This window comes from Helianthus annuus, chromosome 14 (genome assembly GCF_002127325.2).
Source record: "Helianthus annuus cultivar XRQ/B chromosome 14, HanXRQr2.0-SUNRISE, whole genome shotgun sequence".
NCBI classification, from domain to species: domain Eukaryota; kingdom Viridiplantae; phylum Streptophyta; class Magnoliopsida; order Asterales; family Asteraceae; genus Helianthus; species Helianthus annuus.
This window is the reverse complement of record NC_035446.2, coordinates 52,870,189-52,942,277: the sequence shown is the minus strand read 5'-3', so window position 1 is coordinate 52,942,277 and position 72,089 is coordinate 52,870,189. Positions and strand designations below refer to the sequence as shown.

General features: G+C 38.6%; 3 protein-coding genes across 3 annotated transcripts; 2 read left to right on the top strand and 1 right to left on the bottom strand.

Moving 5' to 3' along the window:
- The first annotated feature begins 22,845 nt into the window (after positions 1-22,845).
- On the top strand, positions 22,846-27,911 carry LOC110906666. The gene is made up of 6 exons (XM_022151771.1): positions 22,846-23,451; positions 25,263-25,470; positions 25,556-25,698; positions 26,218-26,512; positions 27,133-27,177; positions 27,868-27,911. Exons 1-6 carry the CDS (start codon positions 22,846-22,848, stop codon positions 27,909-27,911), a joined length of 1,341 nt encoding a protein of 446 aa, XP_022007463.1.
- Positions 27,912-44,087: 16,176 nt separating this feature from the next.
- LOC110906667 lies at positions 44,088-45,737 on the bottom strand. The gene has a single exon (XM_022151772.1). It carries the CDS (start codon positions 45,735-45,737, stop codon positions 44,088-44,090), a length of 1,650 nt encoding a protein of 549 aa, XP_022007464.1.
- Positions 45,738-55,195: 9,458 nt separating this feature from the next.
- On the top strand, positions 55,196-60,952 carry LOC118486478. Its single transcript, XM_035982956.1, has 4 exons — positions 55,196-55,814; positions 56,244-56,852; positions 56,898-57,649; positions 60,917-60,952. Exons 1-4 carry the CDS (start codon positions 55,196-55,198, stop codon positions 60,950-60,952), a joined length of 2,016 nt encoding a protein of 671 aa, XP_035838849.1.
- Positions 60,953-72,089: the final 11,137 nt, after the last annotated feature.

Here is a 72,089-nt window from a genome sequence, read left to right as displayed (position 1 = left end):
CACGTGAAAAGTTGGATGAATATTTCCAAGCTCTGGAGGTAGCTCTAGTCGATAGGCAACTTTCCCGACTCTTTCCACAATCTTAAATGGTCCTACATATCGAGGTGCAAGTTTTCCTTTCTTTCCAAATCTCACGACTCCTTTCCAAGGTGAAACCTTGAGTAGGACACGGTCTCCGACTTGAAATTCCATGGGCTTGCGTCCTAAATCCGCATAACTCTTTTGACGGCTTCTAGCTGTCACAAGGTTATCGCGAATTTTCTTGATTTTGTCCGTTGTTTCTAGAATGAGTTCAGGTCCAGTAAGCTGAGCTTCACCGGTCTCGTTCCAACAGACAGGCGAACGACATTTTCGACCGTAGAGAGCTTCGAATGGTGCCATTTTAATGCTAGCATGATAACTATTGTTGTAAGAGAACTCGATCATTGGCAGATGAGAATCCCAATTACCACCAAAGTCTATCACGCATGCTCTAAGCATATCCTCCAAAGTTTGAATCGTCCTTTCGGATTGCCCATCTGTTTGGGGATGATAAGCAGTGCTTAGATTTAGTTGGGTTCCCATAGCAGTTTGCATGGTTTTCCAGAAATGAGATGAAAATCGAGCATCACGATCGGAAATGATATCCAAAGGAACACCATGTCGTGAAATAATCTCATCAACATAAATCTTTGCAAGTTTATCAGCAGATAGGTCCTCGCGAATCGGGAGAAAATGAGCTGACTTCGTTAATCGATCGATAACAACCCAAATAGCATCATGACCTCTAGATGTACGCGGTAGCTTAGTGATGAGATCCATCGCAATGCTCTCCCACTTCCAAACCGGTATCTCTGGTTGTACAAGCAAACCAGAAGGTCGTTGATGTTCAGCCTTGACTTTAAGACAAGTTAGGCATTTCGATACATACAAGGCGACATCTTTCTTCATACCAGGCCACCAGAACTTAGTATGAAGATCCTTGTACATTTTATCAGCACCAGGATGGATAGAATATCGAGACTTGTGAGATTCGTCCATCACTAGGGTGCGGAGTTCGTCTTGTTTCGGGATCCACAAACGATCCTTGAAATAAAGCAAACCATCGCCTTTTGCTTCGAGTTTAAGCTCAAGCTGATGTGGTAATTCCATACCTATCAAATTCTGTGAAACACAAAATTGCTGAGCTTGAAGAACACGAGATTGAAGATCAGATAGCGTTTGAACGGAATGAAGTTTGACTCGCTCTTTTCGACTAAGCGCATCAGCTACGACATTCGCCTTACCAGGATGGTAGCGAATTTCGCAATCGTAGTCGTTCAAGAGTTCCACCCAACGTCGTTGCCTCATGTTCAGCTCTTTCTGATTAAGAATATACTGGAGACTTTTGTGGTCTGTGAAAACCACACACTTCGTGCCATAAAGATAATGTCTCCAGATTTTAAGCGCGAAAACCACAGCTCCTAACTCGAGATCGTGAGTTGTATAGTTCTTCTCGTGGATTTTCAACTGTCTAGATGCATAAGCAATAACCTTACCTCGTTGCATGAGGACGCAACCAAGACCTAAGTTAGATGCATCGCAGTAGACAACGAAATCATCGTTTCCATCGGGCAGAGATAGAACAGGAGCATTACATAACTTCCGCTTCAGCGTTTGAAACGCTTCTTCTTGCTTGGGTCCCCACTCAAAAGGCTTATTCTTCTGAGTCAAAGCAGTGAGTGGAACCGCAATCTTCGAGAAATTGGAAATGAATCGACGATAATATCCAGCAAGACCAAGAAAAGATCGAATCTCTGTAGGTGTCGTTGGCGTACACCAATCCTTAATAGCAACAATCTTGGATGGATCCACATGAATACCTCGCTCATTGACTATATGACCCAGAAATTGCACTTCATTAAGCCAAAATTCACACTTGGAGAATTTAGCGAAAAGTTGTTCCTTCTTCAGGAGTTCCAACGTTAAGCGAAGGTGTTGCTCGTGATCGGCTCGAGTCTTCGAATAAATGAGAATATCGTCGATGAACACAATAATGAACTTGTCTAAATAAGGTTTACAAACCCTATTCATTAAGTCCATAAAGATAGCTGGAGCATTCGTTAAGCCAAAAGGCATGACTGTGAACTCGTAATGCCCATATCTCGTGCGGAAAGCAGTCTTGGGAATATCTTCTTCGAGAACACGAAGTTGATGATACCCAGAACGCAGATCGATCTTAGAAAAACACGAAGCACCTTGCAGCTGATCGAAGAGATCATCAATTCGAGGTAGGGGATATCGATTCTTGATGGTAAGCTTGTTAAGCTCACGATAATCGATACACATTCGAAAAGACCCATCTTTCTTTTTCACGAAGAGGACAGGAGCTCCCCAAGGTGAATAACTCGGACGGATGAATCCTTTATCAGATAACTCTTGAAGCTGTTTCGATAATTCTTGCATCTCTGATGGTGCAAGACGATAAGGCGCTTTCGCAATCGGGATGGCATTAGGTACAAGGTCGATATGGAATTCAACTTGACGAACTGGAGGCAAACCAGGCAGTTCATCAGGAAACACCTCTGGATAATCCCGAACAATTGGAATATCCTGAATACTCTTGCGCTTGACTTTCTCCTCGGTGACATGTGCTAGAAAAGCAACATATCCTTTTCTCAAATATCTCTGGGCCTTTGTACATGACATAAGCTTCAATCCACCTGAAGGTTTCTCACCACGAACCTCCAAAACATCGCCAGACGGAAGAGGAATACGAACAATCTTATCAAAACAAACCACCTCAGCGTGGTGTTTGGTTAACCAATCCATTCCAACGATAATGTCGAAGCTTCCAAGTTGCATTGGCGTGAGGTCGATAGGGAAAAGGTGGTTATCAAGGTTCAAATGACAATCACGAATAACAGAATCGAGAACAAGAGGTTTACCAGAAGCAACTTCGACAGACAAGGGTTTCCTCAATTTAGTTCTAGGTATCGCAAGCAAAGGCTCAAAAGATAATGAAACAAAACTTCGATCGGCACCAGAATCAAAAAGAACAGATGCAGGTTGGTTGTTAACAAGAAACGTACCATTGACAACCTCGTTGTCAGCCCTCGCTTTGTTTGCATTCAAGTTGTAAGCTCGCCCTCGAGCAGGATTCACATTGGCGTTCACATTCGGGATCGTATTAGCATTTGCCAGCCTCGGACAGTTGTTGCGGAAGTGGCCAAACTCTCCACAATTAAAACATGAACCTGGTGGGAATCTAGCAGCATTCCCTTGTGCTGGAGCTTGAACCTGGGCGACCTGATTTTGTCCTGAACGACAAACATTGGCTAAATGCCCAAGTCTACCACACGTAGCACACTGTTTACAGGCCTGTTGGGCAACATGGTGACCATTACATCGAGTGCAGTGAGGTGCGGTACCAGCATATGCTTTCTTCGCAGGAGGTTGAGCTGGTGGGTTCTGAGCAGTTTGATTGGTGACAGCAAAGTTTTGGGCACCCTTTCGCTTCCTTGATTTCTTCGACGACTCACCTTCTTTACCTTTACCCTTCTTCTTGTCTTTAGCAGAATCAGACGATTTCTTCTTGTCACCCTTGCGAGTGAGTTTACCCTTTCTGACTTGGGATTCAGTTAGGGTAGCAGACAATTCGATTGCTTGGCGGAGGGTAGTAGGATTAACAGCAGTCACAATATCCATCATAGAATCGGGTAGACCATGATGTATCTTTCGATTGCTTTCTCTGGTGGAGTAACCATGGTGGGACACAATAGACTGAGTTCCTCAAAGCGATCCGTGTACGCACGGTGCTCAGCCCCATCTTGTTTCAAATCGTCAAACTCTCGCTCCAAAGCTCGAATCTCGTGACGGGGACAGAACTCTCTCATCATGAGAGCCCGAAGCTCATCCCATGTTTGTGCCAATGCCACTTCGGCACCCCTATCGCGCATAATACCATTCCACCAGGTAAGCGCTCGCTTCTCAAACACGCTGGTAACAAATTCAACCTTACGTGCATTCGGACACTGCACATGCCTGAATGTGTTCTCAATACTCTCGAACCACTGTAGGAGCGCAGTTGCTCCTTGCGAGCCAGAAAACTTAAGAGGCTTAGCAGAATTGAAGTTCTTGAAATTACACTGCGCATTGTTGTGGTTATTATTGTTATTGTTGTATATCTCATGAACTTGAGTTACAACACCGGGAAGCACAGCAGCCACTTGCTGAGAGACTAGGGCTGCGATTTCTTCAATGGTGAAGGATTGTGCTTCACGTCGTGGAGGCATTGTCTAACAAGGAAATATGAGAAACGAGTAAGGTTGATAATTAGGAAGAGCAAAAGATCAATCGACAAAACACAAGGAAGGCGATCGTTTGTTCGTTACCTCGAACAAACAAACGACACGCAGTGACTAATCAAAGTAAATGAATCGAAATAATGCATCGCGAAGACATGCTTGCCTATTAAGTGAACACTCACCCCAAGAGTTCCCAGGTAAGAGTGACTGGTCCGATTATGTGGATTTGTACGAACACTCTAGCCTTAGACAGAAAACTCAGGGTACAGGCATTCACTCTTCCAGTTTGCACGTGTTCACATTATTTTAACCCAAACTTTGACGAGATTTTGAAAATTCAAAAGGCACTAAGCCAAATATGAATCAAACTGGGAGGGTTCAAAACCTAGAAATCAATCGTCCTAGAACGGATGATTAATTTTCGAAGCAGATTCGGATTTGTGTTCTCGTTGTGGTTATCACCTAAGGATAGGTGATGGTATTGTTTTAAAATCTAAACACAAGTAAACTTGTGTTAGGGTCCTAAAGTTATAGTCTAGGTCAAAGCATTACTAATAACCTAATTCCCTATAACCATTGGCTCTGATACCAACTTTTCTGTCACACCCCGACCACGTAGGACAACAAACCGTGGCGGAAACGTCGGGGAGTGTTGCAACAGAATAATTGTTTCACAACCATGGATTCAAAAATAGTTTCGTTTTATTGATAATATCAAACATTACATTGTCTTAACATAAAACAAACAAGTTTCTTATCAACTATCATAGTTTTAAAGTCACTAAGGCCTCGTCCAGGTCCTACGTGACGCATGCATCCTAGAAAATCACATCATTCAACCACACCTGAAACATATGTAAAAACAAAGTCAGCAAAGAAATTGCTGGCGAGTACATAGGTTTTATAAGGGTATTGGAATCATGGCTTGTTTGTATGGTGCAATACTTTATTAGACTTACAAGAGTCGAAATACAAACCTCGTTTTGAAAAGTGTATTGCAACATAGTTAACCAACTCAAATCAAGTTGGTTAAGTTTATAAAATCTCGTAGCCATAATTCTTAACCCCAAGACATTTTGTTTTTAGAAAAACATCTTGTAAAACATCATTGTGTGACATCGTTTTAAATATCGTTTACCCAAGTGAACTAAATAACGCCACGGTATGTAATATGATGAAAACACTTATATATAAGAAGTACCAGCGGCGTATCTACCATGTTTTCACCACATTACCCCCGTCTCGTTATCTAAACACTTAACCAAAAACCAGTCGTTTATCGAAATCGTTTAACATCGTTTCCAAATCGTTTAACATCGTTTCCAAATCGTTTAACATCGTTTCCAAATCGTTTAACATCGTTTCCAAATCGTTTAACATCGTTTCCAAATCGTTTACTCGTTCGTATTCGTTTTTAATAGTGAAACTACTTTTGGTCGTCTCGTTAACAACATTCAAACCTTCGTGACTCGTCTAACTCGTTTCTCGTTTCGTATTAACAAACCACCAAAGGGTAAGTTAACAATCATCAGATTCAGTCGTTACCCACAACCCCCACACATAACTATGGGTGCAGTGCAATAACGGGATTTGTCAGATCCTATGGTACCATAACCTAATACTGGTCGGCTTGATCAATGCTAATGAATGTCATTCGTTATGTATTTACAACCAACAAGTCGTGTACACCTTATCGAAATCGTTATTAGTTTAGTAAAATCGTTATAATCGTTTTTGAAACCATCGTTTAAGCTTTGAAAACATTTGGTACATATGAATCACTCCAAAACATTTAAAACAGTAAAATAGGGGAACTATGTACTCACATGTAGTGCAAAGTATCCTTGATCAAATAGAACTTCAACAAACTCGAGCAAACCAGAGAAATCAAGTAGTTCCTAATAATCGAACCACTAGTCAAACAATAGGCGCCTAAATCGGGAGATCGGATAGAATGAGGTCTTGTAAACCAAATGAGTGTTGGAACTCTTGTGATATGGTTTAACAAAGCCTACATCCTAAATCGGAACCTAACCTAAGTGCTTTCGACCCATCGCGACCCATTAAGGTGGCTTACGCTACTTTAATGCGTCGTGCGCGCAAAAGCGCGTTCGAGGCGTCTAACTAGTCCTATGACGAGTATTATATGCCCATATATGTTTAATTATGTTACATAATCAGTTACGTGTCAAAAATTTAAGTTACATATGCTTAATTACCAATTATGTATAAAGAGGGTATTTTGGTAATTTACCAAGGGCACATAAACTACTTATCATGCGACTAATCAAATCTAAGTGACCATAAGGTATATCCCCGGAAGGTTATTCCCTACGCTACTATGGTCACAACACATGTTTGGTCGAATCCTAATGATCGACCAAACGGGTCGTGTTCGAAAGTCTAAGCGGGTGTTTAGTCCGCTTGACTTACGACTCTACATAAGCACAAAACTAACAAGTGACGAGCTAAACATGTCGAAACATGTTTAGTTAAGTTAGAAAACAGGTTTGGTATCAAAACAAATGGTTTTGATACCTACAAGTAGCTTGGTTACAAAATACGCGAGAAAACGCATCCTGGCCGAAGCTATGACTCGTCACTGAGCCTAGATAACGTGGTAATCAGTAGGTATAGTCACTAGGGACTATAACCATCGTGATTACGCTCACGTTATGAAGTTCAAATGAACTTCGCGTTGACCATAAACTGGTCAAAGCAGAAAGTCAAACACAGTTTGACTTTAACGCTAAAACGAATGAAAAACGCGAAAGAATACTTACAGAAGGTCCCCGCAAGATTGAACTTCCGAGTATTCTCAGGTATGAAGTGTTAAAACACCCCAACTTAGAGAACAAACTCAGAATTCAAGTGGGGAGAAATGAAGTTGGGTTGGGTATTTATAGGAAATCCACAACCGTTAGGATCGTTTCTTGTTCCCCAAGCGTTTAATCTCGGCCCTACACTTGTACCCACTGATTTGGAATACTATGGGCATCAAAAACCAGCCCATAGATTGCTCAAACCATGTGCAAAACAATGGGGAACAGCTGGGTTTTAAAAATAAAGTTTGCTGATCTGGGGAGGCTTTACGGACCGTAAGCACATGCCCATACGGTCCGTAAGGGACCTGCAGACCAGCACTTTCATAAAATGACAGTTTAGCCCCTGAACTTGCAAAACTTGCATTTCGGCTTATTTTTGAGACGTTTAAGCCCCGTTAACCTCATTTCAAGGCTCTAATATGAAGTTAAAGTATAGGGAACTCAAAACATGCTAAAAAATATCTCGGATGTCGGTTCGTTTGGTCGTACGGTTGCGTTGTTCGGTTAATTACGACGGGAGTCGTAACGAACGCAAAAACGGTCCAAATTGCGCGACGAATGGATTTTTATTATGCCAAACATTAAAACATAATATTTTAATGCTTACATAAATTTTTGGATGTCCGGATGTATTCAGAACGTAAGATATGCGCGAATATGCAAACTTGTGCATTTTTTGACGCTTTTAGTCCCTATTGATCAATAAAGTTTATTTTAGCATACCGAACCCCTCAAAGCCTATTTCTAAGCTATGTAAAGGTTATTTAGGGTATGTTTAACTTATGATCAAGTTCCAGAGTGTTCGTTATTATACAAATCGGTATAGTTTCGCGATTTGACACAAATAGTCCCTGCGATCGAACAAACTTGTTTTCGACACACCAAACCATCCAAAACTTGTTTCTAAGTTATGTGGAGGTTATTTAAGGTATGTTAAGCCTATTTCACTATTCCCGAATGTTTGTTGCATTAAACTGGTTATATTTACACATTAGAGCGCGTATAACCTTCCAGAAAGCGATTTAGAGCTTGAAATTGGAATCGAGTCGAATTGTAAAATTACCAAACACAAATACACACAAAACACATATAATAACACCAAAGCACATTGTTTTATTAATAATCAACATTGTTTTTCATCGAACAAAGATTACAGAGCACAGTTGTCACAGACAACATGTTAATTTACTATTATACTACATGTCTTAAGCGTACTAGACGGAAACTCTATCTGAAAGTCCCTATACACTTTATACCGATTAATCGCCGGGCCAATGGCGAACGGGTTATTAATTGAATAGCGCTATTAGTTCTAACAAGCCTCACACCGTGCCGCAGAGGATGGGCATAGACTAATATACTTGGGCACTAGTCAATGACGATAGACATTGATGCGGGGCACTAAACATAACCACAGTTAGTAGTCGGTATGGCAACGGGTTTAGTAGCTTAAAAAGGTGGGGTAGCTCCCCATGACATGTTTTATAAGAACAGAGTAATTTAACGAACTTATGTTTTTGGAACAACATTAAACAATTGTGAACTCGCTGGAGCTTGCACAGAGGGATGGTCGTTGTGGCAGGGAACCATTTGTTGGGTTCTCATTGAACATTATAAACTTAGCAAATTTATTGGGTTTTTAACTTTATGCTTCCGCTGACACTTAAACTTGGTTTTGGATGTTTGTTTTCGTAAACACTAATCGTATTGATTGTGGTGGTTTTTATTTACTTTACTTATTGTTCAATATGATTGGTGGCATTATCCTGGTCAGTCGCATGCCTCGCGGTAATACCCCGCATGTGGATTTTGAGGGTATGACAGATTGGTATTAGGGCCACTGGTTATAGTGAACTCGGTTATAAAACTTTTTGAGAAAAACCAGATTATAACCTTTTCTGTACTGAGCAAGCCGCAACGACACTACACTTCTAAGTGCAAGTCCCAACATCTTTATGGTATAATTCACGTATGTGCTTACTTGTCACTTATTTGTTGCATTGCATCTACTTACTTATTGCATTACGTCTAAGACATGTCTAGCTCCCGGGATCCTAATGTTAAGAAACCAGTCGATCCCTCATCACCTTGGTACACTAAACCATTCCTTGGCTTGTTTCACCCATAACTTGACCATACGACATCCTTTTCATGCATTCTACCTATCCACGCGAACGTCTCAACATGCCCGACATCCAAAAATTATCAGTGTCATCCGCTGACGCCACAGCTGCTGCCAGAACACAGATCTGAATCCTCGTTCGTTCGGTTCTGCGCGTCAATATTCGAGTAGACCAGAACCAACCCAAACGAATACAGATTTAGGAGAATAATATGTCAACGCATTCGTGTCGACGAACCCCATCTTCTCCACATGTTTCCATTGCCGAAAACAACTGATACAGTCGCCGGAAAACAAAAACAGTGGCTGGAAGTCACAGTTTCGCGCAATTGTTATCGTGCAGCTCGAAACTCTATCATCCGAACTCCGTTTTGGACAAATGATATATCTACGTGACCATGATACAACGAACTTTCACCTCATGCCATTGACGTTGCCGGCCGTTGCTTGAGCTACCGCCGGTGATCCGAATAGTTATTAGAATTCTTCGATTATATGCCGGATTCTTCGTTTTTCGCTTAATACTTCACCTAAGCATTTCCAACCTCTTATTCTTTTGATCCACAACCGGAATAGTGAAATGTTAACAACCATATCACAATCACCATCGATTATAAGACCTCCCCCCCCCCATTACCCTGTTATGTGGTTAGTTCTTAGCCTAGCTTGATTTTGCACCTTAGCATACCTAACTCAGTAAATGGATGTCTCCTAATGATTCGATGGTCTTCGGTACATTGGAGGACAGATATACAGATTATTTAGGACATAGACAAACGCAACGATCTAAACATTTACCTTACCCCCTTACATTGCAAGAGTCGTTATTCCATGAGAGTTTTTTACTAGCCTTTGTACCGGCCGATGTTTATTGTTTAAGCGATGTCTAATTTCTATTATTGACTTAGACAAGTCCATCATTCCTTTATCACGGTGACACTACATCCTCGCTTGTCCATGCAAAAACTCTAATAAGATTCTGCTCTAGCTTAGAGATTTTTGGTAAGATCGACTTTCGATACTTTGTGATCACCTCCTGAACCATGAATATGGTGTTGTGTTGTTGATACGATCATACCATTTTGAATCTCTTTTCGCGACATTGCATTGGAACCTCTTGACGACACAGACGTTATTTCAAGTTCATTCGAACGACCTAAGACAACTCTTTCGAATTTGGTTGCTTACCGGCTTGATAAAGCGCAAAACTCATTTAAGATCATGGATCGAAGTGAATTATTCCTCCATCACACACGGATGAGCTCAAAAACTTTGACACACGTTTCAATGAACCTAAACACTACGAATTCGTGTGACAACCATTCTTCTCTGGTAAATTCTTGTAGTACCAACACCATCGACGTAATACTTTTGTCGGCAAATAACGTTCTTTATTTCTATTTGATACCACTTGTGTACGACAAACTACACACTCGACATCAGATAAAACCCACCACCGATCTTGAAACTTTTATGAATTACGTGAAGTTGAACGCATTGCTTTCTACTACAATCTGGTATGTTTTCACGTCGTATCCTGTTGTGCTTCATGAACACTATGATTCTTGTTTAACTATATACTGTGCGAATCCTCGCCTGGTGGAAGCACCCTTAACGAACGTCACTCAAGGAGCAACGAGCCACGGATATCTCAGGGATGAAGATATCTCAAGACTACCTTCAGAACTTGATACGATTATTACGAGTTCCTTGCCATGCCGTACAAATTAACCTATGCACCTGCGATCTTCATGGATCTCATGAACCAAGTGTGCAAACCCTACCTTGATAGGTTCATCATTGTTTTCATATACGACATTCTAATCTACTCTGAGAGCCAGGAGGAACATGAGCAACATTTACGCCTTACTTTGGAACTCTTTTGAAACGAACAGCTTATGCTAAATTCTCAAAATGCGAGTTTTTGCTTCGTGAAGTCCATTTTATCGGTCACATGCACAGCCCCTTACCACTTTAACTCAGAAGGGTGTCACCTACTGGTGGGGTGATGCTCAAGAGTACGCGTTTCAGCAGTTGAAGGTAACGCTTTGTATTGCACCCATTTTCCGTCACCTGAAGGCATATACGACTTCGTTGTCTACTGTGACGCGTCCATCCAAGGACTCGGTTGTGTGTTGATGCAGCGTGAGAGAGTCATAACTTATGCGTCACGCCAGGTTAATGAAAAGAACTACATTACCCATGATTTGGAATTGGGAGTGGTAGTTTTCGCACTCAAGAGATGGAGACATTACTTGTACGGTGCCAAATGCACTATCTACACCGTCACAAGAGTCTCCAGCATATTTTTTTTATCACAAGGAGTTGAATATGCGAAGTGTCGATGGGTCGAACTGTCACACCCAACCGATGGCGGAATCATCGGGGCGCGACACTAGGCGAATCAGATTGCTTAAGAGAATCCATAACAACTATTCATTACCAATATTTTAAAGGTTCATCATCCCATACTAACGACCAAATATTCAACAAACAGTTATAATATACAACGAGTTCTCATAAGCAAAACATGATCTGACAACCTAGATTTTTATTTGCGGGTTACTAGACTTCCTAATCCATTGCAGCAACAGACCATCAACCTGTTACATACGTTAAAATACAAGTCAATACATAAAGTAAAGGTGAGTACACAAGTTTGCATAGATATAGTATAAAAGCATTTACGCATAACCAGTATGTAACATGTAACGGGCGAAGCATGTAACTACCAACAATGATACAACCTAACCACGTGACTGCGAGTAGAGTATGCGCGACACATGTTCACCGAAGCGAACACGTGAAATAAAGTATGTCATCTTTAGCAACCCCTGACAAATCAGGTGCCTGAGTCCAAACTATAGTACTATCGTTGCTAAAGGCGGTCTGGCAATAATCACTGTATAAGCATAGTAACAAGCATTTAATTAATCACATATAGCATGCGAGAGCGGTTAGCGTTAAAAGTGCTTGCGTTGTGTGTGGTGTTTTTAATAGAGAACGTATGTAACACCCAAAAGTGCGTTAAACAAAAATGGGTTCGAGTATACTCACAAAGCGCATCTAAACAAGTAAACACGTTCTGAATGGATTGAAGGGAGCGTCGGATCAGCCTGCGTACGGGAACAGAAGCGTAAGTCCTCCAAGGTGTTGAAATGGCTGAAAATCGAAGTGTCGGTGGGAAACAAAAGCTTCGTACGAAGCTGGTGCCTTCGTTCGAAGGCGTGCCTTTGTACGAAGGTGGGTCTTGGCACACGTGGGGCTTCCATTGTCCAAAATCGAGTGTCTTCGCGTTTGTCTTCGGAAAATCGAGTGTTCATGTAGGATCGTTTTCTGACCCGAACGAGTCGATCAGAAGAGTTTTTGCTTGATACGAAAGGCGGAAACAGTCGTATCAAGTTCAATTCAGCTAGATATATACTTTAAACTGTCTTTTGATTGATTTGACAACACTTTACAGCGAGACAACACTTCGGCAGCAGTTCGGTACTCAAGCCGGAAAGTTACAAATGACAAAGCACTCAAGGTATTTATAGGCTGGTAATTTCGCATGGAATTCCCCAAGCGAAATCAAGGTTCATGCGAAATTAGATTTCGTACACTTAATTTTGTGCGAAATTACCTATCATGTAATTTCGTGCGAAATTACATTCCAACCCATTTTTGACATATTTCTCGTACTACGTGCCCTGTTCTATCTAAATACATATAAGACTCGATACAAGACGAAGTCGACAGACGGATGCACCAACAGACTCCCCCTCGGATGTTGACGAAGTCTTCGGTGTGTCGAGTCTTCAATCATCAATCTTTATCAGCCTTCTCGAACTCTTTTGAAGTATCTAACAATGTAAAGCATCCTCAATCTTCTCTCTTCTCTTCATCTCAAGGATCTCGACCTAGCTTTTACTTCACTCTATCATCCCAAGATTTGTAGCTGACTCTTACATTCTCTTGATCAGATCTCTTGATTCCTTAAGTTCATCAGCATCTTCAGCTTGCATGAACTTGAGCTCCAAGATCGTTACCTGGCTCTTTTAGTATCGGAACCTGGCTCTCTCTAATCACAGACTCCCCCTAACAATAAGCTGGGATCAGGATCGTGACTTGGCACTCTTTAGGAATCGAAACCTGGCTTAGCTGCACATCCTCTACCTCACAATAAATTTCACCAATTTAACATTTGACAATTTTATGTTCTCTGCTTACCACTTATAGAAAATAAATGCAGGTATTAACCAAATTAATGATTTTACAATGTTAATCTCTGATGAATCACTTGTAAAAATAGAATGATTTAACATTTAAATGCTTCTGATGAACACTTGTATGTCAAACATTCAAAATCTTTCGATATTATGAACAAACTCACCCTCATGAAATGTTCATCATGTTTAGCACTTGGAATTTTGAAAATCAGCTCTTCAACACCAGTTGTCGAAAATCTTTTTATATTTTTCAAAAGTTTATGCTAAAACACACTAAAATCTTTTTGGACTTTTGATTTGAAAGAAATACAGAAATATTTACAGACAATATTTTTGTGAGTTTGCGTAAGAGGATGATATCAGTTTATAAGACAAATCACTAACACCATTAAGCTTTAAACATTTTACGTTCTAAACAATTCACTTAGATTGTCAGTATACCGGTCCATTTAAATTTTCATACAAAGTTCAACTGTTTTGAGATACGAGATTAATGTTTTAAAGACTTAAACTTATTCGCGTGTCCCACCTCAGAATATACTCCCGTATCCAGATTTCTATATTCAGTCTTACAGGTGAATGTACACTAATGATATATGTAAACGGGTAAATGCGAAACCGTGAGAGCTCAGGCTAGAACTTCCGTTCGTACAAAGAGATGACGGCTCGACTTTCGGTGTGTCCCATTTGGGGATCATTTCTTCAACAGCACATGATTAGCATTTTTCAATGTTTCATCATTTTTTGTACCGAGGGCTCGCTTTACGATTAAAGCATATGCAAAGTATTATACGAGGACTAGGCTATTGCTCTCGAAAAATCAGAAGTCCTGGTATAATACCCCAGATATCACCACGCACAAAGACCTAGTATGTCCGAAATAGAAAAAATCTTTCAAACAAGATTTCGGGGGTTACCCATATATCCGAGAGATGTTCCCCACGATATAAGTAAGTAATTGAATTTATGTTTATATCTCGAAAACAATCTACTAAATGTATAAAAACCTACTGGCATATCCGTAGTGAGATTGTTTATCACCTTTTTGACTTTTCAATTCTTTAGCGTGCTGTGATAGTCCACTGATGTACTATCATTTCCTCTTTTCACAATAAAACTCTTTTTCATTTTTTCGATGTTTTTTTTTTTGCTTTTTCAAATTTTCTAATGTTTTTGGATTTTCTAAAATTTCTTACTCCCCCTAAAATTCAAAATCATTTAAAGAAAACTTGAAAATAAACTGTATAAGTAAAATGACAACTGTTGTGAATTGCTTCAATTTGCTATCCACTTGGCATAAACAATAAGAACTCCCCCTTACAACAAACTATTTTCCCATTATGATTTCAAAAAACTTAAGTTTATTTTAATCAAAATGGTTTTTCCGGAAAATAAGTTTTATTGATTTTACCACTTGTAGGTTGGGGTTAATTCATCACATTGCTCTTTCAACCACTTGGAACAATTTTAACAATTTTAGGTTTAATATCAACACAACCATTTGTAGAAAATCAAGTACAACTTAATGTCCCTGATTAACCACTTTGAAGATCGAAATATCACAGTTACCAACCTGTGAATTTCTCAAGAAAGATGCCGATTCCTACTCCCTAATTACCAACCTGGGAGTTCCGGCAAGTCAGGTTTTTCAGTTAAAGAGATTCTCCCAAGCCTGACAGACCTTGGGAGATTCCGAATTACCAACATTCGGTTTCTTTCCTTTCATCTTCTTCTCATAATATTCCTTTACCCCTTTTACCTTCCCATCAATCATTTTTCCAAAAATATGTTTCACTTTGGGGTTAAAGGCTTTTTCAACATCAAATTCTTTCTTTTCAGAAAAGAATTGATTTGAAATCTCAACTTTTCCAACTTTTTATTTAAAATTTCAGCCCTCAATGGTGGAAAATTTGCATCATCCATTGGAGGTACTGATTTTTCACCTTTTGATTCAACCTGTGGCTCCTCTGACTTTGTGGAATCAAATTCATCGCCAGAAGTTAGCTCCTCTGATTTTGACGAATCAGAATCATCGCTAGAACTATCATCAGATTTCTTAACAACATTATTTTTGGTTGTCAAGTGTTGCTGTTCTCTTGTAAAATCTCTTTGAACATTCACCAACCTCAAATTTTGAGTTTTTGAAAACTATAAACGGTTTGGTTGGTGGTTCATTATCAACCATCTTTTCTTTTAGTTTACGAGACACTTCCTGTTTTGAATGAATTGCCTTAGAACAATTCTTGGCAATATGACCGACTGTGTTGCATTGAAAACAGGTTCTCGTTTCTTTCTTTTGAACTTCTTCCTTTTTCATTTCAACTTGCTTCTTCGCCAGGAATTCTCTGTTTGTCCGCTTCCAAAATGAACCTTTCTTCTCTTCTTCCGAGCTTGCTCCTGAAACAAATATTGTGTTTGTTTTAAAATTTTTCTCATTTTTATAATTTTCTGGTGGAATAAAACCAAGACCTTTCTTTTTGAAATTACCATTATGGTTGGTTTCTTTCGATAACCTGAACCAGAACTGTAACCCTTTTTCTTGTTTTCTCTTTGTTAAACTCTTGAGGTGTATTTTTTAGGTTTATCAGTAAGATTTACATCTTTTATTTCAGAAATATTAATTTCTGTTAGTTTGAAAACCTTTTTGATCATTTCAGTTTTGACACCTCTTATTGGAAATTCCTCATCAGAGTATAATTTGTCAGAATCATTCAAAGTATATGCCACTTTGAATGTTTCATCACTCAAATTAGATTTTGATAACAAGAATTCTTTATTGTAAACTCTTTTGCCCTTTTTGTCTTTTGAACTTGACATGTCGGATTCAGACTTTGACTCTGACTTTGACTCCTTTGTTTCATCATTATCCAACACTTGATCAACCACTTTCTTTATTTACTCGGATTCATGATCAATGTCAGATGATGTAAACGTGACATCAATATTTTCTGGTAAGTTTTCTGAAGACTCAGACTCCCACTGTAAGTTGGTTGCTTTTTCGACTCTTTCTGAATTTGGATTTCGTGGCGAATATCCATTTTCAAGCGGGGGTGGACACTTGTTGTAACTGACACTTTGTTTCTTACCAGAAACTTTCACTTTGGTATCCTTCTTAATTTCAGATGTCTTTTCCTCAGATGCTTCATCTTCTTCAAAAACTTTCATGCCTTCCACAATTAGATAAATCTTGTCAATGACATAAGAAGTGGATGAGTAACTTTTTAACAACCTATTAACTCTTTCTGTTTCAATTCTCTGATTTTCCAGTTTTTTTTTCTAGAACAGCACACTTCTCAATGTAATTGTTGACAACTCTTTGCTTTGTCATGAAAGCTCCTTGAAGCGTCTTCATGGTTGTTGCTTGTTCACTGCTGGATTGATTGTACTGATTCATTGCTTTGTTCAGAACATCATAGGACTCTTTTAATCTGTTCATGTTGTGAATCAATGTATTGTTTTGCTTCTTCACTGCTTCCCAGTTCTCACATTTCACAGGAATCTTCTGTGCATCAGCTTCTGCATCAACTTTGAAAGTTGGAACTTCTATTACCTTTCTCTTGATCACTGGAACTTCTTCATCATCACTGCTGACAGGTTTTTTAGCTTTCTTCTTTTTCTTTTTAGCTTTGTCATCATCACTGTCACTCTCCTCCATCAACTTTAAATGCTCTTCCATTCTTCTAGCATAATAATCATCATCAGTAACTCTAGCAACAAAAACTTTGTGATCTGAAGATTTGTTAGGATCATAGTCATCCCAACTGAAATTTTCCCAGCTAAATCCTTCTGGTAACTTTTCATCATCTTGATCTATTAGACATGCTTTACCATCAGCTGAAACATATTTGTCCCAACTGAATCCTTTTGACGATTTTTATCTTCTTGATTCACCATACAAGCTCTTTTTGATGATTCTTCAATCTCCTTCCTAGCATGAGCAGTTTGTGGTTGTTGTTGTTGTTGTTGAGTAACTTGATGATAAATTGCTTTCCAATAGTAGTCATTGTTGTTGAATGGATTTTGAGCTCCACTTGCCTCGCGGTTTGTGCACTCCCTCTTGAAGTGTCCTTTTTCTCTGCAATGAAAACAAGTAACTTTAGATTTATCAAAACCAAAAGTAGAAACATTTGCATCACGGAAGTCATCTCTTCCTGTGATCTGTTTGAATTTCTCAGCTCTTCTCAACACACTCGCTAAACACCATTTTATATCCATCAATTCCATCTCCTCAGCATCAATTTGAGCGTAATCCTCTTTTGTCAGCATTGGATTCCCGATCCTTCCTGCAACTAGACTACCATATGATTACAGTCCCCAACAAAGACATGTGACTTTTTGCAACTTCTTCTGAGTAATCTTGATCATTCTCAAGATTCAATACAATGTTGCATTGTAACTTCTTGCCATTCTTGGTTGCTGAAATGTTTGGATCAAATTACGGATATGACGAAAAACTGGTTTTGCTGTTTGATCCTTTAGGTGAACCTCCCGATGAACTCTTTGCATTGAATGCAGTCTCAACCTTTGGTGACATGTTGGTTTTATCATTCAACTCTGCTTTGTAATACAGCCCAATATCTTGTTCACCGTCAAAATCTTTCATTCTTGAGATCTTCCTTTGTTCCATCTCCTGAGCTTCAAGCTTTTCAATGCACTTGCTCAGTGTCAGATTTCCAAAATCTTTCTTGTTTCTCAACATCATGAGGTATGTGCCCCAAGTTTCATGTGGCAATGCATCAGCCAGCTTCTCAATCAACTCTTCATTATCTTTTGTGATGCTCACCCTCTTCATGTTGACTAGCAGATTGCAGTATCTTTCAATGATCTGCTTTGTGTTCTTAGTTCTCAAACCACGAAATAGATCAAATTCTTTCTTTAGAAGTGATTTTTTGTTCTTGATCATTTCTTTGCTTCCAACAAATTTTGATTTTAATGCTTTCCAAATTGAATATGTTGTTGCATTGTGTTGCAATAGAACGAAGATATCTTCCTTAACAGCTTGATGCAATAAACTCGTCATCATTTTCTTGTCGTTGTATTTCTTTTTCTCCTCTGCACTAAGATCTTTTATTGCAATAATCTCCTCATCATCAGTCATGGGTCTAACATATTTCGTCTCAACACATTCCCAAGCATCCAAATAGTTTGCTTGAACCCAATTCTCAAATCGTTCTTCCCATCCTTTATACTCCTCGATATTCATGAGCTTTGGCGGTTTTTGCATGGTGCCCGTTTCATTTTCCAACATTGCTTACTGAGTAATGGTAATCGGAGTAGCAAACGCGTTGTAGAATTCCTCTTCCATGTTTCGGTTTTCAAGAACTCACAAGCAGTCAGTTTCAAACGAAATTATTTTTCAAGCGAAAATACCCTATGGTGCCAAATCACCTTTCAAATGAAATATCCTGTTCAAACGGAATACCACTCTGGTGCAAACTTACTAATTCCGTATGAAATTAACCCTCTTACAAAAGAAATATGTAATTCCGTGCGAAATATTCAAACGAAATTCCAATTTGGTGCGAAATTACTAATTTCATGTGGAACTTCCAAACGAAATTACAACCTGAAGCGAAATCACTAATTTCGTGCGAAATTAAACCCTAATTTCGTGCGAAATTATGTTGATGTCATCATCTCGAGCTGAATTTTGTCAAATTGATCAAGTTTTAAGCCGATTTTAATTCTGAAACTTTCAAGGGTTTGTTAAAACACTATTTCGCATATAATGTGTGAAATTCAAAGCATTTTGACCGTGAAAACTTGTTAATTGTGAAAAAGAAGGTGTAGAAAACAGAATTTGCAGCTGAATTGGTATGAACTCCTCCTCCTGAGCTCTGATACCACTTGTAGGATCGTTTTCTGACCCGAACGAGTCGATCAGAAGAGTTTTTGCTTGATATGAAAGGCGGAAACAATCGTATCAAGTTTAATTCAGCTAGATATACACTTTAAACTGTCTTTTGATTGATTTGACAACGCTTTACAGCAAGACGACACTTCGGCAGCAGTTCGGTACTCAAGCCGGAAAGTTACAAATGACAAAGCACTCAAGGTATTTATAGGCTGGTAATTTTGCACGGAATTCCCCAAGCGAAATCAAGGTTCATGCGAAATTAGATTTCGTACGAAATTAACACTTAATTTCGTGCGGAATTACCTATCATGTAATTTCGTGCGAAATTACATTCCAACCCATTTTTGACATATTGCTTGTACTATGTGCCCTGTTCTATCTAAATACATACAAGACTCGATACAAGCCGAAGTCGACAGATGGATGCACCAACAGTTCATCCCTCCAACCTTAAGCTATTGATTAAACTTAGTGCTGGAGAGGTCTTTGGTTAAGTCACGAGTGAGAATCGGGTTGTTAGGTGCGAAGTCAGTGCCTTCGTACGAAGGCAGCGCCTTCGTAGGAAGCTGGGCTTCGCACAGAATAATCCACTTCACAAACATGGTTGTTCTTGGCGTTTAGAGCTGCATTAATGCCTGAATCAGACGTGTTTTCAAGTTCTTTTCAAGCTGGTTTCGACACTACCTCGTTCCACTATTCAGTGAACGAAATACATGCCATTTTAGGTCCGTTTTAAGGTGAAAATCAAGTTTAAACAGGTTTTAAAGAGTTTCAACTTAGGTCTAACACTTGGTGAGTGTGAGATCTTCAGATCTACAACTTGGGAAGCCAAAGCTAAACCAAAATCGCCCATTCAAGTGTAGATCAGTTGTGAATGAAGAAGATTTGATGAAAAAGATGAAGGTTTTGATGAAAACAGAGAAGTTAAGGTAAAAAGATGGAGTTTAAGTGAAAAAGATGAAGTTTTTGGTGAAAACTCTAAAGTTTGGATGAAATCGAAGTGATTCTTGTGGAAAATCGAAGTGGAAAACGTTGTGTAATCACATAAAAACTGTTAAATCTTACTTGAAAATGGTCAGACAACAATTTGGCAGCATTTCGGTATGAACTCAGCAAGTGAGAATGAAAGAGGAGGGCTTGGGTATTTATAGGAGAAGTAGGATCGCACAGAAGACCTTGGTTCGAACCAGCTGCCTTCGTACGAAGGCAGTGCTTTCGTACGAAGCCTGTCGTTTGAAGGTGCTGTGTTGTGCATAAAATCCTCGTTTTCGTGTATAGGATGCTCGTTTGGTACGTTTTGTTGCGTTAATTAGTATTGATACATTAAATATTTTAACGAGAGGTTAAGTATAGCGTTGTGTTGCATTTCTATATGATAAATCGAGTTATGCGAGTAGCGTTTAAGCGTTTCGAGCGAGTAAACAACACATATAAAACACACACAAGTAAAGCTGTGAGTACATTTATGTCTATCACCTCCGTCAATCGTACGTCGTAGCAGAAATGGAACAAGACACGTTTCAAGAATGAAGATTATAGGGAGAAGTCCATCCGGACGGATAGAGTTAGAAAGTTAAATGAAGCCTTCATTAGGCCTTCCCTATAAATACCCCATGTCTTGTTACATTTTAGAACTTTTGCCATTCTCTACTTGGAGCTCTTGGATTCTAGAGAGAGAAAGTAGCAAAGGAGAGATTCAAAGGTGTAAAACATTGTTAGATCTTAATTGAATCTTGATTATATTAGTTCTTGTGTTCGGTCCACACACGTGCACGGATTTCGCACATCGTACGTGTCGTTTCACAATCATTCGGGAGTCAAACACGATCCTACAACGCGTTCACAAGTGGTATCAGAGCGGGAGATCAATTGCACGGATCAAATTTACAAGATTACACGAGATTCCATCAAATTCAGAGTCGATTATTCATCAGATTCATCATTCTTCTACATCTTTTCTTTTTCACATTTTTTGATAAAAAAAATTCAAAATTAACGAGGTTTTCATGGTTAAAAATCGCCAAATTTTTTATATAATATGCGTCAAACATGATTTCATAATCCTACAAAAAATCAGTTCTTAATTCAAAGTTTTGAAAAGGTAATTTGATGATTAATGGTCCGAAAATGTTGAGTTTAGCTTCTGTTGGTTGTTCATCTGGATGGGTTAAGGAGCCATCCGCTCGGATGGAGTATTAAGGTTCATCCAGACCAAAACTTGGGTATTACATCCATCCGAACAACTTAAACCTCCATCCGCTTGGATGGTATAAGCCGATAGTCCATCCGTTCAAAATTATTATCCATCCGGACCAGTTATGAATTCATCGGCAACATATTGTGTTAATCCATTATAGAAATTGAGCGGCCCAATAACTTTTCAGATGGTGCGGTCCAATAACTATCAACTTTGGTCAGATATTGTGTGAATTTATATTGTTAAAAAACTTAGTGAGATATATGGTCCAATAAGAATAATACACAATTAAAGAAAAGTAGATAAAGCATTTAAGCGGGTTGTCGGCCCAAGAAAAAAATACTCATTCAGATAAGTGGGTTTGTTGTTATTGGTCAAATAAAAAAACAAAAGTGAAAAGTTATTGCAGCCCAATTAGCTTTCGATAGTATTCAATTTGTATCAGATTTTCACATGACCTATGTCGGATTAAATAAGACTTTTGGTCCATCAGAAGTTAGTGGTTTCAATGTTCAATAAAATCAATTTGACATATAAGTGATAGTGGCGGTTCACTAATAAAAAGGTAAATCAAATTTAATTGTCAGAGTCATGTGATAATATAAAAGCTCAGCCGACAAAATATTTTGATTCTATCAATATTAAAAGACTCAGACGCATGATTCAATATATCTGACATACATTTAATGAAAAATCTTGTCGATGATATTCAAGTGTTAACAGAGTTGTTGAGTGGAATATAAGGTCCAATCAGGTTGTTATATTTGATTTTAGTCCATCCGTGTTGCAAGTTTTGTTCAAAAAGGAACCCATCCGCTCGATTGGGTATATCTTGTTCATCCGTAAAGAAGTTAATAGCCCATTCAGACCAGTTTCAAAAGTCCATTCGCTGGTATAATTGGTTAGCGGCCCATCCAAAGGTAGTGATTAGTCCATCCGAAAGAATAAGTAAAGCATTCATCCGCTCATTGAACATATAGCCCATCCGCTGAGTTTGTTAACAATTGTCCATCCAAATATAATTGAAAAGTACATCCGCTTGGTTGAAGAGCCAAGGCCCACATCCGCTGAATCAATATCTCATCCGAATCAGTTTTGCATATAACATCCATCCGCTCATGGGTTCATCCGGATGATTATTGGGTTTATTAACATTCTTATTAGCCCATCCGCTCGTATCAAGATATAGTCCATTTGCTTCATAAAGTTCATTCAAGAGATTATTCATTTGTCAAAATCAAGTATTAATAAGGGTCATTGTTTGTGTTAAAAAAAACTTCACTTAAACGTTTGATTTTTTTGTTTCGAGGTAAAAGATCAAAGTGATACACGAAGGAGAAAAACGAGGAATCAAACATCATAGCTGTGATGAAAGAAAGAACGAAAGAAGAGATTCTAAAAGAGAAAACATACAGAGAAAGATGTATTGTTGGTTACAGAATTGAAGAAATGGAGAAAGAGTACGAAGAAGCTAGGAATTATCGAAGATGGGACAAGAAGCGAGAATGTTATATCAACAGCAAAGGAGAACCTCTTGTTCATCCAAGCAAAGTGGTGTATAACGATGTTCTTGCAGTAATCCCTCTATCCGGCGAATACTATTCAAATGTTGCGAAAGATAAAGATTATGTGAAAAAGCTGGATAAAATCATCAGAGATGTCATGACAGCAAGTCTAAGACAGAGAGATGAGGAGAGGATGAAGAAGAATGTTGATGATCTGGTGGATGAATTAAAGAAGGTTGCTGAGGAAGAGAAAGCGGAAGGTGAAAAAGAAGAAGAAGCAGTTGGTGAAGAAGTTGTTACTGAAAAACAGCAGAATGAAGATGATCTGAAGAAGAAAGAAGAAGCTGATGTGAAGTTGAAAAGATCGGTTGAAGAAAGTGATGCTGGTGAAGCTGTTGTAGAGGAACAACAGGAGAAAGAAGTTGACCAGAATCAGACGGCAGAAAAAGCCGAGGTGCCAACCACTGAGGTAAAAACTTCAACTAAATCTTCTGAACTTTTAAATAAAAATGTTGAACAGTGCAAGAAATGCATGGAAACGTGCAGTGCTTGTACTGAAAAAGATGAAAAGTTCAGAACAAGAGACATTGAATTTACTAAAATTGAAAAAGCTTTCAAAGATAAATGTAAAGAGATGTTAGAAAACGAAAAGGTTTTGAAAGATAATGATTAAAAGCTGACACAAAAATGCAAGATTTTAGAAAAAGAAAATGAAAGTTTGAAAGAAAAGTATTCAGCAGTGACAGAAGAGTATTTACAAAAAGAAAATGTTTTTCAAGTAATGAAAAAAAATATGATTCAATAAAACTTGCATATCATATTACAAAAGAATCATATGAAGACGTGAAGAGTCAAATGAAACTTTTTCAATCAAGATTGAAACATTGTTCTGAAACATCTTGTTAGTGCATATGTCTGTCGACTTCGTCTTGTATCGAGTCTTGTAATAGGTTAGAAAGATCAGGGCACGTTGTATGAGAAAACCGGGAAAATATAGGTTGAGGCCATTTCGCACAAAATGGAATATCCATTTCGTACGAAATGACAACTTGCCATTTCGCACGAAATGGTGAAGCCATTTCGTACGAAATGCCATTTCGTGTGTGCTGTTCCGCGTGAAATTGAATGCCTATAAATACCTGCCTTGATCATTTCGTTTGTAACTTTGTGATTCCGGTACCGAGGTGCTGCCGGAGTGTCTCCAGGCTGTAAAACGTTGTTATATCAATAAACAAGACAATTAGAGTGTATATCAAGCTGTTTCAGAGTCGATACGTTTGTTTCCGCCTCTCGTATTGATTAGAACTCTTCTGAACGACTCGTTTTGGTCGTGCAAACGATCCTACAAGTGGTATCAGAGCTCAGGAGGAAGAGTTCTTACCGAATTCAGCTTGTTTTCATCAAAATTCTGTTTTCTACACCTTCTTTTTCAAGTTTTTTCAAAATTAAATAAGATTTTACAGTTAAAATGGGCTAAATTTCACTCATAACACGCGAAACACTGTTTTAACGAATCCTTAAAAGAATTAGACCTAAAATCAACCTAAAACCTGATCAATTTGACAAAAATCTAGCCGAAAGTATGACATCAGCATCATTTCGCACGAATTGAACTATTCATTTCGCACGAAATGATTATTTAGACCTCCATTTCGCTTGAAGTTGCCATCTCACTTGAAATTGGATTTCATTTCGCACGAAATCGACCATTTCGCATCAAGTTGTCTCATTTTGTTTGAAAGTTGTGCCATTTCATACGAAGTCATCCATTTCGCACCAGATCTTCCATTTCGCTTGAAAGACTCCAATTCGTACCAAAGTCATTTCGCTTGAAAGGTTCATTTCTTTTGAAAGTTGAGTTTGAGCAATCCTTCGATACCGAAACATGGAAACCGAGTTTTACAATGCGTTTGCTACAACTCCGGGTACTCTGGTTACCGTTGCTCAGAGTGTAACCATGGAAAATGAAACCAGAACATTACAGAAACCTCCAAAACTGATGGGCATTGAAGAGTATCATAGTTGGAAAGAACGATTCGAGAATTGGGTTCATGCAAATCATCTAAGATCTTGGGAAGTATTGAAGCTAAGTATGCTAGACCACTGTCTGATTTGGGAGTTGCAAAGATTATCTCGGAATTTTTAGACAAAGAGAGAGATAATTACAAAGCAGAAAAAATGATGGTCAGTTTACTTCAACAAGCTGTGAAAGAAGATATTTTCATATGACTTCAACATGATGGTAGTGCTTATTCGATTTGGGATGCACTTCGCAAAAAGTTCAAAGGAAGTGTAGAGATGATCAAGAGTAAAAAATCATTATTGAAGAAAGAATTTGAACTGTTTACAAGTGTGCCAGGTGAAACTACAAAGACTCTCATTGAGAGATATTGTCATCTAATGCGTTCAATGTCTCGATTGGAAATTACTAAAACTCCAGAGGAATGGGTTGAGAAATTGGCTGATGCGTTACCTCAAAAAGAATGGGGTACATACCTCATGATTTTAAAGAATTCCCGGAGAATATAGTAGATTATCGATTGCACAATTCATTGAGAAACTTGATGGACAAGATCTTGAGCAACAAAAGATTGCCATAATGAACAATTCAGGCGGTCAACAAGACATTAAGATGTACTACAAAGGAAATATTCAAAATGTTGAAGCCAGTCCAAAGATCCAAACTGCTTTCAGTGCAGAGAACTCATCTGGATCAGTTAATCAAAGCTCAATCAACACTAGTGGTTTTTCTTCATATCCAAGTGTCAATCCGAGTGTTCAAAGTTCAAACAACAGTAATGGTCATGTGTTAAACTGCAACATCGCGTTGCATCTTCAGAATGGTCAAAATTTCTCTGAAGAAATCACTAAAGGTCATATGGCATTACTAGCTACAGTGTTAGAATCATATGAGGGCTTGGTTGCAGGAAGGATCGGAAATTCCATGTTGACAAAAGAGGATTACGATCAGATTGATGCTGAGGAAATGGACCTTATGGATATTAAATGGTGTTTAGCGAGTGTGTTAAGGAGAGCTGAGAAATTTAAGCTGATTACAGGAAGAGATGACTCTCATGATGCTAATGTTTCTACTTTAGGTTTTGACAAATCTAAAGCTACTTGTTTTCGATGCAGGAAAAAAGGACATTTCAAGAGGGAATGTACCAATCGAGAAGCAGGAGGAGCTCAGAATCCATTCAGGAATAATGATTATTATCGAAAAGTTATATATCAGCAAGTTGCTCAACAACCGTCATCATCAAATACTAATCAGATTGAAGATGGAAAGAAGAAAGCTTATCTGGTTAATCATGATGATGAAAAAATGGCAGAAGGTTTTAGCTGGGACAAATACATTCCGGCTGATTCCAAGTTTGGAGCATTCATTGCACAAATTATTCAAGAGCCAGATCTGATGAAAGAATGGATGGATGTGTTTGCAGTTGATGAGAAAAGCCAAGATGAAGAGTCTGTTTCATCAAATGACAGTTCAGAACAGACACAAGTGTTTGATCAATCATCACTTGATAGTAGTGATGATGAAGAAGAAATTAGACAAATAAACATTGGTAAAACTCATTTATCTGTTGAAAGTTTCAAATTTTATTTTGTAGATAAATTGGAGAAGCTAAAGGTAAGACGAGCAGCAAAAGAAAAGAAAGAGGTAAATGCGAGAATGTTGCTCAGGAAAAGAAGTCTGAACAGAGTGAAGATGTTAAAACTGTTGAAAAGATAGTCGAAGTTGAAAAGATTATTGAAGCTGAAAAAATCGTTGAGATCACGAAACCTTGTCTAAAATGTTTGGAACCATGCAAACATTGTGAAGAAAAAGATAAGAAGTATAGTGAACTCGATAAGATGAAAGAAAAATTGTTGTTTGATGCCAAGTATGTGAAAGAGTCATATGATGTGTTGAACAGAACGGTTAACAGTTTGCAAAAGACAAACTCAGAAAGGGAAGATGCTTTAACAATGATGAATGCAGTGATGATGTCCAAGCAGAAGACTATCAATCACTATATTGAAGAGTGTGCAAAGTTGAAGCAGTAGTTAGAGACAGAAAAGATAGAAAATGAAAGAATCAGACGATTGCTGCAAAGTTATTCAAGTTCTGATTATTTGATTGATAGAATTTTTCCAACTGTTGCAGGTTTTGAAGCATTTCAAGATGACAAGTCAAAAGAGAAGGATACTGGTAAGAAACAAAGTGTCAGTTATAACAAGTGTCCGCCTCCGATCTGGGAAGGTTATTCTCCCAGAAAACCAAATGAGGAACAAGTCAAAAGGGCAGTCAATATAAAGTTAAAATCCGAAACAACTGATGATTTACCAGACAACATTGATGTTACCTTCACATCGTCTGACACTGATCATGAGTCTGAGTTAATAAAGAAAGTGGTCGATCAGGTGTTGGATAAGGATGAGGAGTCAGAGTCAAAGTCTAAGTCAGAAACTTCGAGTTCGTCGGTCAACAGTTCAAAACCATCTGTCAAAAGGGTGTACAATAAAGAATTTCTGTTATTAAAAAATAATTTGAATGAAGAATCAATCAAAGTGGCATATACTTTGAATGATTCAGACAAATTATATTCTGATAAGGAATTTCCAATAAGAGGTGTTAAATCCGAAATGATCAACAAGGTTTTTAAACTAACAGAAATTAATATTTCTGAAATAAAAGATCTAAATTTTGCTAAAAAGCCTAAACCTTACACCTTAAGAGTTCAACAAAGGTTAAACAAGAAAAAGGGTTACAGTTCTGGTTCAGGTTATCGAAAGAAACCAAACCATAACAGTAATTTCAAAAAGAAGGGATTGGGTTTTATTCCACCAGAAAATTATAAAAATGAGAAAATTTATAATTCAAAAACTCAATTTGTTTCAGGGTCAAGTTCTGAAGAAGAGAAGAAAAACTCATTCTGGAAGTAGTCGAACAAAGCATTTCTTGCAGAAAAACAAAAGTTTGAAAGGAATTGAGCTAATCAGAAAAGGGAGACAAGAACCTGTTACCGATGCCAAGAAGTTGGTCACATTGCCTGGAATTGTCCAAAGGCAACCAACACAAAACAGGAAGTTGTTTCTAAACTCACAGAAAAAGTTGTTGATAAAACCGAACCACCAATTGAAAAATTCAAAGTTTTTAAAAACTCAACATATGAAGTTGGTGAATGTTCGAGAAAGTTTTAAAAAAGAAGGGTGAATCTTAACAACCAAACATGGGTTGCTAAGAAATAAGATGTGAAATCTGGCAATGAATCTGACTCGTCAAAGTCAGAGGAGCCACATGTTGAGGTTAAAAGTGATAATTCAGTGCCGCCAATGGATGATGTCAATTTTCCACCATTGCGGGCTGAAAATTTAAAATCAAAGGTTGGAAAAGTTGAGATTTCGAATCAATTCTATTCTGAAAAGAAAGAATTTGATGTCGAAAAAGTGTTTAATGGCAAAGTGAAACATATTTTTCGAAAAATGGTCGAGGGTAAGACCAAAGGGGTAAAAGATTTTTATGAAGAAAAAAGAAATGTTCAAACCCCAAGTGAAACTGAAAAGGTCACACCCAAAGCTGGTCAGGCTTTGGTGTCTGTATTCCATATGTAAAATCCTGACTTGCCGGAGCTCAAAGTCGGTAATCGTGGAGTAGGAATCGGCATTTTTCTTGTAAAACTTAAAATTGTCATATTTTTATAAGTGTTCCTACATGTGGTTAATCAAGGTCATTAAGTTGAACTTGATTTACCTCTCATCCAAGTGGTTGAAAGAACAATGTGATGAAACCCCTAACCTACAAGTGGTGTGTGTAAAATCAACAAAACTAATTTTCCAGAAAAAACCATTTTGATTAAAATAAACTTAAGTGTTTTGAAATCATAATGGGAAAATAATTTGTTGTCAGGGGGAGTTCTGATTGTTTACGCCAAGTGGATAGAGAATTGAAGCATTTCACATTGGTTTGTCAAATTTTCTTTACATGGTTTTGAATTTTAGGGGGAGTAAGAAATTTCAGAAAATCCAAAAACATTAGAAAATTTGAAAAAAAAATCCAAAAACTTGATAAAATCTAAAATATAAAAAACAATGGAAAAATCAAAAATGAGTTTTGTTGTGAAAAAGAGGAAATGATAGTACATCAGTGGATAATCACAACACGCTAAAGAATTGGAAAGTCAAAGGTAATAAACGATCTCACTGACGATATGCCAGTAGGTTTTTATACATTCAGTAGATTGTTTTCGAAATATAAACCTAAATATCAAACTTGTTTATTTCGTGGGGAACATATCTCGAATATATGGGTAACCCCTGAAATCTTGTGTGAAAGACTTTCTATTTCTGACATACTAGGTCTTTGTGTGTGATGATATCTGGGGTATTATACCTGGACTTCTGATTTTGCAGGAGCAATAGCCTAGTCCTCGTATAATGCTTTGCACAACTTTATTCTTTAAAGCCCACCCTCAGCATAAAAAATGATGAAACATTGAAAAATGCTAATCATGTGCTGTTGAAGAAAAGATCCCCCAAACGGGACACACCGAAAGACGAGCCATCATCTCTTTGTCTGAACGGAAGTTCTAACGTGAGCTCTCATGGTCTCACATTACCCGTTTACAGATATCATTAGTGTACATTCACCTGTAAGACTGAATATAGAAGTCTGGATACGGGAGTATTTTCTGCGGTGGGACACGCGAATAAGTTTAAGTGCTTAAAACACTAAATTCGTATCTCGAAACAGTTGAACTTTGTGTGAAAATTTAAGTGGATCAGTATACTGACAATCTAAGTGAATCGTTTAGAACTTAAAATGTTTAAAGCTTAATGGTGTTAGTGATTTGTCTCATAAACTGATATGATCCTCTTACACAAACTCACAAAAATATTGTTTGTAAATATTTCTTTAATGCTTTTCAAAATCCAAGAAGATTTTAAGTGTGTTTTTAGCATAAAATATTGAAATATCAAAAAGATTTTATTTCATCTTATTTTCGACAACTGATGTTGAAAAGATGATTTTCAAAATTCCGAGTGCTAAACATGATGAACAGGTTTGGGTGAGTTTGTTTGAGATGAAAAGCAAAGTTAAAAAGTTGAGATAATTTGTGAAATGTCATATTATAACAAATGATGTTTTGAGTTTGTTTATACAAGTGGTAAGCAGAGAATAAATTTGTCAAATTTTAAATTTGTGAAATTTATTGTGAGATAGAGATTTGTGCAGGTCCCCGTGTCTAAACCTGAGCAGAGTGTGAGACAGGTCACGATCTTGGAACAAGAGCTAAGTCAGATTGCGATCCCGGAACAACTTAAGGGGGAGTCTGCTAGCAAAAGGGGAGTCTGAAGATGTTGAGTCAAAATGGAGAATGATGTTATCAATTGAGCCGTCGTTATTTTGTATATTTATTATTTGTATGATGTAGCGTGATGATAGTTAGTATACTTGTGCATTTTAGCGAGTTTAGTAGGTTTTCCAAGCAAGAGGCGGCTTGCTTGGAGGACAAGGCTCAAGGGTGTATAAATAGGGAACTACACCTTATTTGTTAGGTGTGCATTTGTGAGCCACCACCCCGGGGAGCTCACCCGGGGTGGATCATTATCCTTTGTATTGTTCTTATCCAATCAATGAAACTTCTATGTTACAATTATTAAAATTTCTATCTTTCTTGTTTATTATCGATTGTTTATGGCTCGAATCACCCGTCTCACTACTTTCACCGAACCGAAACTGAAATCGGATCGTTACGGACCTACAAAAGATAGTAGGGCCAGTTTCGAATCCTGATGGTCATGCCAGCTGCTAATGTTGAAGAGTTTGAAGTCTAGTAGATCAACATCCAAGGGAGAGATTAGTTGCTGATGCTGAAGAACTTATGGAATCAGGAGATCTGATCAAGAGAAGATAGAAACAGATTGAGATTTTGAAAGAAAGAGAAAGAAGATAGAGATAGAGATTGAGGATGCTTACATTGTCAGATACTTCGGAGAGAACAAGAAGACTGATAAAGACTGAACACGTGGAAGACTCGACACTGAAGACTTCGTTAACATCCAAGGGGGAGTCTGTTAGTGCATATGTCTGTCGACTTCGTCTTCTATCGAGTCTTGTAATAGGTTTTGAAGATTAGGGCATGTTGTACGAGAAAACCGGGAAAATATAGGTTGAGGCCATTTCGCATGAAATGGAATATCCATTTCGTACGAAATGACAACTTGCCATTTCGCATGAAATGGTGAAGCCATTTCGTACGAAATGCCATTTCGTACGAAATGCCATTTCGTGTGAGCTGTTCCGCGCGAAATGGAATGCCTATAAATACCTGCCTTGATCATTTCATTTGTAACTTTGTGATTCCGGTACCAAGGTGCTGCCGAAGTGTCTCAAGGCTGTAAAACGCTGTTATATCAATAAACAAGACAATTAGAGTGTATATCAAGCTGTTTCAGAGTTTATACGTTTGTTTCCGCCTCTCGTATTGATTAGAACTCTTCTAAACGACTCGTTTTGGTCGTGCAAACGATCCTACACATCTGATACGCTTAAGCGACAGTATGAAATAAACAACAAGATGTAAATTCTTATACTGAAGATGTTGCTAAGCTGAAATGTAAAATAGCTGATTTAGAACAAGATAATAAGAAGTTGCATAGTTATCACGCTTCATCATATGTTCTTGAACGTATTTTCAATTTAAAACTGGATAATAAAGATTCTGAAAAAAAAACAAGAATGGAATTGGCTCAGAATATCATCAGGTTCCACCACCGTTTGAGGAAAAATTCACATTCTATGATGACGAGAAGGTGGAAAATGCTTTCAACATGGTCGTTCAATTGCCAGATAATATTGACGTAACCTATTCCAAATCTGATGATTCTAGTGATTCAGAGGTGGTAGGTAAGGTCATTGGAAGTGTTTTACAAGATGATTCTTCCAAAATAGATAAGTCCGAGTCACAAGATGAAAATGAGGGAAGTTTTCATGAAGGTTATCTGAAAAATTCAAAATCTGAGAAAAATGCGAATGATGATTCAAAAGGATTGGCTTATACCATGATTGGATCGGACAAATTGTTCTCAGATATTGAATTCCCGATTCAAAGTGTGATTTTGGAAAAGATTGATAAAGTTTTCAAATTGGTAGAAACTGAAAAATCTGAAATTTCAAAATTTGTTGGAACGAGCAAAAAACTTCTTATAACAAACCTAGTTACAAAAAGAAAAACATGAAGGCTGGGTTGGGTTATAAGAAGAAACAAAATCAAAATAAAAAGGTTGATAAACAAAATTATCAAAAGAAAATGAATTTTGTTCATGAGAAAAGTTCAGAAGAAGAGAAAGAACTCAAATTTAGACGACAATCTAATGAAGAGTTCTATGCTCAAAAGAAACAGCAACAACAGGCTAAAGATGTTTCAAAGAAAACATGCTTTAAATGTAATAAAATTGGACATGTTGGTCGTAAGTGTCCAAAACCAAAGCCTGTTGATGTTGGGAAACAGAAATCTGAGGATGTGAAACAAAGGTCAACCAGGTTTGATTCAAAACAAATTTGGAGGTACAACACAAACAAGTTTGTTTCAAATCAAACATGGAAATCAAACTCAATTAGGTTTGATTCATAACAAACCTGGAATTCTCACAAACCCAGATTCAGAACAACACAAAGTTGGCGAACATCGGTTGATATGACCAAACCGCATCTGTTTTGGAAAACCGAAGCTAATTTGCGAAAACAAAATGTTCAAAATGATTCACATTTTTACAAAAGAACTGTTTCAAAAGGACAAACCTGGGTGGTTAAGAAACAATCTATTTCTGAACCAGAAAACTGACTCAACCAAAACGGTTGAAATTAAAGATGAAAAGTTGTTTGTACCAAACGACAAAAAATTTCGGAAATTAAATGAAGCATATTGTGTTGAAATGCCTAAGATCAAAAGACCTGGGCTGAATTGTTCAAGTAATTGAGTAGTGTGAATGTGCAGGTGCTCAAGAAAACAGATGATTGTCAAGATGAACATGAGAGCAGCCTGGCACAATTGGAGGCTGCTAATTCCTGCGTTTAAAATCAGGGAGTTTGGTTCTTTTTGTACATAAATAAACCATATTTCAAAAATCCTAAAAGTTTGAAAAATTTAAAAACCAAAAATATGTTTTTTATTTTATCAAAAATTAAAAAATAAAAAAAAATATATGTTTGTTTTAAATTTTGTCAAAAATAAAAAAATTTACAAAAAGATGTTTTAATTGATATGCCGAAACCCTCACGGCTGAACAAACATGATTAATTTTACAAGATTGAAAAACGGTTTTCAAACTGTCAAATATCAATGTGTTGTAAATCATGGGGGTACTTACTGCTTCACATGTTATATTTTCTGCAAAACAAAGCATGAGACACAGAAAATGGATGGCGAGACAAAGCTATCTACATCGGTTTGTCATATTTTCTTAAATGTTTTGAATTTTAGGGGGAGTAAGAATTTCAGAAAATACAAAAACATTAGAAAATTTGCAAAAGCCAAAAACAATAGAAAATTCAAAAAGAGTTTTTGTGTAAAAAGAGGAAATGATAGTACATCAGTAGACAATTACAGTACGCTAAAGAAATGGAAAGTTAAAATGTGATAAACGGTCTCACTGATGATATGCCTGTAGGTTTTTACACATTTAGTAGATTGTTTTCGAGATATAAACCTAAATATCAATATCTTTTTTTTGGGTAAAGGGTTACCCCGTTGAATTTTATAATAATACCAAACCAAACAAAACAAGTGAGGAAGAGAGTCTTCCTCAGTTGTCATGTATGACACACCATACATGAAAAACCAGTTCAAACTACCCTAAACAAAATAGCCACAACGAAAACCACAGCTCATAAAGCCGAAAATACAAACGAAAAAAATACTAACTAGCCACAATCATCATCTTCAATCAGCAAACCCCTTGGAAGCTTCCAATCATGAAGAATCGAGTGAACTTGGACCGAGGCTTTAAATCTACACGTGTGAAGTTTCAATCGCACCGTAGTAAGAATCACCTCAACTAACTTTTCCGGAGACCGTGTCTTATTCGAAAACAACCGAGCATTTCTCTCTTGCCAAACAAAGTAAGCTGCCGCGGCCACCACAAGCTTCGAAATAACATGCTGAGCCATTTTGGATGCAGCGATCCCCACCAAATGATCATAAATAGCGTTCCATTGTTCCGGAATATTAGCCATTCTAGCTCTATCTTTAACACCACTCCAAACTTTGGATGCAAAATTACACTCAAAGAACAAGTGTTCGTGAGAATCTGGACCTGTCATACACAAAGAACAGCAAAGAAGATCGAAATTAGTGTTGCCCGTCACCGACCACTTAGCCATAACATCATGTGTCTTCAATCTTCTATTCACAAGGAGCCACATAAAGAACGAGTGGCGAGGAATCGCTTGAGGAAACCACACCACCTTACCCCATGAGACATCATTTTGAGCATGTCGTACATCATCCCATACTGTCGCTGTACTGAACTCTACCTCTGTACCCAATCGAGAATGCCTAACTAGCTTATCATGCATGAATTCAGTCAAAGTAATCGGCCTCATATTTAGTAGGGAAGGAAATCTTGAACTCCAAGCACTCGGCCACATCCACTCACCGTCAATATAAACCTCCGCAACCTTAGTATTTAGAGTGAGCCCCGCATTAGCAATCAAACTTGGCATGATAATATTGTTAAGAGGACAAACATCATCCCATTTATCATACAACACATCCGTGCACCTGCCGTCGCCCAGCTTAGTCCACACATGATTCCTAACACTGTGTCGAAGAGATAGTAATTTCCTCCATGTCCACGGAACATTATTTTTTAACGGAACATCCCAAAAGCTCCTCCCACAGATACGGTAGGAATGGATCCATTTAACCCATAAGGATTCTCGATGGGTTATAAGGCTCCATATATGATTAGTCATAAGCGCATTATTCATATCGGCCACTCTTCTAATCCCCAAACCCCCTTCACTCCTCGGCAGAGAAACCCGGTTCCAGTTGACCTTCACTTTCCCTTTAATATTATTCCCTTGAGCCCATAAATATCAATATCTTACTTATCTCATGGGGAACATCTCTCGGATATATGGGTAACCCCCGAAATCTTGTTTGAGAGATCGAAAGATTCTGAGATACTAGGTATTTATACTGTTTGATAGCTGGGGTATTATACCTGGTCTTCTAATATTGCGGAAGCAATAGCCTAGACTTCGTATAATACTTTACACGCTTAAAGCTTACCCTCTGCATAAAAATTGAAAAATATCGAAAGATATGAATCAAGTGCAGTTGTAAAGAAGATCCCCAAGGGGGACACACCTAAAGTCGAGCCTTTATCTCTTTGACTGAATGTTAGTTCATACCTGAGCTCTCAAGGTCTCGCACTAACCCAGAGTACAGATATCACTATGGTATATTCACCTGTAAGACTGAATCTAGGGAATCTTGATACAGGAGTATATTCTGAGGTGGGACACGCGAATAAGTTTATGTCCTTAAAACACTAATCACGTATCTCGAATCATTTGAACTTTGTGTGAAAATTTAAGTGGATAAGTATATTAACAATCTAAGTGAATCGTTTAGAACTTAAAGTGTTTATAGCTCAACGGTGCTAGTGACTTGTCATAAACTGATATGATCCCCTGACGCGAACTCAAACAAAAATATTGTCTGTAAATATTTGTTTACTGCTTTATGTTTCAGAAAAATACAAAAAGATTTTGTTTCAACTTTAGTTTCGACAACCGATGTCTGAGAGTTGAGTTTCAAAATCTAATTGTGCTGAACGTGTTTCTAAAAATAAACAAGTTCATTAATTTGGAACTTGAAGTTTTAAATTGAAAATTTTAAAAAACAGTTTGTGAAATCTCCAAGGTCATTAATTTGGACTTGGAAGATTATTTGTGAGGTTTTGGATTATTAAAACTGTCAAATTCATAAAGTCATTTGATGGGGGGGGGGGGCGGGGAGAGCCAAGTTATTCCTGGAAATTACATATTGTTATATTTGTGATTAGAGCCAGGTTCACAAGTTTGAATCTTAAATTGTCGTATTTCTTATAAAAGTTTGAGATGCTGCAGATGTTAAGCCAAATTACGATCCCGATAGTTGAAGCTAAGGGGGAGTCTGAAGACGAGCTCATCGCAAGGGGGAGCTTGTAACTGAAGAACCGGGTGTCGATCCTAAAGCATGGAAGCTTTACGAAAGGGGGAGCCTGAAGATAGAGTAAACCGAAAAAGGAAGCAAATTCAGAACGCAGAATCAAGAAAAGCTTGAAGAGGGAGTCTGTGGTTTCTAAAGATGTCAAAGCTTCGTAAAGACACAAAGAGAGAGAAAAGACAGAAGCTACCAGATTGACTGCGTTAATATCCAAGGGGGAGTCTGTGAGTGCATTTATTTCTATCACCTCCGTCAATCGTACGTCGTAGAAGAAATGGAACAAGGCACGTTTCAAGAATGAAGATTATAGGGAGAAGTCCATCCGGACGGATGGTGGTGAGCCCATCCGGACGGATGGAATTAGAAAGTTAAATGAAGCCTTCATTAGGCCTTCCCTGTAAATACCCCATGTCTTGTTACATTTTAGAACTTTTGCCATTCTCTACTTGGAGCTCTTGGATTCTAGAGAGAGAAAGTAGCAAAGGAGAGATTCAAAGTTGTAAAACATTGTTAGATCTTAATTGAATCTTGATTATATTAATTCTTGTGTTCGATCCAAACACGTGCATGGATTCCGCACGTCATACATGTCGTTTCGCAATCGTTCGGGAGTCAAACACGATCCTACAACGCGTTCACAAAGGCATATAAAAACATACAGCATAACATCACTACTACTAATAGCGTTTGCGATTTAGCATTTTTAATCATGGTAAGCGAACGCGGTGGCGTATGGTAACCAAACGAACACACTCGGCAATTTAAATAGCACAATTCTCTGTAATTTGTTTTGCGTTAGCGTTAAGCATTGCGATAATAAAGCGTTTAAGCGTGTAGCTGTGCTGTGTGATGAAAATGTATTTAGTATAACATAGACCTTTATTATATCTAATCTCAAAGTAAGAGATGGTTACAATTCAAAGCAAAAGCAAGCAGAAACAATATGTAAAGTCGGGTTGTTATAGTTACCCCTACATTAGAGAATTTCGTCCCGAAATTAAGGAGCAGACGTAACAAAGAGCTACGGATATTTAGCTTTCATATCACTTTCGAGTTCCCAAGTGAACTCGGTGTCGCGTTTGCCTTCCCAGCAAACCTTCACTATGCGAATGCGAGAGCGTCGAAGTTTTTTAGTCTCTCGATCCATGATTTCTACTGGCTTTTCCACAAAGTGCAGAGTCTCGTTTACTTGTAGGTCTTCGAGAGGTACAAGAAGATCTTCAGCTAGACACTTCTTGAGGTTTGAGACGTGGAAAGTTGGGTGTACGTTGTTAAGTTCAACTGGTAATTCGAGTCGGTAGGCCACTTTGCTAATTCTTTCCAGAATTTTAAAGGGACTCACGTATCGTGGCGCTAGTTTCCCTTTCTTGCCGAATCAGATCACCCCCTTCCAAGGTGAAACCTTTAGGAGTACGTGATCACCAACTTCGAACTCTAGGGGCTTGCGGCGTTTATCAGCGTAGCTCTTTTGACGACTCCAAGCTTTCAAGAGATTGTCTCGTATCTTGAGAATCTTGTCTATCGTTTCTTGCAGTAACTCGGGACCGGTGATTTGTGCGTCTCCGATCTCGTGCCATACAACAGGCGATCAACATTTTCTACCATATAATGCCTCAAAGGATGCCATTTGAATACTAGCGTGATAACTATTATTGTATGAGAATTCTACTAAAGGTAAATGTGAATCCCAATTACCACCAAAATCTATAACGCACGAACGAAGCATGTCTTCGAGGGTGCGGATCGTGCGCTCAGTCTGACCGTCGGTCTGGGGATGAAATGCGGTACTGAGATTAAGAGTTGTACCAAGAGCGGATTGGAATGTCTCCCAGAGACGTGAGGTGAATCTCCCATCATGGTCAGAAATGATGTCATGAGGCGTCCCATGTCGACTAATGACTTCGTCGGTATAGATTCGTGCTAATCGTTCTACCTTAAAGTCTTCTCGTATCGGAATGAAATGAGCGGATTTCGTAAGACGATCAACGATAACCCAAATGCTATCGTGACCAGAAGGCGTACGAGGGAGTTTCGTAATAAAATCCATGGCGATACTCTCCCATTTCCACATTGGGATCTCGGGTTGTTCGAGTAAGCCAGAGGGTCGTTGATGTCCGGCCTTTACTTTCGAACAAGTTAGGCATTTTGAAACGTAGAGAGCGATATACTTTTTCATGCCCGGCCACCAATACCTGGAACGGAGGTCCTGGTACATCTTGTCGGCACCGGAGTGAATGGAATATCAGGATTTGTGAGCTTCAGTCAGCAATATCTCTCGGAGATTATGACGATTAGGAATCCAAATGCGTTCAAGATAGTAAAAGATACCGTTCGTTTTGGTGACAAGCTGAGTTTCAGCACCACACTTCATTTCCTCTTTCAACGTATTCTCAATGACGCGTAAATGTTGTGCGTCGCGAATTAGAGCTTCGAGATTACTCTGGGCTTGAACGTCACGAATACTATACACAAAGCTTCATCGACTGAGGGCATCGGCTACGACGTTTGCCTTGCCTGGATGGTAGCGTATCTCGCAATCATAGTCGTTGAGAAGTTCAACCCATCGGCGTTGGCGCATGTTCAGTTCTTTCTAGTTCAAGATGTGTTGTAGGCTCTTGTGGTCGGTGAACACCATACACTTTGTACCATAAAGGTAGTGTCGCCATATCTTTAATGCAAAAACAACTGCACCGAGTTCGAGCTCGTGGGTAGTGTAGTTCTTCTCGTTGACCTTGAGTTGTCGAGAAGTATACGCGATAACCTTGTCTCGTTGCATAAGAACACAACCAAGACCTAGGTTAGAGGCATCGCAATAAACAACGAAATCATCATTTCCGTCGGGAAGTGTAAGGACAGGAGCGTTGCAAAGCATGTGCTTGAGAGTTTGAAAGGCTTCTTCCTGTTTGGAACCCCAAACAAAAGGCTTGTCCTTCTGAGTTAGAGCGGTGAGAGGTACGGTGATTTTAGAAAAGTCGGTGATGAATCGACGGTAATAGCCCGCCAATCCGAGAAAAGAATGGACTTCGGATGGGTTCTTTGGCGTGATCCAACTCTTCACTGTTTCAATTTTTGCGGGGTCGACGTGAATTCCTTGACTGTTAACGATGTGACCGAGAAATTGAACCTCCTCGAGCCAAAATTCACACTTGGAGGTGGCAAAGAGGCGATTTCCTTGGAGAAGCTCGAGAACTAAACGAAGATGTTGCGCATGTTCGGATCTCGACTTCGAGTAGATAAGGATATCATCGATAAACATAATAACGAAGTGATCTAGAAAGGGTTTGCACACACGGTTCATCAAGTCCATGAAGACCGCGGGTGCGTTTGTGAGACTAAAAGGCATGACCACGAATTCATAATGGCCATAATGGGTGCGGAATGCAGTTTTCGGAATGTCTTGCTCTTGTATACGCAACTGATGATAGCCGGAACGTAGATCGATCTTTGAGAAACACGTAGCACCTTGTAGGTGATCAAATAAATCGTCGATTCGGGGTAGAGGGTAGCGATTCTTGATGGTAAGCTTGTTGAGTTCCCTATAATCGATGCACATTTGGAATGATCCATCCTTCTTTTTCACAAAAAAAGGACAGGTGCGCCCCACGGTAATGTGCTAGGGTATATGAAGACTTTATCAAGCAATTCCTGGAGTTGACTAGAAAGTTCACGCATTTCGGACGGTGCAAGACGATAAGGAGCTTTTGCAACAGGGTTAGCACTAGGGATAAGGTTGATACGAAAATCGATATCACGAGTACGGGGTAGACCGGGTAAATCGTCGGGAAAGACGTTAGGAAAATCACGAACCACAAGTACTTCCTTCATCGTCTTCTTTTCCTCCTCCGCTACTACAATGTGAACCAAGAAAGCGGTGTACTCCTTGCATAAGTACTTACTTGCTTGGATGCACGACATAAGCTTCAATTCTTTCGAGAGTACTTCACCGTAGACACAAAGCAGAGCCCCATTTAAAAGAAAGAAACAAATCATCTTTTCGAAACAAACAACTTCGGCACGATTTTCACGAAGAAAATCCATGCCTACTATGACGTCGAAACTACCAAGCTGCATAGGAATGAGATCGATTGGGAAGATGTGATTGTTGAGTTCGAGAGTACAATCACGGAGAACAAAGCTGACGGTGACGGTTCTTCCGGTGGCAACTTCTACGTCGAAAGTCGTTGGGAGGTTAGCGCGTTTACGTTTTAGAATTTTTTCAAATTCAAACGATACAAAACAGTTATCGACTCCAGTATCAAACAAGCATGAAGCATAAATACCGTTAACAAGGAACGTACCATTGACAACATTGTTGTCAGTCTGAGCCTGGCGGACGTTGATATTGAAGGTTCTTCCGTGGGCTGCTTGCTGTGGCTGCTGTTGCTGCTGCTGCTGTGGTTGTTGTTGCTGTGGTGGTGGTTATTGCTACGACTCTTGTTTCACAACACGCTGAGGGCAGACGTTTGCAAAGTGATATGGGTCACCACAAGTGTAGCAAGCTCGTGCGTGAACAGCGGGTGCAAGAGCTGCTTGGTTAACCTGAGGAGCAAGAGGCTGAGTGGGTGGTGCAGGAAGAGCTTGAGGAGCTTGCTGGCGAGAGCCTGAGCGACAGTAGGCGGTGTAGTGCCCATAGACGTTGCAATTAACACATAAACGACAGTTCACCCCTGTTAGATGATGATAGGTGCATGTATGGCACAGAGGGTGAACACCAGTGTACGTACGCTTAGCCGGTGGTGTGTTGGTTGTAGCAATTTGACGAGTCTGGTTGTTGGGCGGTGCTGTGACTACTGCATTGTTCTTGCTGTTGTTGTTGTTCCTTCGCTTGCTGTTACACCCCAAAAACGTCGCAGCGGAATATTAAACGTATTGGAGACGTAAGTTGGTGCTCATTTATATCTTGTCGAGCGATGGATTTTATTGTTAGACATATCAGTTTATTTTAAACATAAGTGTTTAAACGTTACGTTTTAAGACACGACGCAACTACATAGTTAAGATGTCTTTGATCCTCGCGGATCTTATTACAAAAGTCCCAGAAAGTTTAAAAGTTGTCCAACATATTTAAACAAAACAACATGCATCATCAAACACACGATACGCCATGATTTCCCAAAGCCGAATTCAAGTACTTGTAGAACACGTTAAAATCAAGTGTCAACACAAAGGAAGGTGAGTTCACTTATTTGTTTACTAACAAATTTTATTCCAAGGATAACTTTCTGATTAGGTGTTTATTTAAAAACATCCATTTAATTCAAAGAAAGTCCATTTTACTTTCTTAATAAAATCCATGGGCCTTCCGTCGGTTCATTACTCCGACAACAGTAATACTGCCCAGGTTTTGTATATTAATTTGTTGCATCAATTTTCAGACTCGTGTGTTAGCTAGACGATACGAACTATATATTAACCATGCAGGGATAATCAATGCTAGAAAATAAACAGAATAATAATTCGTCATTTGACATTGACACGGGGCGACCTGTCACGACGGGGTTGTCAACCCGATAGATCTACCAACAATTCCTCGCGTACATTACTTAACTGATTAAACGACATCATGGGCGCAGGGTTCTTTCTCGAAGAACAATATGATGTCTGCCTCACGTACAATATATATATCCTACTAATATGACAATTTAATATACTACGATTTACGAATTTCCTGTCACTCAAATGTTGAGACTCAGTCCGGAATTCATCCCCAATTCGTACGGTCTCGTTTCACTTAAGAAATCCTGCACATATAATATTCATTCATCAAAAACGTTTTACTTCGAAACGTATAACTTATCAAATTCATATATTTCCAGCGAAAATATATATTTTATATTAAAAGGTATGTTTTATTTCGAAAATATTATTAAACCCTTTTAACGACGTGTTACACCCCCAAAATATATACAAAACAGTAAAAAGAGGGGTTTAGTGACACTCACCTTTGGGTGCGTATTTTAATATCGCAATCCCAGAGATTGATTTTTTATATACGTCCTAATATAGGAACAATTCTAAATCAATATATATGTATATAACACAAAAATCGTAAGTTTCTTCGTTTCTTAGAATTATCACATAACTTTGAGATTTTCTCGAAAAGTTGTCATTTGTGATTATGTTGGCATGTTAGTATATATATATATATATATATATATATATATATATATATGGGTTGGGTTCTTTGCAGAACTTGTTTTTTATGCAGAACTCTTAAGAACTATTTAGAGCCATTGATTAATTAATCAATGGTTGAAAATAGATTAGGGTATTATAGGAAATTTAATTAGTTAGTTTTATTGAATAAGGGTATAATAGTAAAAGAAAATTACATTTGAATTTAAAACACACCCGTAAATAATTCCGATTTTTTCTCCTACGTTCATGTTCCAAATTCCGCACCATAATAAGGGTATAGTAAAAGAAAATTGCATCTAAATGTGTCATCCTATGATTTTTAATAGAAAATCAAACTTAAATAATAGAAAAATATGTGTGAAAATTGGACTTGTAAAATACAAAGTACAGATACACAAACTTGTAATATTTACATAGATGAAAATACATTACATACATATCTATATTTTACATACATGAAAATAAGTAGTTTAGTTGGCTTACACATGTGTAATTGGAGAAAAACAAACATATTACCTAGTAGAACAAAACATAAAATATATTAACAAGAAATAAAATATAAACCTTTTAGTTTTACATATATGAAAATTCTTTACATATATGTATATCATATGTTTTTACATATATGTAAATATGTATTTTACAAAAAAAAAAAACAAATTTACACATATATAAACATGTGTAAAAATTTAAAATACCATCCCAAACTGACTTTTACAAATCCATTTGTTGGTAAGAAAGAAACAAGAAAAAATAATAATATGTATAAACAAATAACAGAACCCAAAATAAATGATTGAATGAATACCTATAACACACTGATAGATTTGAAATTAAATGAACCTGATTTTTTTGATTATAGCCTTACAATATGTGAAATCTTCATATTTTTATCCGATTAACACATATGTATATTCTAGCGTATACATGCTTTCCGATTTATGTTGATATAAAAGTGAGAAAAATTAGGAATTGAGTCAACAACCAAGTATTGAAATTGAGAGAAACGAGGATAAAAAAACATGTGATAACTTGGGATATGTAAATTTACTTTTGTAACCTTCATTAATAAAATAAAGAAAAATTTAATAAAAAAAATGAGTGACTATAAAGAGTTCTGCAAGTTCTGTAATTTTTTTTGTTCTGAAATGATCTTGATATATATATATATATATATATATATATATATATATATATATATGAGTCCATATATATTTTTATGATTTTTGCGGCTTGAACGATTTTATTGGTGACCATTATTGTGTAAATCCGTTAACTCTCCTGTTTATACGCAATATATCTACGATTTGCGCGTCGTAATATATACATACATAAACGTTCATAGAATTTAACGCCGAACACACAAAATATTACTAACTTATCTATTTTGTCATTTTTAAAGCAAATATACATAAAACATCTCATATGTACCAATAAACTCATCCCGATATTTTTCATTCATATTTGCCAAGTTACATCAAAACAAAAGGTAGACGGGCAACAAGCTGCGCCGCCACCCCTTTCTGAATGGCAAACCCTAATCTGCCAAAGACAAAATCTCGTCCCCTTGGTGCCGAGCAATTGTTGTGGATGACCCGTTGGACCCTGGTCAGGAATTGGATAGCTTCTGGCGCTAGAGAGCCAAATGTGTCAAAGGCAAAAGGGACAAAAACATGTTGGTTCTCTGCACAAGCTTTAGCGTGCTTGTCAACTTTCTTCGATTCTGCCTTTCTTGCTGCTTGACCAGCTACAAACCCGTTTTCCCTTAAGCCAACCAGAGGGGAAACCCCCGTGAGGTCAACACAAGCGTGTTTCCCCCTAGCCCAACCAAAAACGAGCAGATCTGCTGGTCGCAGAGTAGATCTCCCTTCCATGGGGTCCGTAAGGAAATCACAGGAGCCTCTTTCTTAGCTGAAATCCCAGCTCTTCTCAGGATGTCCCACAAAACATCTCGTACCCAGTCATGCCGATATTTGAACCCAGGGAGCTCTTTACAATGCACTGCGTGCTCTCCGTATTTATCCATACAAGCTTTACGGCATATTGGGCACGTTTCATCTTCTGGATACATAGGGATCATCAGCCGGTATTTAAGGATTGCTCTGTATTCTACTGCTGACATACATTGTCCCAGCCCCTCAATTGGGATAACGGTCAGAAAATCCTGAGCATGGGGACCCTTCAGGCACTCCCACACCGCCCTTTGGCGAGGTGACAAATCAAAATTTTCTCCCAGTCTTTGAGCGATTTTGCTAAACAGAGCATTCGCCAAAGTTGTTTGTGGTTTCGAGGGGGCGGTGTCCTTTTTAGAGAAACCGCCGGTATCAAAGTCTGGGAGATAGACATTTAAGCGTTCAAGCGCCTGCAGATAGTCCACGTCGAGCTCGACAACCCCACTGTTCCGAAGGATATGATCCTGTAATTCCCAAGACTGAGCTCTGGACGCCACAAAAGCATAAACCCTGACATCTCGAGCTGAGAGCAGACCCAAACCACCTAGACGCATTGGCAGGGATGCCAAACGCCATTGGAGGTCCCCAAAGAATGGGCCACCACCTACGACTATGTCTTCTATAGCCTCTCGGAGGCCATCATCGAACCGGGATGATGCATCCTCCATCAAATAAGGTTGACAAGTTCGCAGCCCGAAAAGTAACTTAGCAACCCCCATGCACGATCTTAGCAGAAGGAGTTCACATTGAGGGTCCCTAAGGCATGGCAAGAGTTTCATGAGTTCAACCGCCCCCGTCGCCCGCCGCCCTGCCAACTCGCCAATGAAGCTAGGGTCACGGCTAACAACGCCACCCAGCAGCTTAACCCCCCTCTCTGGTCTGCCAATCCCTTTCGGGAAAAGCCCGTCCTGAAGTTTCTGCCCATCACATGTCGGCCAATATACCTCTGTTTTCTTAATGTTGAGGTAAAGTCCTAGGGATGGCCCTTCCTTGTTAATAATGTCTAAGGCCCTAGCAACCTCCGTCGCATTGCCAATAATCGTCCCATCATCCAAGTACCAAGCATGAAACGGGAGGTTACATCGGTCCTGCACCCTGAGAATGAGTGGGTGTAAGGCAAGAGAAAAGAGAAGGGGCCCCAAGGGATCCCCTTGTTGCACTCCAGTAGTAGCCCCAATACACTCATTACCAACATACAACCGGGCAGGCTGGGCGTACCGGAATTGAACCCATCGATAGATTGACGGGCAATGTTGACGAACCTCTTTCAGGAAGGTTGTGCGGTCAACCGTGTTGAACGCATTCGAGAAGTCCACAGTAAGCAAGGCTAAGGAACCATCAGCATGAAAGGAGTTGAGAAACCTGTTCGCACTGTGAAGCACCGCCTCTGCACCGTTTGACATCCCCACCCCAAACTGAAAGTCTCCCAAGTACCGAGCCATGTTTTTCCCAACCTTCTTCATTGCCACCTTGGAAACCAACCTTCGCCATATACCTCCCACAGCGATAGGTCGAATTCCTTTATCGGGTTTCAGTAACGGGGTAGGGGGCTGAGGAAACAAACTCTGCTAGCACCTTAGGGCAGGATCCTCCAAGCCATAAGTTGATAACTTCAGTAATGGCCGTTAGCAAACCCGAGGAAGCCATTGATCCCTCACCCCCGATAGCATCTAACAAGTGTTGGGCTCGCATCCCGTCCCTACCACACGATGTCCCTTTAGGAAAGGATCGGATACATTTGAGCACGCACTCGTCATCAACAACAAGAGTGGGTTGAGCGTGAGGGTTGGGAGGCAAGGAAGGGGGCGCAACCACAGGGTGTTTATCAATAAGAGCTTTCAAGGTCGAATCACATAGAGGGGCGACTCCACTGGAGCTTAGGACCTTAACCGCAGCCGTAAAATGTCCATCCCTAACTTTTCGGAGACATTGCTTAATATTAGGGTCCTTATGTGACAACTGGCAAAAATAATGGTAATTCCGTACAACTTAAACACTTGGTTTAACATTTAATTTCCCTCTTTACGATTTAATTATTGCATGATTAGGTCGTACAAAGTCTAGCAATCATAGGACGTGGTTAAAAATGCTAAACAATATTAACACAATCGCTATGGCGCGAGAAAACCGCAAACTATGTCCTAATATGTTGGCGTAATGCTGAAAATACTATTCACCTGAGCACACTAGTCATGCCAGCCAGTTCCGAAACTGTCCGAACGAGCAACGAATGACATGAAAAAAAAATAGTATAGTTGGGATATAAGTAAAAACCCCTAACTAGGGGCACTAAAGGATAAAACATATAGACTTAAAAAAAAAAAAGTGTATATATATATTTTTTTAAAGTGTTCGTTCTGCGCTAAACTGTAACCGAATAAAATGTCTGCGGCACTAAAGTTCAGCATTTTAATGTCCGTAGAACTTGTAAATAACATTTTACATCATAAATAAGCTTAGGGATATCAATGGGATACTCGAAACATTTACTCCCGGTGTCACGCCGCAACCTTCACACACTATCCAAACTCGAGCCGATAGGCGAATAAATTATATTTCTACCATCCAACCGCCTAAACGAATCATCTAGCGAACTAGTTAGCGATATTTTGGCGCCGCAAATGGCTTGAGTAAACGCCATAGCATCAATGGTAAAGTAAAACCATAGCTCCCGGTATTATACTACAACTTTTGTATATCACCCGATATTGAACCGGTGAGCGAACTAGCGGTATTTTTACCATCCAAAACCTATACCCACTAAAGTAGTAAACTATTTAGACTTTATTAATACCTTAAACTATCATTAACACCCTAATTATCCTAACTAAACTAATTACTAAAATATCTAGCCATTTAATAATTTGTGCACATGTTTTATATGCTTAAAATTTATAAAAAAAAAAAATAGTAAACAATCACCACCATACCATGTCCCCATCGTCCATACCCCCTTCATATACTAGGGATTATGATGATGCTAGGTAAGGTGAAAGATTATGTCTTGACAAAAAAATATATATTTAAACATTATAAACTACTTTTACTTCATCATTTTCCTAACTTTCCTACAACACATCAAGAAATACAAAATCACGTTCCTTTTCCCCCTTTTGTGATCGGCCAAAACAAGAACACCCCTAGACACCATTTTACACCACATTTTCACTTAAATCAAACCTTTACAAGATCATTTAAACAAGGTGTAAGCATGGAGAACACTTAGGGCTTTGGTTGAAGCTTAATCTCATCTAAATCATCCTCTTAAAGACACTTGCAAAGTTGTAAGCCACTAACTTATCATTTTTAAGTTTGTTATTACATATAGATTACAAAAGTACTTGTTGATCATCTTGAGGATTAAGAAAAATTTAACTTAAAACCCTAAACAAAACTTAAACAACTTACTAACCATGAAGTATTATGTGATTATTATGTGTTTTAGAGTTAAATAAGTTGTATGGTCATGTTAGTTTATATTAGAGTAGGATGTTAGTCATGAGATTATGATGATCATGTTGTTTATTTAGTGTAGTAACTTAAATAAGTGATGATCTTGTTATACTTGACTAAAAAAAAATGATTTAAACAACTAGATGTTTAAATCAAGAAAGATCATCACCCTTAAATCCATGAGCTTTATATATATGTGTGTTTAAACTTGAAAGAATAAGGATTTAATGACCTAAACATGGTGATTAAGAACTAGTAAATGTAATTTCAAAAAAAAAAAAATAAATAAATAAATAACAAGTGATTTAAGAAATGGTTATGAAAACCACACTTAAAAAGTCTTGGATTTCTAGACATAGAAGTCTTGGATTTTTTTTTTAGAAAATTTATATATATAAGTGCTCATGATTTAAGGAAATAAGTGATAGAAATTGTTTATTTAATGTTGTAAATTGTTGAGATTAGTGAATTGATGTTGATGGTAAATTGGAAATGATTTTAAACATGATTAATGATACGTTTAATAAACGTGGAAAACGCTATAGTTTAGGGGAAACTATTTCAAAATTTTCTAAAAATCTAATACGATTAAATTGTAATTAACAGGGTGATTAAAAGGGTTAAACGCGATTAGTGGTGTTAATCGTCATTAAGGAGGTTTTAATAAAATGGTTAAGCCCTAAACCTCTAAGTATTTTTATAAACACATATTTTTTTTTTACTATGTTAAATGGGTAAAATAATAAGTATATGTAAGTATAATTTTTGGTAAAACTTATATAGTTTAAATACTTTACTTGGTGTATATTACTTGCATTTTTATGTATTAGTATTAGGAAGATACCTACCAAAATACTAAATACATTACATACAAAAAAAATATGCACACACACTATATCCGAAAACTTAGTAAATATTCACAAATAGGACGATAGTCGCGAACCTTCGCGAGCACTTAAAACACATTTATGTGATACCATAATACATGGAGCGAACCTCGAATGACGGAAAACGGACGGCAAACATCGGACGACACTTTATGCTTCGTCGGCGAAACGGACAATTTCGACACAAAAGTTATATTAGCCGATCATTACGACTAGTCTAAAAATAAAATAAATTTTAGACACATCATATATATTGACGACAACGAAAGACCGGAAAGTTTAACAATGAAAATAACACTAAGTGTGATTATAAAAGTTATTAGCATAACTAGTAGAAGATTATTAAGTTGCAAGAATATGAAATTAGGCCTTTAAAATTTATATTGGGCTAAGACAATAAATGATGGGCTTAAATAACATAAACATTGGGCTAGGCCCAACATCATAAATACATGGGCAAAGGCCCATTCCAATAAACACTTAAATAAGCCCACTTTAATAAATAAAATGGGCTAAGCCCAAATACAATGTTAAAATGGACTAAGCCCACTAACTTAAAGTCATGGACTAAGGCCCAATGACTAAATGTATGAGCCAAGCCCAAAAACACTAAATGGTGGGCTAAGCCCAAGGTAAAAAAAAATATATATAATACATGTATATTTTTTTTATATAAATATATATTATAAAAATACATTCTAAATACGGTATACCTACACGTATAATACAATATACCTACACGTATAATACGGTATACCTACACGTATAAATACGGTATACCTACACGTATAATACGGGATACCTACACGTATAAATACAGTACACGTACATGTATAAAGCACACAAATACAAGTATACATACGGTATATGTATAAAGGACTCTAGTACATGACGATATACACACATACACTTGTTGAAGTGTACTCCCTCACTAAGGTTGTATACATACGACAACGTATTTTGACGTTAAAAATAAATATTTTTTTAACACTCTTTACACTTATATTTGTGTAACAAATATAAAGTCATGAACCAAGGTATACATATGAAACAAGTGCCAACATACTACTAAAAATATACAAGTGTTCCAAAAACTATATGAAAATAATAAACGTTCAAGATGAACAACGAGTACAAGGTCTAGGAAAGACCGACGTGTCTAATGAGTTAGAACCCTTGTAGGTTGACTCACGCTTACGGAACACGGTTGCTAGAGCTTATTGCTGGACGCAATACAGTGAGTTCATGTCCCCCTTTTCTTTTAACGTTTTGGTTTACAACTTTCGGGGGGAAATACATGTCAAACATAGGTATGATTAAGTTATGGAATGAACTCTTAGATCATGTGAGCATAGGCTGAAACTGAGGTGCCATTAATCCTTTTGAGGACCAAGGAACAAAGGTTAGATCTAATGGGTACGGGCGAGCCCCACTCACGGTCCAAGGGTGACCACTAGAGTGCTGTTGTGTCCATCGTCGAGAGTTCGACACTTAAATTGCCTACGCGGGTTGAGTACCTCCTATGTCGTCACATATATTAATGTCCTTGCAAAACATTAATGATCAACATGTTCATAGACGCTTTACATACCTACTTATAAACTAAACTTTCAAATGTTTTTGAGATTCATTTGATGCGCATTACACATAAAACGCATGAACTCGCTCAACTTTTGTTGATGTTTTCAAACTCACATGTATTTCAGGAAACTAATGGAACTTGGGTGCTGGTGTTTATTATGAAGCTTTTGGATTACAAGTCATCGATGTCATCCCTTTTGAAGGGTTTGGTCCATATATCTCATCTTCAATGAGATATAGGATGCAAAGCCTTATGTTTTAAACTTATGTTGAACTCGTCTTTTGTAAAACTTATAACTTTTGTCGTTTGGCATTTTAAACAAACTTATGATGTGTAATATTTTACTATGTAAATGGATGAACATCGTATGTTTTTATTCATGTAGTTGTTTACTTATATCGTATGCAATGAGAACTAATCAAGTTCACACCGCGCGCTTCCGCTAATGAGCGGGTGTGACAGATTGGTATCAGAGCTTCGATTGTAGTGAACCAGGATTCCTTCTCGAGTCTAGTCTACAATCACTAGGATCCTCCCACGAAAACATTTTGTGTTTGTAAAATGTTTTTCATTGCATATACAAAAGCACCAAGGTCCGATAACAAAACTCTTCTCAAGAAAACAATGCGAGGACATTAATTGGGGCATAGTCTATACGGGATAGACTTGCCGAATTAGAACTGAAACGCACAAGGACAATGTGATCACATGTGATATGCTACATTTACTTTCCCCATACATATATAATAAGTAATGTTATTATTTAATGATATATATATATATATATGCATGTTGTACGGAATATTTTGCCGAAAATGAAATACCTTCGACTTCAAATTCTATTGTTGTTCTTGACTCGCGCGGTGAGAATATCGACCTCGCATTTATTGCGGAGCTTATGGCGAATGTAGTTACTAAGTGAGACCTTAAGCTTGATGTCGTAGAAGATGGTTGTTCTTCCATTGAATGTGGAAAATGCCAGACTTCGATAGTGATGATGACGAGGCGGAGGAGGCAACCTCGGACAACAACTCTATTTGTGGGGCGAGGTCCCTGTGGCTTTTACGAATCATGATTAACGACACTCTTGTCCAGACCAGGAAGGTGAAGTACTCATCTTGAAGGTGCCCCTCCAGCTACTATTGCTACAAATTGTCTTTATTTATACTTCGTCTAACGTGGTGCCATTTCGCGAGTAATGACAACAGATGTTATGTGACACCCCAGGAAAACCAGTGAACGATGTAACTTATCTAGCTTCCTCAGTGAGTGCGTACCAAATTTCGGGACGAAATTTCTTTCAAGTTGGGGATAATGTGACAACTCGAATTTCCAAGATTCGTTTTCGTATTTATTGCACAATCATGTATTAACTAGTAGTTTAATTGCACATTCGGTTACCATGAAATTATATACGTTTTGATTATTTGATTGTGCATAGTTGTTTGGTTATTTGTGAAATTTGTCAAATGTGTGAACTTGGTGGTAGAACTATGAAACAGTTATGAGATGGTGTGCATTTGTAAATTATAATACTTAGGGATGTAGATGGTAATTAGTGAAATCCTAAATACTTAACCCTAATCTCATTTCTCTAATCATTTGCACACAAAACAAAAACACGTGCTTTCACCTCTCTAATCCTCTAGCAATCATCATCACCAAATCATTGGCAAGGCATCACAAGTTTGATTCCTCTCTTTCTCTAGAATCATTCAAGGTAATCGTTTATGATTATTGTAATACTTGTAAACCTAATTGATTATTTGATTTCATAAATCCTTGGTTCTTGTAATATGTGCAAACCCTAGTTTTCATATGATCATTCTGTGATTGATTGATGGTTGATTGTTGTGAAATGGGTGTAATTGATGTGGAATCATTGGTTGGTGATTAAGATGCAAGATATGTAGAATTGTTGATTGATAATTGAACAGTTCACTGTGAAAATGTATGAATTAGGGTTTTGAGCCGTATGAAAACGTAACTGATTCAATCACGTTAGACTTGAATAATCGTATGAATGATTGATTTAGTTGCCTGAGTTTATTAATGTGCTTAATGTTGTCCGAGTTTAATAGGATAGCATTGAGTCCGAGTATAATTGGACCCTTCTGTCCGAGTTTATTCAAATGTTATGGTCCGAGTTTAATCTCAACCCTTGTCCGAGTATAATGAGTTTAATTGGGCCGAGTATAATGAAATGATTATTGCCCGAGTTTAAATGATAATCACTTGTACGAGTTTAAGGGGATCAAACATGTCCGAATATAATGCTCACATGTACACCGAGTTTAATGATTTGATGAGGACCGAGTTTAATGTTAGAGGTGTAGGTCCGAGTTTAATGTATGTTACATGGATTGAGTTTAAATGAATATCAATGGTCCGAGTTTCTTTATATGCATGTGCTAACCGAGTTTATTTTAGTGTGCATGTGGTCCGAGTTTAGTGTTGTTGAGTTGTCCGAGTTTAAACCCCCATGTATGTCCGAGTTTAAGTGTTTCCCATGGTCCGAGTTTCATTTGTTTGGGCCTTGGTGATCCGAGTTTAATCAAGCTTATAAGGTCCGAATTTAATCACACTTTAAATTGGACCGAGTTTGTTTATAATATGTGATGGGTCAAGTTCATTTGATGAAAATCAAATGGTCCAGTATATTAAGTTAATGCGACCGAGTTTGTGTGCTGTATGTCCGAAGTATGATATATCATGTGTTACCCAAGTTTTGAACAGGGGAGACCCCCCCCCCATACTTGCCTGAGTTTTGAGAGGTGTATGATCCTGTAACTGTTCGTACGAATTACGTGAATTGTGTGAATGGGCTAACTGTTACGTGATACATGATTGATACATGATATTGGCTGTTAAGTACCATACGACATTAGATTACATGCGTATCATCTCGAACGTGAACTGATTTGTTATACGTGCATACAATAGGACTTGATTAATTACTTGTGAGCACATAACATAGCATACCGAGCAAACCAAGGTGAGTTCACACTCTTACCAAGGCATGGGATTCCCGGGGTGTTGGGAATGGGATTGAAAGGTTGATTAGATACTCTATTGACACTATGACTAGACTACCACTTTACTATCCTCGGTTGTGAAGGATACCTATAGTTACGAGTAGTCTAGTGGTTATACAACGTGGAACACCACCACCAGTAACGTGGAACACCACCACCAGTAACGTGGAACACCACCACCAGTAACGTGGAACACCACCACCAGTAACGTGGAACACCACCACCAGTAACGTGGAACACCACCACCAGTAACGTGGAACACCACCACCAGTAACGTGGAACACCACCACCAGTAACGTGGAACACCACCACCAATAGAACATACAATCGGCCCAGTAGAGCCACCTGTTACAAACGAACTTACTATTACGCATTTACTTTCTGTGAACTCGCTCAACTAGTTTGTTGATCATTCTGTTACATGCCTTGCAGATCGTTAGGTACTTGGAGCTTGCACTGGAGAAGCGGGTCGTTGTGGACAAGGATCGTGACTTTTCTGTTAAACTATTATGACACTTAGAACTGTTAACTACTACTGGTTTATTTACTATGCTTCCGCTACATTTTGAAACGATGATTTGTTTGATCACCTTTTGTATTGAATGGATGGTTTTCATTTATTTTACTTAATATTAAATGCATGTTCAATATGATTGGTGGCTTGATCCTGGTCTTGTCACGCCTCCAAGCGGTGGTTCTCCGCGTGTGGATTTTTGGGGGTGTGACATGTTAGCACGTAGACCATCATGAAGGTCCCTTCTATGTTGAAGGTATGAAAACAGTAGTGTCCCCCCCCCCCCTCGATCTGATCATCTGCTCTGAACGAGAGAACATTAGGGTGACCATGCAAGGCAATTTATTATTTCGGGGGCCCACGTAATAACAACTTGTAGTGCATGGAAATCCTGATGGGCTCTGTGGGTCAAGCTAATGATCACTATCTATTCAAAAATCTTAAGTTCTATCTGGTAGAACACTAGCCGGGGTGGTACTATAACACCCTACGACACCGGAAGATCACACGTATTTGTTCACACCTAGCATTCGATTTATATCACGAGTCGGTTGAGACTAGTCAACTAAACAAACAAAAAAAAATTGTTAGCCACCGCCATCACCAGCCTACCCTCCACCACCACACCATACTGCACCTGCCGACCCTGACTTTTCTGTTCGAGCGCTTGACTTAGTGCTCCAACAGTAAGTCAGTGCCCTCTCTCGCAGTGTCTACGAGCAGGAGGATGAGTGTGCCCATCTTCTCCGCTTGATCTATCCTTCACCACACCCCAACCCTCTTACTCCTTAGGTGATTATTGCAGATACTTTTGTTTGGGAGTTGCAGACCCACTTTTATGTACATATGAAGACCTAGTATGAGCTGAAGACACTTGAAGATTTTTGGAAGACCAATGTAGAAGAAAAAGACTTACTACTTTTGTGTATTATGAACTTGTACGACCGGGGTTGTGTAGCCTCGAGTCCTTTTGTTTTCTTCTACAAAACGATGTATCAAGTTGTCTAATATATGAAAGCTCAGTAGTTTATTTCTTTATTATGCATTGTTGCTTACACATGTGCATGTATTGTTTATGTGATTGCATGTTTGGATGATGCGATGATTATTTATCTATTATTTATACGCATATACACCTTAGTAGACACATATTTAGTTAAAAGTATTTGTCTAATCTTCCTTGACGTTTCTTATTAGAAGACAATGCCGCCGAGGCGAAGTATCAACACAAACCCCCTACCGAGAATAGAAGTTGAACTGAATGAGCGCATCTCTCAGGCTATTGCGCAGTACGAAGCCAACCGCTCCGAGCAAAGCGGTGGTACATCAGGAAACAATCCCCCTGCCGGTTGCACGTACAAGCAGTTTTTTGGACTGCAAACCTCTGAACTTCGACGGCACAGGAGGTGCCGTAGCATTTGTACGTTGGGCCGAGAAGACTGACTCAGTTATGAGAATGAGCAAATGTCTTCCTAAACAAAGGGTCACCTACATTTCCGGGTTGTTCTTGGACGGAGCACTCTCATGGTGGAACCTTCAGGTTCAGACTAAAGGAGAAACTGTTGCGTATGCTATGAGTTGGGACGAGCTGAAGGAACTAATGAGAAAGAAGTATTGTTCTAGGGCAGAGATTCAGAAACTTGAGACCGAGTTTTGGAATTTAAGAATGATCGGATCTGATATCGCTGGATACATACAACGCTTCCACGACTTGTCAAGGGTTGTTCCCTACTTGGTGGAACCTGAGTTTAAGCGGATTGAGAGGTTCATCTGGGGACTTGCTCCTGAGATTCTGAGCATGGTTACTTCTTCCAAGCCCCCTACAATCAGCGAGGCAATCGACTTGGCTGTCGCCCTCACCGAGGAGGCTCTTCGTTTAGACAAGTTTTCAAAGCCAGGCTCTAACAAAAAAGAGACTCATGTGGAGTCTTCAAGCGGCAACAAGAGAAAGTTTTCAAACTTAAAGAAAGGCACTCAAGCAAACAACGACAACTGGAATGCGAACAAACGAAGGGAAGTGAACCCAACTCGTGGTACTAAAGCTTATGGAGCCACTAATGAGGCTAGTGGTAAAGGGTATTTGGGTTCCAAGCCTAAGTGTGATAAGTGCAAGTTTCACCACAATGGTCGATGTCCAAGAGCTAAGTGTGACAAATGTGGAAAGGAAGGGCACAACAAAGAAACATGTTGGGTAGGAACTGGAGGAAGAAATATAAACCGAGGAGGAAACAACAACAACAATCAGGGCGGAAACAATAACAACAACAACCAAGGTAGAAATGGTAATGGACGAGGCCAAGGTTGTTTTGGCTGCGGAGACTTAGGGCACTTTTTGAAGGATTGTCCTAAAGAAAATCAAGCCCGTGGAAGAGTCTTCACGATTGGAGCACGTGAAGCGCGACAGGACCCGAACGTAGTTACGGGTACGTTCCCTATAAACCAACACTTTGCATCCATTCTGTTTGACACTGGCGCCGACTTTAGTTTTATATCTATAGAATTTAAGAACCTACTTGGTCTAGAGTCGAGTAAACTAGACGTCCCGTATTCTATAGAATTGGCGAATGGAAAATTGGTCGAAGCGGATGAGGTTATTAAGGGTTGTACACTCGAGCTTGGGGAGCGAAAATTTTCTATCGACCTTTTACCTGTTGATCTGGGTAGCTTTGACGCGGTTGTTGGAATGGATTGGTTATCCGACAATCGGGCAGAAGTGGTTTGTCACGAAAAGAGCATCCGCATCCCACTGCCGAATGAAGAAACACTTATAATCCATGGGGAGAAACGCGGGACGCCTCTACGGATCATAAATTGCATGAAGGCGCAAAAGTGTCTTCGAAAAGGCTATATAGCCTTCCTCGCCCACGTAGTTGACAAGGAAACCAAAGAGCCGAGGCTAGAAGACATCCCAGTCGTGAAAGAATTTCCAGAAGTCTTTCCAGAAGACTTGCCTGGACTACCTCCGCAACGTCAAGTGGAGTTCCGAATTGATTTAATGCCAGGAGCGGCACCAGTGGCGAAATCACCATATCGGTTAGCTCCGTCTGAAATGCAGGAGTTATCTACTCAGCTGCAAGAGCTGCTAGATAAAGGATTTATTAGACCGAGTTTCTCACCTTGGGGAGCTCCGGTATTATTTGTTAAAAAGAAAGACGGCAGCTTTCGCATGTGCATTGATTATAGGGAGTTAAACAAGCTGACCATCAAGAACCGATATCCCTTACCGAGAATCGACGACTTATTCGATCAACTACAAGGTTCCAGCTACTACTCCAAGATCGATCTGAGATCGGGTTACCATCAGTTGAGAATACAGGAAGAAAGTATCCCCAAAACGGCTTTTAGGACTCGTTACGGACATTACGAGTTTCTTGTTATGCCGTTCGGCTTAACCAATGCACCAGCGGTGTTCATGGACCTCATGAACCGTGTGTGTAAGCCGTATTTGGACAAGTTTGTGATTGTGTTTATCGATGATATCCTAATATACTCGCGAACCAAGGAGGAACACGAGCAACATTTGCGAGCTATTTTGGAACTCTTGAGAAAGGAACAACTGTATGCAAAGTTTTCGAAGTGCGAATTTTGGATTCGCGAGGTTCAATTCCTAGGTCATGTGGTAAATGAGAAGGGAATTCACGTCGACCCAGCAAAGATTGAGGCAATTAAGAATTGGGAAGCGCCTAGAACCCCTACTGAGATACGACAGTTTCTGGGATTAGCGGGCTATTATAGACGATTCATAGAGAACTTTTCAAAAGTTGCTCAACCGCTAACGTCCCTAACGCAAAAAGACAAGAAATTTGATTGGGGCAAGAAACAACAGGCGGCGTTTCAACTGCTGAAGGATAAACTTTGTGACGCGCCTATTTTGGCCTTACCCGACGGTACCGATGACTTCATGGTTTATTGTGATGCATCGCGTCAAGGTCTTGGTTGCGTGTTGATGCAACGGGACAAAGTCATTGCGTACGCGTCTCGTCAATTAAAGGTGCATGAGAAAAATTATACCACGCACGATCTGGAGCTAGGTGCAGTGGTATTCGCGTTAAAGATCTGGCGTCACTACTTATATGGTACTCGTTGTACAATCTTCACAGACCACAAGAGTTTGCAGCACATATTCGATCAGAAAGATTTAAATATGCGGCAACGACGATGGGTCGAGTTATTGAACGATTATGATTGTGAGATAAAGTATCATCCGGGCAAGGCGAACGTTGTGGCGGATGCCCTGAGCCGCAAGGAACGTATTAAACCTCTAAGGGTGCGAGCCTTGGAGATGACCATACATAATGATCTCACTTCTCGGATTCACGATGCTCAACAAGAGGCGCTTAAACCAAAAAATATACCAGCCGAATCCTTACAAGGAATGGAGGCACAATTGGTGCCATAGGAGGATGGAACACTGTACTTTATGGGACGAATTTGGGTCCCGTTCTTTGGCGAACTACGAACAATTATCTTGGACGAAGCACACAAGTCAAGGTACTCTATACATCCGGGTTCGGATAAGATGTACCAAGATTTAAAAGAATTTTATTGGTGGCCTAAGCTTAAAAGCGACATTGCTGCTTATGTCGGTAGATGCCTTACCTGCGCTAAGGTTAAGGCGGAATATCAAAAGCCTTCAGGGTTGCTCCAACAACCTGAAATTCCCGTATGGAAATGGGAACAAATCTCAATGGACTTCATTACTAAGTTACCCCGAACCTCAAAAGGCCATGATATGATTTGGGTAATTGTAGATCGACTTACAAAGTCCGCACATTTTCTACCGATCAGTGAGAAGGATAGCACTAGGAAACTGGCCGAAATATATCTCAAGGAGATTGTGGCACGACATGGAGTGCCTATTTCTATTATATCAGACCGAGATGGTCGATTTGTGTCTAGGATATGGCAATCATTCCAAAAGGCATTTGGATCCCAACTGAATCTTAGTACGGCCTTTCACCCTCAAACGGACGGCCAAAGTGAACGAACGATACAAACTTTGGAGGACATGTTACGTGCTTGTGTGATGGATTTGGGTGGAAACTGGGATACTCACTTGCCCTTAGTGGAGTTCTCGTACAATAATAGTTATCACACTAGCATCAAGGCCGCCCCGTTTGAAGCATTATATGGGCGAAAGTGTCGGTCCCCGCTATGTTGGGCGGAGACTGGGGATAAACAACTCATTGGTCCGGATTGGGTACAAGAAACCTCAGACAAGATCATGCAGATACGAGACCGTATCAAGATGGCTCGCGATAGACAAAAGAGCTACGCCGACAAACGACGCAAACCTTTAGCTTTCGAGGTCGGAGACATGGTATTGTTAAAAGTCTCGCCTTGGAAGGGCGTAGTAAGATTTGGTAAACGTGGAAAGTTGAACCCACGTTACATTGGACCCTTCAAAATCCTGGAAAAGATCGGAACTGTTGCATACAAGTTAGAACTACCAGAAGAACTGAGCAATGTACACAACACGTTTCACGTGTCAAATCTCAAGAAAAGTCCTACACAAGAGACGGTTGTCATTCCAGCAGATGAGATACACGTCAACGAAAAACTTCAATTTACTGAGGAACCTGTTGAGGTTACGGACTGGAAGGTCCACAAGACACGCAGGAATCGTAGGAGGCTAGTTAAAGTTCGTTGGAACTCGCGTCACGGTCCCGAATATACGTGGGAACGTGAAGATCAAATGAAATCCAAGTACCCTCACCTGTTTCCAGACCCCCCTACAACCGGTAGCACGACTCGAATTTCGGGACGAAATTCTTCTAACGGGGGGAGAATGTGACAACTGGCAAAAATAATGGTAATTCCGTACAACTTAAACACTTGGTTTAACATTTAATTTCCCTCTTTACGATTTAATTATTGCATGATTAGGTCGTACAAAGTCTAGCAATCATAGGACGTGGTTAAAAATGCTAAACAATATTAACACAATCGCTATGGCGCGAGAAAACCGCAAACTATGTCCTAATATGTTGGCGTAATGCTGAAAATACTATTCACCTGAGCACACTAGTCATGCCAGCCAGTTCCGAAACTGTCCGAACGAGCAACGAATGACATGAAAAAAAAAATAGTATAGTTGGGATATAAGTAAAAACCCCTAACTAGGGGCACTAAAGGATAAAACATATAGACTTAAAAAAAAAAAAAGTGTATATATATATTTTTTTAAAGTGTTCGTTCTGCGCTAAACTGTAACCGAATAAAATGTCTGCGGCACTAAAGTTCAGCATTTTAATGTCCGTAGAACTTGTAAATAACATTTTACATCATAAATAAGCTTAGGGATATCAATGGGATACTCGAAACATTTACTCCCGGTGTCACGCCGCAACCTTCACACACTATCCAAACTCGAGCCGATAGGCGAATAAATTATATTTCTACCATCCAACCGCCTAAACGAATCATCTAGCGAACTAGTTAGCGATATTTTGGCGCCGCAAATGGCTTGAGTAAACGCCATAGCATCAATGGTAAAGTAAAACCATAGCTCCCGGTATTATACTACAACTTTTGTATATCACCCGATATTGAACCGGTGAGCGAACTAGCGGTATTTTTACCATCCAAAACCTATACCCACTAAAGTAGTAAACTATTTAGACTTTATTAATACCTTAAACTATCATTAACACCCTAATTATCCTAACTAAACTAATTACTAAAATATCTAGCCATTTAATAATTTGTGCACATGTTTTATATGCTTAAAATTTATAAAAAAAAAAAAAAATAGTAAACAATCACCACCATACCATGTCCCCATCGTCCATACCCCCTTCATATACTAGGGATTATGATGATGCTAGGTAAGGTGAAAGATTATGTCTTGACAAAAAAATATATATTTAAACATTATAAACTACTTTTACTTCATCATTTTCCTAACTTTCCTACAACACATCAAGAAATACAAAATCACGTTCCTTTTCCCCCTTTTGTGATCGGCCAAAACAAGAACACCCCTAGACACCATTTTACACCACATTTTCACTTAAATCAAACCTTTACAAGATCATTTAAACAAGGTGTAAGCATGGAGAACACTTAGGGCTTTGGTTGAAGCTTAATCTCGTCTAAATCATCCTCTTAAAGACACTTGCAAAGTTGTAAGCCACTAACTTATCATTTTTAAGTTTGTTATTACATATAGATTACAAAAGTACTTGTTGATCATCTTGAGGATTAAGAAAAATTTAACTTAAAACCCTAAACAAAACTTAAACAACTTACTAACCATGAAGTATTATGTGATTATTATGTGTTTTAGAGTTAAATAAGTTGTATGATCATGTTAGTTTATATTAGAGTAGGATGTTAGTCATGAGATTATGATGATCATGTTGTTTATTTAGTGTAGTAACTTAAATAAGTGATGATCTTGTTATACTTGACTAAAAAAATATGATTTAAACAACTAGATGTTTAAATCAAGAAAGATCATCACCCTTAAATCCATGAGCTTTATATATATGTGTGTTTAAACTTGAAAGAATAAGGATTTAATGACCTAAACATGGTGATTAAGAACTAGTAAATGTAATTTCAAAAAAAAAAAATAAATAAATAAATAACAAGTGATTTAAGAAATGGTTATGAAAACCACACTTAAAAAGTCTTGGATTTCTAGACATAGAAGTCTTGGATTTTTTTTTTAGAAAATTTATATATATAAGTGCTCATGATTTAAGGAAATAAGTGATAGAAATTGTTTATTTAATGTTGTAAATTGTTGAGATTAGTGAATTGATGTTGATGGTAAATTGGAAATGATTTTAAACATGATTAATGATACGTTTAATAAACGTGGAAAACGCTATAGTTTAGGGGAAACTATTTCAAAATTTTCTAAAAATCTAATACGATTAAATTGTAATTAACAGGGTGATTAAAAGGGTTAAACGCGATTAGTGATGTTAATCGTCATTAAGGAGGTTTTAATAAAATGGTTAAGCCCTAAACCTCTAAGTATTTTTATAAACACATATTTTTTTTTACTATGTTAAATGGGTAAAATAATAAGTATATGTAAGTATAATTTTTGGTAAAACTTATATAGTTTAAATACTTTACTTGGTGTATATTACTTGCATTTTTATGTATTAGTATTAGGAAGATACCTACCAAAATACTAAATACATTACATACAAAAAAAATATGCACACACACTATATCCGAAAACTTAGTAAATATTCACAAATAGGACGATAGTCGCGAACCTTCGCGAGCACTTAAAACACATTTATGTGATACCATAATACATGGAGCGAACCTCGAATGACGGAAAACGGACGGCAAACATCGGACGACACTTTATGCTTCGTCGGCGAAACGGACAATTTCGACACAAAAGTTATATTAGCCGATCATTACGACTAGTCTAAAAATAAAATAAATTTTAGACACATCATATATATTGACGACAACGAAAGACCGGAAAGTTTAACAATGAAAATAACACTAAGTGTGATTATAAAAGTTATTAGCATAACTAGTAGAAGATTATTAAGTTGCAAGAATATGAAATTAGGCCTTTAAAATTTATATTGGGCTAAGACAATAAATGATGGGCTTAAATAACATAAACATTGGGCTAGGCCCAACATCATAAATACATGGGCAAAGGCCCATTCCAATAAACACTTAAATAAGCCCACTTTAATAAATAAAATGGGCTAAGCCCAAATACAATGTTAAAATGGACTAAGCCCACTAACTTAAAGTCATGGACTAAGGCCCAATGACTAAATGTATGAGCCAAGCCCAAAAACACTAAATGGTGGGCTAAGCCCAAGGTAAAAAAAAATATATATAATACATGTATATTTTTTTATATAAATATATATTATAAAAATACATTCTAAATACGGTATACCTACACGTATAATACAATATACCTACACGTATAATACGGTATACCTACACGTATAAATACGGTATACCTACACGTATAATACGGGATACCTACACGTATAAATACAGTACACGTACATGTATAAAGCACACAAATACAAGTATACATACGGTATATGTATAAAGGACTCTAGTACATGACGATATACACACATACACTTGTTGAAGTGTACTCCCTCACTAAGGTTGTATACATACGACAACGTATTTTGACGTTAAAAATAAATATTTTTTTAACACTCTTTACACTTATATTTGTGTAACAAATATAAAGTCATGAACCAAGGTATACATATGAAACAAGTGCCAACATACTACTAAAAATATACAAGTGTTCCAAAAACTATATGAAAATAATAAACGTTCAAGATGAACAACGAGTACAAGGTCTAGGAAAGACCGACGTGTCTAATGAGTTAGAACCCTTGTAGGTTGACTCACGCTTACGGAACACGGTTGCTAGAGCTTATTGCTGGACGCAATACAGTGAGTTCATGTCCCCCTTTTCTTTTAACGTTTTGGTTTACAACTTTCGGGGGGAAATACATGTCAAACATAGGTATGATTAAGTTATGGAATGAACTCTTAGATCATGTGAGCATAGGCTGAAACTGAGGTGCCATTAATCCTTTTGAGGACCAAGGAACAAAGGTTAGATCTAATGGGTACGGGCGAGCCCCACTCACGGTCCAAGGGTGACCACTAGAGTGCTGTTGTGTCCATCGTCGAGAGTTCGACACTTAAATTGCCTACGCGGGTTGAGTACCTCCTATGTCGTCACATATATTAATGTCCTTGCAAAACATTAATGATCAACATGTTCATAGACGCTTTACATACCTACTTATAAACTAAACTTTCAAATGTTTTTGAGATTCATTTGATGCGCATTACACATAAAACGCATGAACTCGCTCAACTTTTGTTGATGTTTTCAAACTCACATGTATTTCAGGAAACTAATGGAACTTGGGTGCTGGTGTTTATTATGAAGCTTTTGGATTACAAGTCATCGATGTCATCCCTTTTGAAGGGTTTGGTCCATATATCTCATCTTCAATGAGATATAGGATGCAAAGCCTTATGTTTTAAACTTATGTTGAACTCGTCTTTTGTAAAACTTATAACTTTTGTCGTTTGGCATTTTAAACAAACTTATGATGTGTAATATTTTACTATGTAAATGGATGAACATCGTATGTTTTTATTCATGTAGTTGTTTACTTATATCGTATGCAATGAGAACTAATCAAGTTCACACCGCGCGCTTCCGCTAATGAGCGGGTGTGACACCTTATCTTTGTCTCCCTCCGTCCTGCATTCTCTCCTAAGAGTCCCCGCCTCCCCCACACTATCCAATAGGGACGAGACCAATTCATCAAAACCAGACCCATCTTTCCAAATTGTAAGCGCATGCAGGATGTTATTGCACTGCAAAGATTTCCTGTTCCCTGATCTTCGTTCTTGTCGGGAGGACGGTCTGACCACCTGTAAGGTGCAACGCGGCAACAAAAGTAATTGGACCCAATTGTCGTCTGATCCTGGTGACACAACCACTTTACGCAATGCACCTGTTAAAACCTGAGCAAACATCAGCCGACAACTGGGAGGAATGCTTTTGACAGTCTGAATAGGGAGGGAAAAAACTTGCTCGAGGAGGTTAACACCACCCCCGACCGTTGCTGGGTGACATGAGCTTGTGTCAACCACCACTTGACATGGTTTCCGGATCCCAACGATGAAATCTTCCACGTCCCCCGATGTGACACCTGTGTCACCGCGACCATCAAACAAATACCAAGCCGATGAAATATTGTATTTCATACTTGGGATCTTGTATAAATATGTGTATGTTTTGCACATATCAATTATTGTTCAATTTCAAACTCTACATTGCTTTCTAGAGCATTATACGCAAACTGGTGCGTAAACGTACTTAGTTTAATGCGACAAATACTCCGGAACATCAACATATACTCAACATACCTTAAATAACCTTTACATAACTTAGAAATAAGTTTTGAAGGCTTGGGTATAGCAAAAACAAGTTAATTCGCTTACAGGGACTAAACTTGACAAACTGCGAAAGTATGCCAATTTGAACTGTAACGAACATTCCGGAATATGTTCATAAGTTAAACATACCCTAAATATCCTCTACATAGCTTAGAAATAGGCTTTGAGGTGTTTGGTATGCTAAAACAAACTTTTGGATCATTCAGGGACTAAAAGTGTCAAAAAGTGCACAAGTTTGCACTTTCGCGCATAACTTACATTCTGAATACATCCGGACATCCGAAAATTTATGTAAGCATCCTTATATTATGCCTTAGTGTTGGGCATGAGAAAAATCCATTCGTCGCGTCATTTGGATCGTCTTTCGCGCTTATGCGCATTCCGTCGTAATTAAGCGAACATCGCAATCGTACGGCCAAACGAACCGACATCCGGAATATTTTTGAGCATATTTCATGTCCCCTACACTTTAACTTCATCTTAGAGCCTTGAAATGAGGTTAACAGGGCTTAAACGTGCCAAAAATGGGCCAAAATACGTGTTTCTGAAGTGAAGGGACCAAAATTGTAAATTCTGATCTGGGAACCTTAGGCGGGGCGCGTAAGGATTTACCAAATCCTTACGCGGGGCGCGTGAGACTGTCAGACAGAAAAATCTTTGCATTTAATGCAGTTTGGCCTTTCGTTCGATCAAGGGGCAATGCCCTTTCACCCAATCAGGAGCCAAGGGCCAAGTTCTGACTTACCACAAGAATTTGACAAGTGTACGCTCGAGATCGCGGCACGATATTCGATAAACGATCCTAACGGTTCCACTTTTCCTATAAATACCCCCCCCCTTTGTTCCAAAAACCCACAAAATCTGATCTTAAGGCTCTAAGTTGGAACCATTGTTCCATACCTGAGCTATTTGATCTAGATTAGCACTCGGGGACCTTCCGTAAGTCTTCTTTCGCTCTTTTATCGCTTTTCGAGTCCGAAAGTCAACATTTTGTTGACTTTCTGCATTGACCAGCTTATGGTCGATGCGAAGTTCATGGAACTTCATAACGTGAGCGTGATCACGATGGTTATAGTCCGTAGTGACTATACCTACTGATCACCACGTTAACTAGGCTCAGTGACGGGTCGTAGTTTCGGCCAAAATGTGCATTCTTGCATATTTTGTAACCAAACTACTCGTGAGCATCAAAGCCGTTTGTTTTGATGTCAAACCTGTTTTCTAAACTTAGTTAAGCATGTTCTAACATGCTTAGCTCGTCACTTTTAGTTTAGTGCTTATACAGGGTCGTAAGGTAAGCGATCTAAACCATCGCTTATACTTTCGAACCCGACCCATTTGGTCGATCTTTAGGATCCGACCAAACACATTAGGTGACCATAGCTATAACCTTCCGAGGTTATACCTTGTGGTCACGATGTTAGGCGTTCCAGACGCGTTCTACGCGAACGACGCGTTAGGGTAGCCTAAGCTACCTAAACGGGTCATGATGGGGCGTAAACACTTAGGTTAGGTTTCATTTTAGTATGTAGGCTTTGTTAAACCATATTACACGAGTCTCCATACTCGTTTGGTTTACGAACCCGCATACTATCCGACCCTCCGATTTTGGTCCGGTATATTAATATAGCTACCTATTAGGTGCCGTTTGATATCCCGTGACCTCTAGCATTATCTGGTTATTATACAAGGAATTCAAAGCAATCTCAGGTGAGTACATTGAACCCCTCTTTTACTGTTTTCTAAACTGTTTTGGGGTGAAACACATGTGCCTATCTGTTACTTTCATGCTTTCCTGTTTTCACATCATATACTTGCTATGTTCAATAGTACATATATAGTACCTGATTTCATTGTGTTTATGCTATGTATGTCCATCGTGTGCATACTTAGCACAACACTTTACATTACATTTTCATGCTATGTATGCCCATTGTGTGCGTACTTAGTACATTGTTTTACATTACATGCTATGTATGCCCATTGTGTGCATACTTAGTACATTGTTGCACATTGCATTACTGTTGCATATGCTCATCCAGCATATGAACACATTACACTACATTTTGAACCGTTGTACTCTACAATACATTTCATGCTACGTACGCCCATTGTGTGCATACGTAGTACATTGTTTCACATTGCATTACTGTTGCATATGCTCATCCAGCATATGAACACATTACACTACATTTTGAACCGTTGTACTCTACAATACATTTCATGCTACGTACGCCCATTGTGTGCATATGTAGTACATTGTTTCACATTGCATTTCTGTTGCACATGCTCATCCAGCATATGAACACATTATACTACATTTTGAACCGTTGTAACCATTTGACTATGTGAACCGTCTTAACCCTTCAATTTCATGAACCGTCTGTAACCATTGAACCGTGTAAACCAGTTGTATCCGTTGACATGGATTACATTTGACAATAGACATTTGACTATACATGAACATTTCTACCGTTGTTAAACATTTCATCTTGATGGTTTGGTTTGAGTAAGTGATTTAAGTAACGAGGCATGTGTAATATGATACAAGCATGGTGGATACGCCGCTGGTACTTCCTATATATAAGTGTTTGTATGGTATTACATATCGTAGCGTTATTTGAATCATTTCAATTTGAAACATAGAACATTTTATACAAATAACACGCTTTTCACAAGAGATTGATTTACAAACAACAAATCTTATACAAACTCTTTTTTTACATGGTTATTCAGTTAACCATGCATTGTTCTCTTATTTATACATATCATTTGATCTTACCGTTTTTCAAATGATTTACAAGACAAAGCAAAATACGAGGTTCATGACTAAACATTTTCTCAAACTCAAGTCATGAATTCCGTTTTCACAAAACCAATGTATCTCACAGGCATTTTTATGCTGACGTACCTATTTTCACATGTGTTTTCAGGAGATGATGCATAGGACTTATCAAGACATACTTAGGCGGACCTGTGCCTTAGTGACTTAAAACGAGACAAGAACTAGTTAATTTATGTTATGTACACTTTGATTCTTGTTTAGACAATGTAAACTTTCATGTTTGATTTATAAAACGAAACTTCATTTGCCATGGATTTGAAACAATTGATTCTGTTACAACACTCCCCGACGTTTCCGCCACGTTTTGTATGTTCTACGTGGTCGGGGTGTGACAGAAAAGATGGTATCAGAGCCAATGGTTATAGGGAATTAGGTTATTAGTAATGCTTTGACCTAGTCTATAACCTTCCTAGGAACCTAACGTGAGTTTACTTGCGTTTAGTCACAAAACAATACCGTCACCTACCCTTAGGCGACGACCACAACAAGAACATAAATTTCAAAACCGCCTTGAAAGCTAATCATCTGTTCTAGGATGATTGATTACTAGGTTTTGAACCCTCTATTGTAAGGTTTTGAACCCTTTGTTATAAGGTTTTGAACCCCTTTGAATTTTCAAAACTCCCGTCAAAGTTTTCGGTCCTAAATAGTGTGAACACGTGCGAACTGGAAGGGTGAATGCCTGTACCCTGGGTTTTCTGTCTAAGGTTAGAGTGTTCGTACAAATCCGCATAATCGGACCAGTCACTCTTACCTGGGAACTCTTGGGGTGAGTGTCCACTTATAGGCGAGCATGTCTTCGCGATACACTATGAGGATCTATTTGCTTTGATTCAGCCCTGGTGTTGTTTGTTTGCTTCATGATTCAAACAAGTGACCATCAACCGTGATTATGGTCAGTGATTGTAACATCCTATTCTTACCCAATACCATTTTATTTGTTTCCTTTCATGTTTTCCTCTTTTAGAATGCCTCCTCGACGCGAACACCAGATAGCAACTGCCGAGCTGGCAGAAATTATTGCGCAGCAGATGGCTGCTCAATTCCCAAATCTCTTTGCTCAATGGAACCAAGCCAACAACAACAACAATGGTACATGCAATTTCAAGAACTTTAACTCGGCTAAACCACTCAAGTTTAGTGGTTCTGAGGGAGCAACTGGGCTTCTCCAATGGTTCGAGAGCATCGAGAATACCTTTCGCCACGTGCAGTGTCCGGAAAATCGCAAGGCCGAGTTTTCTTCGAGTGTGTTTCAAAAGAGGGCTCTTACATGGTGGAACGGGGTAATGAGAGACCGTGGTGCAGATGTTGCTCTAGCACAAACATGGGCTGAACTGAGAGCACTTATGATGAGAGAGTTTTGTCCTCGTCATGAACAACGAGCGTTGGAGAAGGAGTTTGATGATTTGAAACAAGATAGTGGCGAACACAGGGCATATACTGATAGGTTTGAGGAGTTGAGTCTACTTTGCCCGACTATGGTCGCCCCACTCGACAAGGCTATCGAAAGGTACATCGACGGCCTGCCTGACTCGGTACAAGACATTGTCACTGGTAGCAACCCTACCACACTCCGTCAGGCCATTGAGCTATCTGCAACCTTGACTGAATCGCAGATCAGAAAGCATAAACTTTTTCGAAAAGGTGACAAGAAATCAGCCGGGGAATCGAACCCAATCGAGGAATCAAAGACCATGGATGAACAGACTGAATCTCCTAAGAAGTCAAGGAAGCGAAAGGCTTCTCAGAACTTCGCCGTGGTCGCTCACAATGGTCAAGCCGTCCCCAACCAACCAGCTCAACCCCCTGCTAGAAAACCATACAATGGAACTGCACCCTTGTGCAACCAATGTAGCCTCCATCATCACGCCAATGTACAGTGCCGCAAATGCCAAACTTGTGGACTCATAGGCCATACAACAAGAATCTGCCCAGCTGCAGCTGCACCAAACCAAGCTGGCAACAATCCCGCTCAAGGTCGTTTCCTACCAGGTTCTTGTTTCAACTGTGGCGAGATGGGTCATTTCCGAAGAAATTGCCCAAAGCTTGCTAATGCAAATCCAGCACAAGGATGATCACCTGACTGACTAGAAGACAACATCGTTTAGAAATAATCATATGTATTAAGTTTCTTTTGTTGTCAAGATCCAAGGAACAGTTGATATCGTTGTTTATAAATAAATCTTTCATTTACATTGCAATGTATTTCGATGGTTGCATGTATAAACGACATATCCCTTGCAATACCGACAATCAAGGAACCGTATTCCTTAAAGAACAAACTACCCCCAAAATTCTCCCATTCTATAATCGCTTGCGTCTTCCACGGAATTCCTAAGTACCCGTTTATTCTAAGGAAACGAAGTACAAGGCGCAGGTTACAACACAAGACGAATACCCAAGGTACCACTATAAATCCTTAATAGGGTACCTAGGAATTTCCCGTAAGTCTTTAATTGTTGTATACCTTCATTCGAATGTGGTGATTCCTTGTAATCAAAAATCGAATTTTGGGAGATCTTTCTACCTTCTCAGGTAGATTCCAGTGAACATTGAGATCCGTCGACAGGTTTCCATATCCGTATTCAATCGATAACAAGTTAATAACAAATTATGATCAAATTAAACAATTATGTGACCATGTGCTTATGTGTTTCCTTATGTATTGTTGTGTGATCCAAAGTATGTTATCCAAATCTTCGTAGAATCTTACATATCCGTGTACAAGAGATTCATAGTAGGATGCCCAAAGGTATTACTTAAAATCCTCAATGGACTTCTATGTTATAGTTAAGTCCCTCGGATTATAAAGTACTACTTCATAATTAGACCCCTTGAGTGGTCTAGCTAAACAGATTCATCCAAAAATCTGGTTAGGGATATCATGTGATGATATAGCTGAAAGGACTCCTTGGTGGCCTAACCAAGAGGATCCCCTGTCGATCTAATTAAAAGGAACCGATGGAAGTCTAGTCACCCTCGTCACAAGTTTGATATCCTTCCCCAAAACATTACAAAACAAACTGTGCGGACTGTGCAAGGGATTACGTAATTATGGATGCATACATAATTATGGAATTTAGTGCACAGAAATCACAGCAAGTTCTGTCATGTGTCTGGAGTTAACCCTATTCATTTCCAATTCTGATGAAGCATCCGTTGAGGAAAAATGAACTAGCTATTCATTTTTCACTTCTGAAGAATATCCGTTGAGGAAATGAATATCCGTTTATCCTTCATTTCCAAATCTGAAGAATACCCGTCGAGGAAAATGACTCCGTTTGTTCATTTTCGTTCTGAAGATTTATCCGTTGAGGAAATGAATATCCGTTTATCCTTCATTTCCAAATCTGAAGAATACCCGTTGAAGATGACCCCGTTTGCTCATTTTCGTTTCTGAAGATTTATCCGTTGAGGAAATGAATATCCGTTGTGTAATCCTTCATTTCCAACTCTGAGGAAGCAACCGTTGAAGATGACTCCGTTAGTTCATTTTCGTTTCTGAAGATTATCCGTTGAGGAAATGAATATCCGTTGTGTAATACTTCATTTCCAACTATGAGGAAGCAACCGTTGAAGATGACCCCGTTTGTTCATTTTCGTTTCTGAAGATTATCCGCTGAGGAAATGAATATCCGTTGTGTAATACTTCATTTCCAACTCTGAGGAAGCAACCGTTGAAGATGACCCCGTTTGTTCATTTTCGTTTCTGAAGATTATCCGTTGAGGAAATGAATATCCGTTGTGTAATCCTTCATTTCCAACTCTGAGGAAGCAACCGTTGAAGATGACTCCGTTAGTTCATTTTCGTTTCTGAAGATTATCCGTTGAGGAAATGAATATCCGTTGTGTAATACTTCATTTCCAACTCTGAGGAAGCAACCGTTGAAGATGACCCCGTTTCTTCATTTTCGTTTCTGAAGATTATCCGTTGAGGAAATGAATATCCGTTGTGTAATCCTTTATTTCCAATTCTGATGAAGCAACCATTGAAAATGACCCGTCTGTTCATTTTCGTTTCGGAAGAATGACCGTTAAGGAAATGACAAGATATTGCCTTACATATCATTGGTGGTTATTTGGCAAATTCACAAATAGACTCCTACGAATAAATTTCGGGACGAAATTTCCTAAAGTAGGGGAGACTGTGACACCTGTGTCACCGCGACCATCAAACAAATACCAAGCCGATGAAATATTGTATTTCATACTTGGGATCTTGTATAAATATGTGTATGTTTTGCACATATCAATTATTGTTCAATTTCAAACTCTACATTGCTTTCTAGAGCATTATACGCAAACTGGTGCGTAAACGTACTTAGTTTAATGCGACAAATACTCCGGAACATCAACATATACTCAACATACCTTAAATAACCTTTACATAACTTAGAAATAAGTTTTGAAGGCTTGGGTATAGCAAAAACAAGTTAATTCGCTTACAGGGACTAAACTTGACAAACTGCGAAAGTATGCCAATTTGAACTATAACGAACATTCCGGAACATTTTCATAAGTTAAACATACCCTAAATATCCTCTACATAGCT

Bases quoted from the DNA above. Each gene is read 5' to 3' on its own strand.
- LOC118486478 (XM_035982956.1), top strand. From the start codon at position 55,196: ATGAGAATGAGCAAATGTCTTCCTAAACAAAGGGTCACCTACATTTCC. The intron at 55,815-56,243 runs GTAAAGGGTATT...TTATATCTATAG, and splicing joins AGCCACTAATGAGGCTAGTG to AATTTAAGAACCTACTTGGT. The intron at 57,650-60,916 runs GTTTATTGTGAT...TATTACATATAG, and splicing joins ACGGTACCGATGACTTCATG to ATTACAAAAGTACTTGTTGA.
- LOC110906666 (XM_022151771.1), top strand. From the start codon at position 22,846: ATGAAAGAAAGAACGAAAGAAGAGATTCTAAAAGAGAAAACATACAGA. The intron at 23,452-25,262 runs GTAAAAACTTCA...CTTCGCAAAAAG, and splicing joins CCGAGGTGCCAACCACTGAG to TTCAAAGGAAGTGTAGAGAT. The intron at 25,471-25,555 runs GTACATACCTCA...TTGATGGACAAG, and splicing joins GTTACCTCAAAAAGAATGGG to ATCTTGAGCAACAAAAGATT.
- LOC110906667 (XM_022151772.1), bottom strand. From the start codon at position 45,737: ATGAAGAAGGTTGGGAAAAACATGGCTCGGTACTTGGGAGACTTTCAG.